The sequence below is a fragment of the Hyperoodon ampullatus genome (genome assembly GCF_949752795.1).
Source record: "Hyperoodon ampullatus genome assembly, chromosome: 14".
In the NCBI taxonomy this organism is placed as follows: Eukaryota; Metazoa; Chordata; class Mammalia; order Artiodactyla; family Ziphiidae; genus Hyperoodon; species Hyperoodon ampullatus.
The window spans coordinates 44,413,566-44,482,139 of NC_136927.1; the positions used below are offsets into that span (position 1 = coordinate 44,413,566).

The 68,574-nt window shown below is 50.7% G+C and overlaps 5 protein-coding genes across 7 annotated transcripts; 2 read left to right on the forward strand and 3 right to left on the reverse strand.

Annotated features, from left to right (window-relative positions):
- Window positions 1–359: 359 nt before the first annotated feature.
- VKORC1 (vitamin K epoxide reductase complex subunit 1) lies at window positions 360–2,467 on the reverse strand. 2 transcript variants are annotated; one of them, XM_079720150.1, is made up of 3 exons: window positions 2,243–2,467; window positions 1,293–1,402; window positions 360–826 (listed from the first exon to the last, which is right to left on the reverse strand). In XM_079720150.1, the coding sequence occupies exons 1-3, from the start codon at window positions 2,413–2,415 to the stop codon at window positions 618–620; spliced, it is 492 nt and encodes a 163-aa protein (XP_079576276.1). In that variant the 5' UTR covers window positions 2,416–2,467; the 3' UTR covers window positions 360–617. The 2 variants fall into 2 exon arrangements, with proteins under 2 accessions (XP_079576276.1, XP_079576277.1); XM_079720151.1 differs by lacking the exon at window positions 1,293–1,402.
- Window positions 2,468–10,511: 8,044 nt separating this feature from the next.
- Window positions 10,512–14,405, forward strand: BCKDK (branched chain keto acid dehydrogenase kinase). Its single transcript, XM_079720266.1, has 11 exons — window positions 10,512–10,721; window positions 10,847–10,915; window positions 11,010–11,120; window positions 11,418–11,465; window positions 11,546–11,665; window positions 12,167–12,265; window positions 12,470–12,543; window positions 12,876–13,004; window positions 13,094–13,183; window positions 13,666–13,824; window positions 13,917–14,405. The coding sequence occupies exons 1-11, from the start codon at window positions 10,527–10,529 to the stop codon at window positions 14,059–14,061; spliced, it is 1,239 nt and encodes a 412-aa protein (XP_079576392.1). The 5' UTR covers window positions 10,512–10,526; the 3' UTR covers window positions 14,062–14,405.
- Window positions 14,406–16,692: 2,287 nt separating this feature from the next.
- On the forward strand, window positions 16,693–26,537 carry KAT8 (lysine acetyltransferase 8; the record flags this gene model as incomplete). Its single annotated transcript, XM_079718550.1, has 11 exons — window positions 16,693–16,903; window positions 18,214–18,288; window positions 18,367–18,542; window positions 22,168–22,221; window positions 22,323–22,487; window positions 23,247–23,336; window positions 24,998–25,138; window positions 25,236–25,329; window positions 25,424–25,574; window positions 25,725–25,879; window positions 26,158–26,537. The coding sequence occupies 11 exons, from the start codon at window positions 16,693–16,695 to the stop codon at window positions 26,220–26,222; spliced, it is 1,377 nt and encodes a 458-aa protein (XP_079574676.1). The 3' UTR covers window positions 26,223–26,537.
- Window positions 26,538–27,038: 501 nt separating this feature from the next.
- On the reverse strand, window positions 27,039–30,675 carry PRSS8 (serine protease 8; the record flags this gene model as incomplete). Its single annotated transcript, XM_079718662.1, has 5 exons — window positions 27,039–27,526; window positions 27,659–27,825; window positions 27,916–28,187; window positions 28,467–28,629; window positions 30,570–30,675. 5 exons carry the CDS (start codon window positions 30,673–30,675, stop codon window positions 27,203–27,205), a joined length of 1,032 nt encoding a protein of 343 aa, XP_079574788.1. The 3' UTR covers window positions 27,039–27,202.
- A 4,065-nt stretch (window positions 30,676–34,740) lies between these two features.
- PRSS36 (serine protease 36) lies at window positions 34,741–42,081 on the reverse strand (the record flags this gene model as incomplete). 2 transcript variants are annotated; one of them, XM_079719388.1, is made up of 15 exons in its annotated part: window positions 34,741–35,019; window positions 35,283–35,404; window positions 35,482–35,747; window positions 36,023–36,164; window positions 36,277–36,514; window positions 36,918–37,081; window positions 37,192–37,448; window positions 37,782–37,911; window positions 38,023–38,272; window positions 39,917–40,083; window positions 40,374–40,654; window positions 41,096–41,258; window positions 41,486–41,521; window positions 41,709–41,744; window positions 42,045–42,081. In XM_079719388.1, 15 exons carry the CDS (start codon window positions 42,079–42,081, stop codon window positions 34,741–34,743), a joined length of 2,568 nt encoding a protein of 855 aa, XP_079575514.1. The 2 variants fall into 2 exon arrangements, with proteins under 2 accessions (XP_079575514.1, XP_079575513.1); XM_079719387.1 differs by having other exon boundaries at window positions 41,709–41,777.
- Between the last annotated feature and the right edge of the window lie 26,493 nt (window positions 42,082–68,574).

The following is a 68,574-nucleotide window of genomic DNA, read 5'->3' on the forward strand; positions in this document are numbered from 1 at the left end:
TGCCAAGACTGGCTTGGGGTGGTAGATAAGGCAGCTGGAGGGGTTAGGTTAGACTACAGGAAGAACTTCCCAGCAAGCCTACACAGAACCAGAAAGGCAAATCTCACATGCTTGGCTGTCCCAGAAGACAAGGCCTGGCTTCTGTGGGTAGGAGGGACAAGCTGCCAGCCCATTTCCTGGGGGTGGGGGCTGATGGCACCCCAGGTCTTGCTGACTCCACATACTGAAGAAGGGACTAACTACCCTTCCCAGCAGACCCTCCACTCTCCCTCTGACTCATATCTTCCCGTCCCAGAGGAGGAAAGACTGGGGAAGCCCCAACACTAAGGTCCCTGGCAGACAGATGGCTCAGACTTGGCTAATTTATTTAAGGAATTTTATTGCTCTGAACCATCCATCCTTGGGCAATAGCAGGAACTTTGGAAACCAGTCTTTGGGGACAGAACCAGAGGCACTAAGGTGAAGGAAACAGTGTGGCATGTTTGGTCCATTGTCCCGTGTGGGAGTATGGCAGGGGTAGGTTGCAGACTCTTCTAAGGATCCAGACGTAGCCTCCTTGGGCAAAGATCACAAGGCAAAGCAGAGCAGATGAGGTCAGCCTGGCTTGGGGTGAGGGCTCAGTGTCCCTTGACCTTGCCCTGGGGTTCCTGGACCTCCCGGAAGCTCAGCACCATCAGGCCCACATTGATGGCATAGGTGGTGATGCAAACAATGCAGAAATCATAGAGCACGAAGAACAGGATCCAGGCCAGGTAGACAGAACCAGCTAGAGACACCAGGGAACTCAACACCAGCAGGACAGATGCCCAGCGGCCCTGTAGGCAACCTGCAAGGCAGAAAAGGGTCAGGCATGGGCTTCAGGGACTGGCTACCTCTAGAACACGCCACGACTCCATGGTGCCACCCAGATGGCAGGGGCTACTGGGGAAGAGTCTCTAAAATGAGAGGCTCTGACAGGCTCTGCCAAGGCCTTGGTTCTCCTATCTGTTCAATGATTCCTGGGACCCAAACAGTGAATATTCCTGCTGAGCTCTACATGAGATGAAAGATAAGCAACCCTTGGTTTTCCCCCAGAAAGGAACTTCTGAGTCTTTTCCGGAAAACTGGGCTCCTATGAAGTCTCTAAGGGCCCTTCTGGCTCTGACAGTAAAGACTCCTATAGGTTCCCACCTCCCAGGTGCTCAGTGATGAGCAGTTGGCCATCAGATGTCTGGGTCACAAAGATTGCAAGGGATGGGGCTGGGCTGGCCAAGACAGGAAGGGGCCTGTCATGAGAGGGTAGGGCCGCTCACCTAACAACAACTGTAGTGTGTAGAAGATGCAACCGAATATGCTGTTGGATTGATTGAGGACGCTGTCCTTGCCCAGAACATGTTCCACCAGTCCGAAGCCCCGGCCCCACCTGGTGGAGGGGAGGGCCCAGGTTAGGAGTGTCAACTGAGTGCCATGGGCCTTATCCTGGGAGGGTTATTTCCAAGAAGGCATCTGGGCTGTCCTTCCCCTTCTAGCCCTTCCCCCAACCCCCACATGGGTCCAAGGGTCAGTGGCCTCCAGGAACAGCCTATCTTTGGCCAGGACAGGATTCCATGTCACTGCCCCTATCCTCCCCCATTTGCAGGTCACACCAGGCCATGGCTCCCCCATAGGCTCCTCTTTTCATCCTAGACCTTCAGTAAGTCTTAACATGGCAAGGTGAGTATAACCCTTCACCTTGCTTTACAGAGTTACCAAAGACTGGGAAACCAGGGCAGAATCTCTCTGCCCTGGATCCCTAAATCTCCAGCACCCTGGCCAACCTCTCCCCTATTCTGTTTTAGGTCATCCCACTAACCTAGACCCTCAAGCATAGCCAGATCTGGCCACCTTGTCCCCAGGCAAAGCCATCCTTAAGACCATAATCAAAATAAATTAAAAAAAAAAAAAAAGACCATAATCAGTCCCTACACTCGACCCCACCTCCCCGTCCTGCCCGGTCACTTATTTCTTGTCCTCAGGGTTCACGTGCACTCTCCCTCGAATAACCCCAGTCCCCAGCACTATCTGCCCCCTGTACCCCACACTCCTATCTCGGACACACCCGTCTCGCCAGGCAACGCCCCCTTGAGCAGTCCGGCTTCGTGCGTCCGCTCCACGGGCACCCCAATCCCAGATTCATCTGGCAACCTAGTCGCCATGCACACCTGGTCCCCATGCACCGCTCCTACGAGCAGCGGGTCCCCCAAGGCTCCACTCCCGCGCGCACCTGGAGGAGAAGACGCGAGAACAGCTGATGGCGGTGCCCACGTCGCAGAGCGCGCGGTAATCCCGGTCCCGGGCGCGCGCCGCCTTCACGTGCAGCGCGTAGAGTGAGAGTCCTAAGCCCGCGAAGCAGAGCGCGAGCCGCACCCACCCAGGGCTCCGCCAGGTATTGCCCATGTCTTCTGGTCCCGCCGGAGGCGCCAGCCGGAAGGGAGCCAGCCACGGAGCAGGGGCCGGGCCGGATTTGGCCACGCTCTCTCCCGCCCGTCTGGCTGGGCGATTGGCCTGTTGGTCTCACACTCCCTGATCCAATTGGGTGTTCCCAGGGTTTGGCAGGAGTGCTTGCCTGTGTATGAAAACTGCTGAGGAATGCTGGGACTGGAAAACCAGATTAAGGGACGTGGGTACTTACTGATTTGACGGCCTGCCAGGCATGATGGGAATTGTAGTCGGGGTCGCCGCAATGCCTCAAGGGTAATGGAGTCTCCGGAGTTTTAAACATTTTATTAATCGGGCTAACAGTATATAGAGTTTACTCTAGCCCAAGCCCTGCTCTAACTTTGGAACATCCATGAACTAGAGACCAGCGGATCGGGGAATCCAACGAATACTGCGATCCGATCAAGAACCACGCGTTTCCCCTGAAATTACTATCTCAGACATTATTAGGACTATAACCTCCAATCCGCCTAGTTTGCCCAGACATTCCCTCCTGCTGCACCAGCGCCTCCTGCTGGCCGATCTCTCTCTCTCCGTCTCTCCCCCACACTCCCAGCTCCATCACCACCGCCATACCCTTGACAGTATCCTAACCTCCGTTCTATTGTGGCGCCACCTGGCGAAACCAGAGCCCAGATCAACCCAACAGTCCCTCCTTCCCAAGTCTTTGGTGGGCTAGCTGAGCACCCCCCTTCACAGACATAGCATCTATTGATGACCCCTCTCACCTATACTTCCCCTTCCTTCCCATTTGCATTGAAACTTTTCCTCATTTTAGAAGTTGCAAAAAAATCCTTTTACAATCAAGTTTTTTGGAAGATTTTACACTCCCAGTCTTTACTTCCTCACCTCTTCCTTGCTGCCCAGCACACCATAAACTAGCTCCTGCCCCCAATACTCCCCTGACAACTTACGGCTGGTGTCACCAGGATGCTAAATTCAATGCATATTTTTCAGTTCTTATCATGCTTGGCCTCCCAACAGTATTAATCACTGTTGGGCACTCCTTCCCGGGAACTCTGTCTTCCTCTGGCTTCTGTGATATTTTCACTCTCCTGATGGCCCTCTTCCTTCTCTGGCTGCTCCTCCTCAGGCCCATTCCTTTTCTTCCAGACAATGTGGCCAGTGGAATAATGGCTCCTAAAGATGTCGGTGTCCTAATTCCTGGGACCTGTGAACATGTTAGTTTACGTAGCAAATGGGAATTAAAGGTTGCAGATGGAATTAAGGCTACTAATCTGTTGATTTTAAAACAGATTATCCTATGGATCCAATGTAATCACAAGGGTCCTTAAAAGTGAAAAAGGGCAGCAGAAGAAGAGATTCAGAGGAAGGTGTGACTATAGAAGAAAAGCACAAAGAGATGCAGTGTTGCTGGCTTTGAAGATGGAGAAAGGGTGTCATGAGCTAGGGAATGTGGGTGGCCTGTAGTAGCAGGAAAAGTTGAAGAAATGGATTCTCCCCTAGAGCTTCCAGAGAGGAATTTTTTTTTTTTTTTTTTTTTTTAGCCCAGCCATGTGGCTTGCAGGATCTTAATTCCCTGACTAGGGATCGAACCTGCAACCCCTGCATTTGAAGGGGGGAGTCTTAACCACTGGACCACCAGGGAAGTCAAAATTCATGTTGTTTTAAGTCACTACGTTTGTGGTAGTTTGTTATAGAAACAATAGGAAACTAATACAGAGGACTAAGACTTAGACCAGTTTCTCACTTCTTTCCACAGTTTTCTGGAGTGTTCCTATATCCATGACTGACTTCCCCCTGAATGAGTCATCTAAGAGGGAGCAAGGTGGAAACCACAGTATCTTTATGACTTAGCCTTGAAAGTCCCATATTGTCATTTATCCTTTCTGTCAGGTCAGCCCTGTTCAATGTGGGAAGAGACTACAGAGGGATATAAATACCGGGAGGTGGGAATCATTGCGGATTCACACAAATCACCACAAAAATAATGACTTAAGAGAAAAACAATCATTTTATTTTCTCTCAGTTTTTAGGGGTTAGGCATTCAGTACGAGAATTTTCGCTGGGTAGTTCTGGCTCACATAACTGTGGTCAGATGCTGGCTAATGCTGGAACAATGGGAGGCTGATAACCTGGCCTCTCTCTCTCTTCTTGCAGTCTCAGGGGCTATTCATGAATCCCTGTAGCCTCTCCGTAGGCACTAGTTTGGGCTTCCTCACAGCATGGCAGACTCCAGGCTACAATAGCCAGTTTCCAAAGTTGTCTTCAATGATTTTCACCTCCTGGGATTCATAACGTTGTGTAGTTTCTTCCCACACGAAATAGGGCTGATCTGACCCAGTAGGATAATACAGAAATGATGGTTTGTGACTTTGGCGGCTAAGTCATTAGGATATTGTGGCTTCCATTTTGCTCTCTCTTAGATCACTAACTCTGGGTGAAGCCAGTTGCCATGTTATGAGGACACTCAAGCAGCCCTAAGGAGAGGTCCACTTAGTGAGAAACTGAGGCTTCCTGTCAACAACCAGCACTAACTTGCTAGGCATGTGAGAGAGCCACCCTGGAATTGGATTCTCTAGCATCAGTCAAGACTTCATGTGACTGTAGTTTTGGGCAACATGGTTTTTTTTTTTTGTTTTTGGTGGCACCAAGCAGCTTATGGGATTTTAGTTCCCTGACTAGGGATCGAACCCAGGCCCTCGCAGTGAAAGCGAAGAGTCCTGACCACTGGACCATCGGGCAACATCTTGACTGCAACCTCATAAGCAACCCTGAACCAGAACCACCAGCTCAGCTGCTCCCAAATTCCTGACCCAAAGAAACTGTGGGAGATAATAAATGTTTATTGTTTTGAGCTGCTATATTCTGAGGGTAATTTGTCACACAACAATGGACAATTAATACAGGGCAATCAGACTGCTTACATGGTAACTCAGGACTCCAGTAAAAGTTCTCCAGGGAGCCAAGTGGAAGCTGCATCATCTTTTATGATCTAGCTTCATAAGTCATCATATAGTATCCGTTCCACTGTAATCACAAATTTGCTTAGCTCTAATGGAAAGGAACACAGAACTTCACCTCTTGATATGAGAAGTGTCAAAGTCATATTCTAAGAAGTTCATGTGGGCATGTGGGGTGGGGCATCTTTGGGAAACACAAACTGCCACATGAGGCAACATTATTTCCATGGATGTCTTCCCTTACTCCTTACAGTTCACAGCTTCTGAACTCTGACCTGAGCCCAGATCTCTTTCCTGGGCTCCACACCCCAGAGCAGAAACACTTCTTGGACATCACCATATGTAGGTCTCACAGGCCAATCAGATGCAATGCAATGCACCTCAAACTGAGCTTCTTACCTTCCCCAAACCTGGCCCTTCTCTGGGGTTCCCATTTTAACCATGGTCCCCCCCAATCCACCCAAGCCACTCCTCCTGGACCACTCTCTCATTCCCTGTAATCTATGCAGACCACTACCTTGACCCAAACCATCATCACCTCCCACCTAGATAAATGCAGTAGCCTCATCTTTGGTCTCTCAGATATATTTGTCTCTTACCCTAAGATACATTCTCCATACAGCAGTCAAAGTACATCTTTTTTTTTTTTTTTTTTGCGGTACGCGGGCCTCTCACTGTTGTGGCCTCTCCCGTTGCGGAGCACAGGCTCCGGACGCGCAGGCTCAGCGGCCATGGCTCACGGGCCCAGCCGCTCCACGGCATGTGGGATCTTCCCGGACCGGGGCACGAACCCGTGTCCCCTGCATCGGCAGGCGGACTCTCAACAACTGCGCCACCAGGGAAACCCCAAAGTACAACTTTATCAAAAATTAAAAGATGTAGTTTTGTTACTTTGCCTTTCAATAGCTCAAGAAGAAAGCCCAATATTTCTTCCATTTATTTAATAAATGTTTATTGAGCACCTGTTATGTGCCAGGGACTGTGTTAGGGGCACAGGATAAATCAGTATAGCAGACAAATATTCATACTGTGGTCTTACATTTTAGGAAAAAAACTGAGCAATTACTATGATAAATACATAAGTATATAGTATGCTGTCGGTGATACATGCTACGGATAAAATAAAGAGTAAAGCAGAAGGAATCCCCTGGCGGTCCAGTGGTTAGGATTTGGTGCTTTCACTGCCTGGGGCCAGGGTTCAATCCCGGGGAACTAAGAGCCCAAAAGCCACACAGCGCGGCCAAATAAACAAACAAATAAATAAGAGTAAAGCAGTGTGAGGGGAATGGGGGTGGTTGCAATTTTAAATAGGATGATCAGGTTGGGCTTCATTCAGCTGACATTTGGACAAAAGCTTACAGGAGGTAAGGGATTAAGCTATGTGGAAATCTAGGGAAAGGGTGTTCCAGACAGAGGGCACAGCTCGTGAGAGGTGGAACGTGCCTGGTATGTTGAAGGAAAAACAGGTGGGCCAGTGTGGCTGTTGCCATGAGTATGGGGGGTGAGGACGGAACGGAAAGAGGGGACGGAGGAGTCGTTCAATCATTCTGGGTCTCTGTTGCCCCATCTGTAAAATGAGGATAATCACATTACCTCAGAGGTTCGTTATGAAGATGAAACGAACACATGTAAATAAATCTCTTAGAAGAGCGCCTGACCAACGGGAAGGTGGACTCTTAGGGTGCAAGTCCAACCTCCACCGCCGGGAGGCAGCAGCGAGTCCCAGCCGGGCTGGTCCAACGCGCAGGGTCTAATGCACTGCCGGCCACGCCACGGCCACGTGAGCGCCGGGATCTGCCACGCTTCAAGCCATCTTTTGCTTCTCTGCGCACTTCGGCCTTCCCAGCGGGAGCACCCTCCCTTCTCTCTTTTAACGCTGGCTCAAGCCCTGCCTGCCTCCAGCCGCCTCCAGAGCTGAGCGTCCTCCCAGCTTCACTCCAGGGTATTGCCGGGATGCGGGAAAAGAAAGGGTGGAAATGGTGTGGGGATGAGGGGCGAAGAGAAAATCCAGAGACTCAGGGAGCCCCTTCCTCATGATCTGTGCAGACTTTCCCCCAGTCCCTCAGGCAGGCCAGCCAGTGGTGAAGGGTCCCACCTCTGCTGAAGTTTAAAGACAGCTCCAGGGAATCCCTTGGCGGTCCAGTGGTTAGGACTCCATGCTTTCACTGCCGAGGGCCACGGTTCAGTCCCTGGTCCGGGAACTAAGATCCCGCAAGCTGCATCGCTCAGCTAAAAAAGAAAAAAATTTTTCAAAAACAAAACAAAACAACCCCCCCAAAACTCCAAAATATCTCCTGCTTCACTTACCCCTTTGCTCTAAAAATTTAAACTATTTAGAAAATACATGACCATGGTGAAGAAAAATCTAGTCAGTATAAGTACACACAAACACACACTGAAAAGTCTCTCCCCCATCATCGCCTGCTTGGAAAAACTGTCTTTTCACTGGTCTCTCTTCGTTTGGTCTCACTGGTCCCAATCACTACCGCCAGAGCATTCTGTCTAAGGAGCAGATCTATCCAGTTAAAACCCTTCAGTGGCTTTTTAAAAAAATTAATTAATCAATTAATTGTTTTTATTTTTGGCCGTGTTGAGCCTTCGTTGCTGTGCCGGGCTTTCTCTAATTGCGGCGAGCGGGGGCTACTCTTCGTTGTGGTGCGCGGGCTTCTCATTGCGGTGGCTTCTCTTGTTGCGGAGCACAGGCTGTAGATCGCGGGCTTCAGTAGTTGTGGCACTCGGGCTCAGTAGTTGTGGTTCACAGGCTCTAGAGCTCAGGCTCAGTAGTTGTCGCACACGGGCTTAGTTGCTCCACGGCACGTGGGATCTTCCCGGACCAGGGCTGGAACCTGTGTCCCCTGCATTGGCAGGTGGATTCTCAACCACCGCGCCACCAGGGAAGTCCCCTTCAGTGGCTTCTTACTACTTCAGGACAAATGCACCCTCATCCTTCAAAATTTGGCTCTGGTCACCTCATTCAGCTCCTCTCCTCCCAGACTCCACATGCTCCAGGCTTTTCCCTGTCCTGACATGTCCTTCCCACTCCAGCTCCCAGGCCTGACCAGTCCTACTCACACGGCACCTATACCAATTTCCCAGACCCTATTTGATGCTCCCACAGCCTCCTGTGTGGCTCTTAGCACAACTGATGACACGGAAATTGTCTGTCTTCCTCTTCAGGGCAGGGAAGGGTCTATTTATTTAATTCAACACCAATCTCCTCTCCTTGCACAGAAAAGTCACCTAAACAGTGTTTGTTGCTGGCATTAATTAGTAATAATGATAATGTAACAGGGAAGAGCCATATCTGACTACATGTTCCATCTGTTTCTTTTACTTTAACCTTTGCTTTCTGCTGCTTTTGTTCACTAAAAGGATACTGTCTACACACAATGGCCTGCCTTGGGGAACCCTGCCCTTCTGCCTGAATGTTAAACCAAAGTGTCTTTGTTCAGGGAAACATCTGGACCCTGTCCGCCTGTGGATGGCTATAAGAAAGAAGAAATTAACACATCCCCTCCCCGAGGCTGGCCATTCCAGGTGATATTTGCAAAACTTATGGCCTTTTTACTTTACTTCCTCATCTCCTCCCCCTCTCTGTGCTATAAAAGAAACTGGCATCCAAACCCCCATAAGTTGGTTATTTTGAGACTTTAGTCTGCCATCTTCTCGGTCTGCTGAATTGCTTGCCCAACACCTCGTCTTCAATGGCCTGTTGTGTGGCGAGCAGAGCGAGCTTGGACTCAGTAACAATAATAGTAATAATATTAATAATAATAATACTTAGTAGAGTGTTAGTTCCACGCCTGGCACTATTCTGGGCACTTTACATATATAAATTCCTGTGACCACACAACCCCAAGGTTGGTACAACCTCATTTTACCAATACGGGAATTGAAGTATTGAGTAGTTTAAGTAACTTGCCCCAGATGGTAAGTGGCTGAGCTGGGGGTTGAACCAGGCAGTCTGGTTTCCCACAAATGAGTCAAGAGCTAGAAGGGAGAAGGACGGGACCTCAGGGGAGGAATCCAGGTAGGGTTTGGTCTGTGCACTTTGCATCTAAGGGTCTTCTCGCCCTCTCGCATTTCTTTCCCAGAAAGCCTATTTTATAGAGCAGAAGACAGAGGCCCAGAGATACCAAATAACTCCGGGAGCCCTGTGGAGAGAGCTGTGCTATTTATTTGGGGACCTGGGAGCAGAGAGACAGCCACGATGGGCTGGCGCGAGTTGCGAGTCCTCCGCTCCAAACCACAACTCCCATGAGGCACCGGGCGCCCATAGCCCACGTGACGTCACGGCGCCAGAGGGCGCAGGCGGCTTGGCCAGCCCGGCCGGTGGACTTTTGGGCCGTTCCTCTCGGACCCCGGCCCTAGCTCTGGCCCCGAGGTAAGTCTGAGCTTCCCGCTCAGACCGTGCCGCGAAGGCTTCGCAGCGCGCGCCCGCCGCCTCCGCCCTTGCTCTGAATTGCTGGAGCGCGCGTGGACTGGGGTTGGGGGGCTGGGGGACTGGCATCTACCATATGGGGAAGATCCGGGCCGAACCAAGTGACCCTGCGTAGGGAGGGAACCAGACGGGGACTCCCGAGCCGCTACTTCAACGCAGCCGACCCTGGGGTGCACAATTCTGTGTGCCGCAGGTACGCAGGCCAGACACCGGCCGGGGTCCGAAGGCTCCGGATTAGGGGTCAGCCCCGCCCCCTGAACGAGGGTGCCCGGGATTAGAGGGAGCGGGGGTTGAGGTTTTCGGGCTGGATGGGTCTAAGGATCCCCTTCCCTCCAGACTACCAGATAGAACATCAGATTGAAGAATAGTAGCCCCGGAAAGCAAGGTTATCCAGGCTCGGCCTGTGTGTGCTTGGGGAAGTGGTTGAAGGGATGGGCAGAGATTGTCCAAATCTGACTAACCAGTGCTCACGTGGAAAGATAGTGCGCCTGGATTCAGAGCCTTACAACTCCCCCTTCTTCCGCCTTTATAGATGGGAGCTGCTCCTGGAGGCTGAGCTTGTCAGCATCCTCGACCGGCTCTCGCCCCTGAAGTCAGAGAAGTGCCCCTGCCCACCTACACCCTTCTTGCCCCGTTTTGGGGTCGCCTCCATCTATCCGGTCCTCAGCCCTAGTGGCTGCCCAGTTCGACAGAAGAGCAAAACGATGATACTGGCTTCCGTGCTGGGGAGCGGACCCCGGGGCGGGCCAGCACTCTGGCCTCTCTTGGGGCCCTCACTGTCTCTCCGGGCCCGCTCCACATCAGCCACCGATACCCACCACGTGGAGATGGCACGGGAGCGCTCCAAGACAGTCACCTCCTTTTACAACCAGTCGGCCATCGATGTGGCAGCGGAGAAGGTGTGCAGCTAGGGCGGTGAGGCCTGGGTCCAGAGCTGGAGTGGGTGTCCAGGGAAGGGGTGGAGCTAATATGATGGGGGCAGGGTGTCAGAGATTTAGTGCTCAAGGGCCCTCTGCCCCTCCAGCCCTCAGTCCGTCTCACTCCGACCATGATGCTCTATTCAGGCCGCTCTCAGGATGGCAGTCACCTTCTGGTAAGATTCCTGCCCCTATTTTTCTCTTGGTCCCTGGAGCTCTGACCCAGCCACTCAGGCCCTGGCCTTAACTTCCTTCCTCTCTTTCTTCTAGAAAAGTGCCCGGTACTTGCAGCAGGAGTTACCAGTGAGGATCGCTCATCGTATCAAGGGCTTCCGCAGCCTTCCTTTCATCATTGGCTGCAACCCCACCATACTGCATGTGGTAAGGTGGCCTCAAGGGGGCTTCGGTTTCCCTAGTAGAGAGGACCTTAGATCAGTGTGCCCACTGCCCATGGGGCAAATGGGGAGACGGAATCAGAGTGGTAGAGACTTACCTGCCAAAATGTTTCAGGGCCACAGAGGACTCAGACCCAAGCCTTCATGGAGGCTTGAAAGGCCATGATGGGGTTTGAACCAAATGAATTGGGGTGGATGGCAATCCCCATAGGTGGGCACGGGTGGCTGTTCTCTACCTGGTGCCCACAGCATCCCTGTGAATTCCCACACCTCTTCCTTGCAGCACGAGTTGTACATCCGTGCCTTCCAGAAGCTGACAGACTTCCCTCCGGTGAGGGCTGGGCCAGGGCAGGGTGAGGGGCTGAGAAGTCAGGGCTGGACCATCCAAGCTCATGACTCTGTGGCCTGCAGATCAAGGACCAGACGGACGATGCCCAATACTGCCAGCTGGTGCGACAGCTGTTGGACGACCACAAGGACGTGGTGACCCTCTTAGCTGAGGGCCTGCGTGAGAGCCGGAAGCACATAGAGGTCAGGGGCAGCACAATGGGGGATCAGGCCTGTTGGGAGGGCCTGGGAAGGGCACAGGGTTTCTTTTTTTTTTTTTTTTTTTAACGTTTTTTGTTTTTGTTTTATTTTTTGTTTATTTATTTTTGGCTGCGTTGGGTCTTTGTTGCTGCACGCGGGCTTTCTCTAGTTTTGGCGAGCGGGGGCTACTCTTTGTTGTGGTGCGTGGGCTTTCTTTGCGGTGGCTTCTCTTGTTGCGGAGCACGGGCTGTAGGTGAGCGGGCTTCAGTAGTTGTGGCACGCAGACTCAGTAGTTGTGGTGCATGTGCTCAGTAGTTGTGGCTTGCGGGCTCTAGAGTGCAGGTTCAGTAGCTGTGGCGCACAGGCTTTGTTGCTCCACGGCATGTGGGATCTTCCCAGAGCAGGGATCGAACCCGTGTCCCCTGCGTTAGCAGGTGGATTCTTAACCACTGCGCCACCAGGGAAGTCCCAGGCACAGGGTTTCTGAGCCCCTACTCTTTACAGGATGAGAAGCTCGTCCGCTACTTCTTAGACAAGACGTTGACTTCAAGGCTTGGGATCCGCATGTTGGCTACACATCATCTGGCGCTACATGAGGACAAGGTGGGGCGCGGGGACCTGAGACCTACCTGGGAATGTCAAGTGGGGCAGGGGGGACTGAGCCAGGAGTCCCCATGGGCTGGGGACCCGGGCCGAGGGCCTGGGGAGAGCCTTGGGGCTGCTTCCGTAGTCTAGAGTGTGCAAGCTTTTGGTGGCCACGGTGTGGGTGGAGGTGATCCCTGGTCCTGACCTTCTTTCTCCTGCCAGCCCGACTTTGTTGGCATCATCTGCACTCGCCTCTCACCAAAGAAGATTATTGAAAAGTGGGTGGACTTTGCCAGGTGAGGCTAGAACGGCTAAGGGGGTGACGTCTTCGGGCAGGGAAGGTTTGGGTCTGATCCATTGCCCAGGGCATGGTCCAGGGCAGGGTTTTTCAACTGTGACACTGTTAACGTTTTGGGCCAGATCGTTCTTTTTTGTGAGGGGCTGGCCTGTGCTTGTAGGATGTTCAGAAGGGTCCCTGGCTTCTACTCACTTGATGCCAGTAATACTCTCCAGTTGTGACAGCCAAAATGTCGCTAGAGGTTGTGAAATTGCCCTGGGAGGGTGGGGACAGAATCACCTCCAGTTGATAACCACTGGTTGAGGTCTGAACCCTTGCTCCTTTCTGCAGACGCCTGTGTGAACACAAGTATGGCAATGCCCCCCGAGTCCGCATCAATGGACATGTGGCTGCCCGTTTCCCCTTCATCCCAATGCCGCTGGACTACATCCTGCCCGAGCTGCTCAAGAATGCCATGAGGTGGGCTGCTGGATATCTTGGAAGGGGGCAGACAGGAACGGGGGTGAGGCTGGGGCACCACCACCTACTGGTCTTTTCCCCCTGCATAGAGCCACAATGGAGAGTCATCTAGACACTCCCTACAATGTCCCAGATGTGGTCATCACCATCGCCAACAATGATATCGATCTCGTCATCAGGTTTGCCCTGGGTGGGAGTTGGGGTGGGATGCATGGGGGTTCCGGGCACTGTTTCTGATTTGCTGGATGATTTCAAGCCAGTACCTGCCCCAGTCTGAGATTTAGTTTCTGGTTGGACAAGATATTCTCCAGTCCTGAGATTGCCATGAGCTGGACATGAGTGGATCTGGGGCCAGCTGTGGGCTCCAGGGCCCTGTCCTTGTCAGCAGCTGAGGGGCCCAGAGTGGGGAAGGAGTCAGAAATAAACAGTCTGCGGTGCTGGGCTGAGAATAAATGTCAAGTCCTATGAGAAAGTATAAGCAGTTAGTGGCAGAGGTGAGGGTGGAGAAACATAGCTTAAAAAAACAAGGCCCAAGAGTCTAGGTGACCACATTCCATGTCTGCGTGGAAGCGACAGGAAGGCCGACTTAGCACTGTTTACTTGGGGAGGTAGTGAGCCCCGCCAAAGCTGAGCCAAACCCCTGTCGTCGTCATCCTGCCAGGATTTCAGACCGGGGCGGGGGAATCGCTCACAAAGACCTGGATCGGGTTATGGACTACCACTTCACTACAGCTGAGGCCAGCACCCAGGACCCCCGGATCAGCCCCCTCTTCGGCCACCTGGACCTGCACAGTGGCGGCCAGTCGGGACCCATGCACGGGTGAGGCCCCACCTGGCCAGAATGGGGGGGTGGGGGGGCCCAGGAGACTCAAGCCTCTGAAGCCCGTGTTCTGTCCCCTTGCCCACCCCCAGCTTTGGCTTCGGGCTGCCCACATCGCGGGCCTACGCGGAGTACCTCGGTGGTTCCCTTCGGCTGCAGTCCCTGCAGGGCATTGGCACGGACGTCTACCTGCGGCTCCGTCACATCGACGGCCGGGAGGAAAGCTTCCGCATCTGACCCCGCAGCCCTTGGCCTGCTTGCCTGCCCAGGCTAGGCCACACACCCTGGCAGGACCTTCCGGGCCCAGCAGGGTGCCACCCTGCTCCACACACTGGTGCATCTCGGGTCTTCAGGCCCCAAGCAGATGGACTTACTTGGAGCCAGGCACTTCCCCTCCTCGATGGGGTCCACTGCTTCCCTGCCTCCAGGCCTTAGAGGGGATGAAGTGGGGACCCTTGGGGTCTCCAGCACCAGCTCCGTCATTCTTGTTCCTGGGGAACCCCCACTCTGACCTGCTGTTTGTTATTAAAGTTCACATTTTGAATGCCCTCTTGGGCCCCATGTGTGGCCAGGGCAGGTGAGCCTTTGTTTCTGCCCCCATTCAGGTCCCCTGGGCCCTTGGGTTTAACTAGTTCATGTTCCAGTCTCTGTCCTCACAGCCTGGCAGACCAGGAATGGAACTGGCCCCGAGTCGCTTGCATGTTAGATTTGGCGGGAGTGGGGATGACTTGGGCAGTTTATGCAAAGACCTTTCATTTATTTCATTTACCAAATGTTTCTGGCTCCCAGACAATATTGAAGGCCCGGGTTGGCCCAGCTTTAGGCCTCAGTTCTGACTCTTCCCTTACCAGCAGTCACAGGTTGCGGAGGTGTAGGTCACCAGACTAGGCAACTTTCCAAGCCACCTGATTCCTGAACCTGAGTTAGGTTAAAAATACTGTCTGCCAGCTGTGCTTGCTGTTGCCAAGGAAAGGAACACACCAGATTGTGCTCTGGCAGGCCCCAGAGGACAGTGGGGTCCTGGTAGGGAGGGCAAAAGGAAAGGACTCCAGGGAGCAGGTGGTGAGGTGACCGCCTGCCTATCTTGCCAGGGAAAGAGAAGGCCTGAGGGCCTGCTTGGTGGGACTGCTGATGGAGGTGGGGCATTGAGGGGAGACAGGAATTGTATCTGGTGGTGGGAAACCATAGTGACTTGCCAGGCTGAAAATCCTGCTGGCTGTAGGGCAGAGGGGGTGAGACTGGAGAGGTAGGTGGCAGTCAGGGTGAAAGACCTTGAGTTTACAGTGAAGAAGCATGGGTTTTATCCTGGAGGCAGCAGGGACCCATGGAAGGGTTTTAAGCTAGGAAGGGATGTTTCAGGTTGGGTTCCCTAGAAGCACATCTTAAAAGGATTTGTGTCCGAGTGATTTGTTGAGAAAGTGCTCCCAGAAGGGAGTAGGGGAAGTGGGAAAGGTAAGGGCAGGAGGCCAGGCAAGAGAGCTAAGCTCTACAATCATTGATGGACTCCTCCACTGGACAGTCATTCGTTTAATGTCCCTATTTGAGTGGGATTGGGGAGGTACTTAAAACTCGCTGGCTAAGAACGTCTGTTTTCATCTCTTCTGAGGCAAAATAGCTCTATTAGCCTGAGGGGCAGTTTGCCAAACAAGCCTCTGGTGCTGGCTTTTGAAAGCCCATCAAAGGAAATATGAGCACAAAGAAGCAACAGAAAAAGATTCTAGGGGATCTGGGTGAATCATCTACATAGTTCTAGGGGTGGGTGGAGAGTGGGAAAAGGTACTACAGTTTTAATTTTTTTTTCCTTGCCTGATTTTTATTTCTTCTGTTTCACATGCTGCCAGACAACTGGCATTTACTGCTCCCTCCAAACTCCTTCATTCCCCAAAAGCCAAGTTACCAGCACTTGCCACTGCCATGCCTCACAAATACTTAGACATTTCCTGATCTATAACCTCATCCTTAGGGCTTGAGCGTTACACTCCTCTTAGAATTGTTTCTAAGCCCAATAACCAAATTATAAGTCAAAGATGATTGAGAGGACAAAGGGAATGTTTGAGCACCTACCCTGTCTGGTATTGTGCAATACACTTGTTTTATATACATAAAAGATAAGTATATGGTTCAACCTTTTTATAGTTATATGGCTTACATATTTTAACCTTTAACAACACTCTGGGAATGGACATACTTGTACAACTTCCCCAGTGTAGGGGCAGAACCCAGGATTCCTCACTCAATAAGCCCCAGATGCTCTTCAGTATGTCCACTGCCTTTGGCTAGTTTCTGTTTAGGGGACCTGGTCCTTTCTTTACAAAGGCTTGATTCTGTGAGAGATTCACTGGCTGTCCCAGGACACACATCCGTCCTGCTTCCCCCACCCCAACTGTCCTTTTCCCCAATCTCACAAGGAAGGCAATTTCTTCAGTCTTCAAAGACGGGAGACCCGTATTTGGCAGCGGAAGTGGGCGGCACGGGGATGGGTGTTAATCCCAAGTTCATCGCCCTAAAGCCAGGCATCCAGGGAGGCTGCTTTGGCTCTGCCCCGGTAAAGTGGGGGCAGAGCCCCCTGATCAGGCACCCGGACCTTTAAAAATATCGAGCTGAGGCATCACATCAGGAAAGCCTTTTTCCTCTCTTCAACTCTAGGGTGCAGCCATAGTTCCAAACGGAAAACAACTCCAGGGCAACCGGCACAGTCCACGTCAATCTGGCCCAGCGCCGCGGAGACCGTCGCACGAGCCAATGAGCTCCTGCTACGTCACAGACCCCCTCCCCCCTCCAGCCTGCCGCGGCATCCGCCACGAGTCGCTGACCCGGAGCTAAAGGCCCTGCGCGGCGCAGTATTCTGGCGTCACTTCCACTACAGCGATGGCGGCACAGGGAGCAGCCGCGGCGATTGCGGCGGCGACTTCAGGGGTCGCGGGGGAGGGCGAGCCCGGGCCCGGCGAGAATGTGGCGGTCGAGGGGACCTCCCCGTCCCCGGGCCGCGTCTCTCCGCCGACCCCGGCGCGTGGCGAGCCAGAAGTCACCGTGGAGATCGGAGAAACGTACCTGTGCCGGCGGCCGGATAGCACCTGGCGTGAGGGCGGGTCCCAGGGCCAGGGGGCGGGGTTTAAGGGCGGGGGCGGGGCCTAAGGGAGGAGAACGCGGACTTTCGGACTTGCCCGGGCGACGCCTACAACCCGCCCCCCGAGTTGGGCGTTCGCCAAGTTCTTCCTAATGTGTGTAGAGCTCCCAGTCCACTTCTTTGCCCAGTCTTAGACTTCATTCCCTTTTCTTGTTAACCTCCTTCCTCCATGGTCTCCCTTGTCTCTGTGACTCCACCTTCCATCCATCCCCTGCAGCCGCCAGCGGAGAGGACCTACCAGAACACAGAAGCGAGCTTCTCCTCCCTTCTATTGCTTTGCCTCATTTCCAAAATAAACCCCAAGTTCCTTAGAATGGCATTCATTTTTGTAACCTCTCTGTTTTTCAGCACCCCTAGTAAAGGCCATTGCCAGACCAGACCACACTGTATGCTCTGAAGGCCATGTGCCTTTTACCGCCTGTGCCCTCTGCTTGGAATGCCCTTTTTTCCCTTTCTCCTTGTTTAGCTGGCTAGCCCCAGTCATCCTTTTAGCATCATATCCCCTGTGATGCCATTCTTGACTCCCTTCAGGCAGACTGAGTCGTTCCCTTCTGTAAGTTCCCTTTCTGTATGAAGAAATGCAACATTTTCTTCATACCTGAGCTATAATATATGTACCATTATGTTGTCATTGTCTGTCTATCTGTCTTCTATCAAAGTGGGAACTTCCGGAGGGCAGGACTGCTCATGATCCATCACTGTATTCAGCAGCAACCCAGCACGGGGCCAGACATGCAGTGGTTGCCTTCCTCGTTTATCGAATGGTCGGCTGTTTGTCAGGTGCTATACCGAAAGCTTTAGAGCCATTAATTCACCGTTTGAGGTGAGCACGGTTATCCTTATTTTACAGATGAAGATGCTGAGGCTCAGAAAGCCAAAATAACTTGTTCAGTTAAATATAGTTAGGAAGTGGGGCTGTCTGATTCCACAGCTAGCCCTCGTGACCCCTGAACAAATGAACGACTGAGTATAGTAAAAGAAACATTGAATTTGGAGCCAGATTTAGATTCAGTTAAGTATTAGTTCTTATCACTTTTCAAATAGGTGACCCTGGGTAAGCCTCATTTTCCTCGTCTCTAAAGTAAGAATAACAGCCCAACCTGGCCCACCTCAGACAGTGATTGAAGGGAGTGGCAGATGTGAACAGGTGAGGTTAGCGTACATTTGGCCACAGAATCTGGGAAACTGCTCCTCAGTGTGAAGGATCACTCTGTTCCAGCCCTGTTTTCTTTCCTGGTGATCCTAGCCTTTTCCCTTCACAGATTCTGCTGAAGTGATCCAGTCTCGAGTGAACGATCAGGAGGGCCGAGAGGAATTCTATGTACACTATGTGGGCTGTGAGTGACTTGGGGTATCCAGGTCTGGTGGGGGGGGCAGGGGCGGAAGGGCAGCACCCTCATGGCCCATCCTCACAGTTAACCGGCGACTGGACGAATGGGTAGACAAGAACCGGCTGGCGTTGACCAAGACAGTGAAGGATGCCGTGCAGAAGAACTCAGAGAAGTACCTCAGCGAGCTGGCCGAGCAGCCTGAGCGAAAGATCACTCGCAACCAAAAGCGCAAGCATGACGAGATCAACCACGTGCAGAAGGTCCGGGCCCCTCCCCTTCCCTGGGGCCGCAGGAGGCTCAGCTGCCTCTGCTGACTCCCTTGGGTCCCAGTGCCAAAACCACAGTAGCTCCCATTTCTTAAGCTCGTACAGTGTGTAGGGGACTCTGTCTACTTCTTCTCAGGTATTCTTCACAGATGAGAAAACTGAGGCTCAGAGAGGGTGAGAGCTTGGCTACAGTCTCGTGGCAAGGAAATGACACAGCTGGGACTGCAACTCAGGCCTCTTGCACCTTTCATGCCCACTCTTGGCTGTGCCACATTGACAGATGGACCTGAAGTCCAAAGGGGAGGAAGAGAATGAGTGATTTGGGGCACTTGCTATTGCCAAGCATTGTGCTGAGTGTTGTGCCTGTATAAGCTCATCAGATCCTCCCTAACAACTCAACACCACAGGGATGATTAGTTCTTACTGAGGAAAACAGGAAACAGGCTGAGAGAGGTTAAGTAACATGCCCAAGATCACACAGCTAGTAAAAGGGTGGGTTGAGATTAGAGTAATAATGGCAAACATTTATAGGCTTGTGAGCCACAGTATTAGGCTAAGTATTTCAGTATATGATCACAGTGAAGTTTCACAGCAACTCTGTGAGGTAAGCATTATATCCCCAGTTTACAAGGGAGGTACAGGTAGTTTTAGGAATCCAGTTAGAAATTAGATTGGCCAACTAGATTGTCCTACTTTGGGAAACAAGCTCTTTGCATCATTCCTGCCACTTTATTCTAAAACTTGGGTTCTTTTCACGAAGCTAGCCTGCCCTGGGGGGTTTCTATCCTCCCACTCTGAATCTTAGTTTCTGGATTTGTGAGATGGGGTGTGCACACAAGAGGAGGGTTTATGGAGCTCTCGAGGCACCCAGACGTTCATTATTTTCAACCAGTGCCAGTCCATCCTTCTGAGTGCTCGTCCTGGGCTTAGCAGCAATGGTTTGCAAACTGTGGGGCTGTTAGTAGATTGCCAAATTAGTTCAGTGGGGTTGTGACCATTTAAATTTCAAAAATGGAAGAACTAGGACAAGTTAGAAAATACCATAGTGCATTGTACTTTATTAAAGGTAAGTATTGTTTTGAGAAGCTTTTATCTCACATACAAATATATATATATGTATATACACAAACTTGCCAGTTGGTTTACAGTGCTGTGATAAAAAAATTTGAAATACCTGAATTAGAAAGATCTCTCACTGGGAATTCCCTGGCGGTCCAATGGTTAGGACTCGGTACTTTCACTGTCATGGCCCGGGTTCAATCCCTGGTCAAGAACTAAGATCCTGCAAGCCACATGGCGTGGCCAAAAAAAAAGATCTCTCACCATCTAAGGCAGCACGGTCCACTGAACGTCCTGTGATAAATGGAAATGTTCTGCCTCTGTGCTGTCCGAAACAGTAGCCACTACCCACGTGTGGCTCTTGAGCACTTGAAATGTGTTTCATGTGAGTAAGCACTAAATTTTTTAATTTTATTAAAAGATTTTTTTTTTTGGTTGTGCTGCACAGCATGTGGGATCTTAGTTCCCTGACCAGGGATCGAATCCTTGTCCCCTGCATTGAAAGGCAGATTCTTTACCACTGGACCACCAGGGAAGTCCCAAGAATTAAATTTTATTTGAATGTAATGAACTTAAATTTAGGTAGCCACTTGTGGCTAGTGACTACCGGACAGCACAGGTCTAAGGTTTTCTTAGCTCCCCAGACAGGTTGCACTGGCACATTAAGTCACAAAGGTGTACCTCTAAGCTGGCAGTCAGCAGGGTGGTTGACAGTGGGCCAGTGGGGATAAAATCAAAGAACGAGTAACAGCGAGTTAACGATCAGCAAGGTTCTTCAGAGCCTAATTAATGTTTAATTCTAAATAAACTGCAGCATTTACAGAAAGTAGTGTTTTTGTAGTTCTTTAATGCATTTACAGAGGAGGATTGTTGTATGAGTTGGGAAATGTGTTTTAAAGAGGCATGTGAGGAGGAAAATCATCCTTCCCTCATCTTTGCAGGGGTTAGGTGTGGAGTTGGACAGGCGAGGGGCCCATGCCCAGCTGTGCTGGGTGCCAGTTCTGTGAGCTCACCTCTCTGTGCCTCAGTTTCCTCTTTCGTGCAGTGGAGAGAGTGAAGACTCCCATCTCAGGCTTGTTCTGAGTAATGCCTACGACGTAAGTGCTTAGTACTTGGAATAAGTGGCAGCTGGCTAGTCCCCAAGGGCCAGTGACCTCGCCTCTCCCTGCCTGTTTACTTCTCTGTAAAATAGAAGTAAGAACATTGTATCTCAGCGTTGCCAAAAGGGTTAAATGAGGCCATCCAGGCAAAGTGCTTTGTGGAAGGGGTTCTGGGTAAAAGACTGGCTCCTTCTCCCTTCTGAACTACAGGGCAAGGCTGCCATCTACTCTGGTGTAGGTCATAGGCCTACCTGCGTCCACTGTCAGGCTGGACTTGGTTCCTCCTTCAGCATCTGGCCTAGGAACAAGATGGGCTGTGAGTGTCACCTGACTTGTAGTCCCTGCCTTCCAAAGACTTGGAAAATGGGGGAAACCAAGAAGGAGGAGTCGGAGGGTACTGTTGTTGACCACTGAATTCCTGACTTGGGAACGAATGTATTCTGCATCGGAAGAATGCAGTCAGGCCTCCTGGGGGATTGTTGACCACACCTTCCCAGGGTGCTGGGCCTTGAAGGACAGGGAGAGCACAGCAAAAACAATTACACATGATCACTCGCCAGGTTCTGCCTCATCGTGCACTTGCCTGGCTCATGCTCGGTACCAGGCCGAGGAAGCATTTTCTGACAGCTGTAGGAGAGGGAAGGACATTCAGGGTGGAAGGAACTGCATGTGCAAAAGCATGGAGGCCAGAAACAGGAGTGTCGATAGCAGAGCAGATCTGAGGGGGCTGAGACTGGGGGCTGGGAATTTACAGAGGCCTTGTCAACTATCCAGACCTGAGACGGTGGCAGTGGCTATTTGGTGTGGGACAGGGGAACTGGTTCCAGAGATGACAAGGAGGTAGAGCTAACAGGACATGGCCATTATTCAAATGCCAGGCTGAGAGAGGAGGAGGAGTCTTGAGAGCAGGCCTCTTATTGGTCTGGAGTAGTTGGACTGAAGGTGATGCTCCTAGTGAGACGGGGACCCAGGAGGATGACCAGGTTTGCAGGGAGGAAAGGTTGAGTTCCTGTCTGGACACCTAGAGCCTGACATGCCTGTGGGAGGGCCCTCTGGGAGTAGTCCCATGGGCAGGAAAGAGGTCCAGGCACACCGGGGAGTCCGCACCAGTTCCTGCTGTGGAAGCGGAAGACCAGGCCCATTATGCCATCTGTCTCACAACAACTGTGGCAGAGCTGGATTGATCACGTTGTACAGCTGAAGCTCTTACCAGCCCAAGAACTGGAACCAGGCCTCCTGATCCTAGCCCTGTTCATCAGGCAAAAGGTCCAGACTTGGGCATCAGGAGTGTCTGGGACGTATGGGTGGGTGGGCAGATGGGAGAGGAACTTGGACCAGTCAGCTCCGAAACCAGGTGAAACAGGTTTGCTAGACAGGAGGGAAGTGCTGGGTTCTGGGACGGGAGGGGTGGCCTGACCTCCACTTCTGTTCACCTGTGTCCACTGCTCTTTCTCACTCAGACCTATGCAGAGATGGACCCCACAACAGCAGCCTTGGAGAAGGAACATGAGGCAGTAAGTAGGGGAGGGGGTCCTAACTGGGGGCACCCCTTCCCTACGGCATCCCTTGCCCCGACCGAGCCATCCCCTGCCCTTCACTCCCACCTCGCCCACAGATCACCAAGGTGAAGTATGTGGACAAGATCCACATCGGGAACTACGAAATCGACGCCTGGTACTTCTCCCCGTTCCCTGAAGACTATGGGAAACAGCCCAAGCTCTGGCTCTGCGAGTACTGCCTCAAGTACATGAAATACGAAAAGAGCTACCGCTTCCACTTGGTGAGGCTGGGCCGGGCCGGGCCTGGTGAGTGCGGTGGTGGGCATAGAGGCTGAGGGCCGGCTGAGGCAGCGGCACTAGGCAAGGTCCAGAGCAGTTGAGTCCAAGGAAAAGCTGCCCCGGCTGGAGAGACCTGGATTCCAGGCCTGACTCTGCCTTTGCCGGAGTGACCTTGGCCAACTTGCTGACCCTCCCCAGACCCCAGTTTCCTCTTCTGTGGAATGGGGACCTTCTGGGGTCCCTTGCCCTCAGCACATGTTTATCAAGGCCAGTCCAGTGCCAGGTTCCCCTGTGGAAAAGAGGAAGTAAGCACAGCCCCGAGCCGTGGGACCATGTGGTGCGGACAGACGGGAAGCTTTAATCCACACGGAGGACCTGCTGGGGCAGGGCAGTGGTGTGTTTCCCACAGGGTAAACACTGAGGCAAATGTATGTGGTTTGGGAAATGCCCTTGTCATGGGTGCCAGCCCTCCAGAGTCCTCCAGAGCCAGGCTGAGCTGGACTTAAAAACCGTCTCGCTGTGTGATGTTTGAGCCAGTTACTTAGCCAGTTACTGTGCCTCGGTTTCTCCATCTGTAAAATAGCATGCGTCTCCTCAGATGGTTGGGAGGATTACTCGATGTAGGTAAAGGGTGGAGCCCGGGGTCTCCAGGTGGAGAGAAGCAGAGGCCTGCTGCAGGCCACACACGGCGGGATGGGGCACCTAGCGGGGAGCCTTGGGGCCTCATACCTGTGCTTCCCCCTGTCCGTCCCCACCCCCAGGGCCAGTGCCAGTGGCGGCAGCCCCCGGGGAAGGAGATCTACCGCAAGAGCAACATCTCTGTGTACGAGGTGGACGGCAAAGACCACAAGGTGAGCCCCGGCGGGAGGCACTGTGGCAGGTGGGGGGACACGCTGGGCACCTCCCGACGATCCTCACGGGCGCCAAAGGGTAGAGGCCAGCCTTAGTGTGCAAAGAGGACTGGGGGCTTGTGCTCAGCCTGGCACTCGGCCTGTGGTTGGTGCATAGTCAACTCGTGGCCCTGTGGTGCCAGCCTCGAGTTCTGGGTTTCCCTTCTGTCCCTGAGGACTTGCCTTCTGATGGGGTAGCTTGGGGTGGCTTAGGTTCAGGCGATTTTGGAACCCAGAGTGGAGACTGTCTTGCCTCAGGCTGTTCTTAAAAACTGCTTTCTCTTTTTGCCTGAAGAAAAGGTGTTTGTTTTTCCTGGGTGTGAACTGCTTTGTGTGAGGTTTCCTGCCAGGGAGCTCTGTGGCTCAGACCGCTAAGTTCCTTGTTCCTGAAGGACTTTGTTGTGGCAGGGTGGGGCCTTTGGGGCCTGCTTGACCCTTGCCTGGTCAATCTGGGAAGGTCTCCTAGGGAAGGCCAGTGGAGTGTAAGATGCAGAGGCCTGGCTTCTGAGTGGCTCCTGGCTTCAAATCGCCCCGTCACTTCCTAGCTGACCTTGGACAAGTTACTTAAGGTCCTTTGTTCCTGTTTCCTCATCTTTGAGACAGGAGTCATGCTAATAGTTAACTAACAGGCTTGTTAGTGGAGTAAATGAGACAGCAAAGTCAAGTACTTAGCACAGTCCCTGGTATTGAATAGGGGCTTAGTAAACATGGGCCTCTGTCAGCCTTATGATAAGTAGTTTGGGAAATACCCATTCTTAGCCCCACCAGAGCCCCCTGCTCTGCCCTCCTGAGCATGAGTGGGGCTGGGGGCGGAAGGAGGGGCCCCAGCAGGAGATATGGGTGTTCTTCCCAGTTCTGCCTTCTCCAGCTTCGGGTCTTCAGGCAAGCACTCCCCCCCGCTGCCCCCCAGAGCCTCCGTTGCCTCCTAAGCAAAATGGGTCTAGCAGCGCTGGGCTCACACAATTGTTGAGTCAAACGAGAGTGGATTTTAAAGGTGTCCTTGATCTCTGCCATGAAACCAACCTCCAGGTCCCACTGGCCCTCCTGACATTGGTCTCTGTCCCGGTGTGGCTGAGTGGGCAGACAGCTCAGGCTGCAGAGTCAGGCTCAAGGTCGTCCATTCAGCAAACATTTACCAAGCTCCCAGCTTCACGCTTAGCCTTGAGCTAGGTGCTGAGGACACAGCTATGAAGAGTCAGAACTCATATAGCAGGTTGAGTCCTGCCCTAGTGCTCACCAGCCATGGGACCCTGAGCGAGCCACTGTCTCCTCTGAGCTTGTTTCCTGACCTGAAACAGAAGAGTTCGTGTCTGTGAAGATTGAGCTCCTCTTCAGTGCTCGGAAGCGGTAGCCATGATGGTCCAGCTCTGCTGTTACCTCCTTGAGCGCGCATAGCTCTCTGATTTTCGGTTTCCCCATCCATCAGAACGTGACTCTAAGACTCCTTCCAATTCTAAACATGACTGTTCTGGTGAGGATCCCACTTCTCACCGTGCTGGCACTGGCTGCTGTCTGGAGCCTGGCACTTGCAGGGCAGGGTGGCAGCTCCTGCCCAGGCCTCCATGGGGCGAGGCGGAGTTACGCCTGCTCCCTGAGCCTGCTTCCACCTCGCGACCCCTCAGATTTACTGTCAGAACCTGTGTCTGCTGGCCAAGCTTTTCCTGGACCACAAGACATTGTACTTCGACGTGGAGCCATTCGTCTTTTACATTTTGACCGAGGTGGACAGGCAGGGAGCCCACATCGTCGGCTATTTCTCGAAGGTGCTGGGTTGGGAAGCCCGGGTTGAGGGAGAGGGGGAGAATGAACCTGAAGCAGGGGCTGAGCCTCTGCAGAGGTCCTGACCACCCACCCCTACAGGAAAAGGAGTCACCAGATGGGAACAACGTGGCCTGCATCCTGACCCTGCCCCCCTACCAGCGCCGTGGCTATGGAAAGTTCCTCATTGCTTTCAGTGAGTGGTTCCCGGCCTGTCCAGGAAGGGCAGCTGTGGTGAGGGGTGCCAGGGCAGGGTGGGTCCTCAGTTTCCTCATTTCCACTGTTGCCAGGTTATGAGCTGTCCAAGCTGGAGAGCACAGTAGGCTCCCCTGAGAAGCCACTGTCTGACCTGGGCAAGCTCAGCTACCGCAGCTACTGGTCCTGGGTCCTTCTGGAGATCCTGCGAGACTTCCGGGGCACACTGTCCATCAAGGACCTTAGGTAAGGGAGGCACCTGGAACCCTCAAGAGGGAGGGACTCTCCTAAGATTGGCCGTGATGCCATCAAACTGTCTCCTTGTCCCCTTTTGCTGTCCCAGCCAAACCCCACAAGGGAGCTCTCTCCAGCATCTGCTCTAATCCCTTTCTGCAGCCAGATGACGAGCATCACCCAGAATGACATCATCAGCACCCTCCAGTCCCTCAACATGGTCAAGTACTGGAAGGGCCAGCATGTGATCTGTGTCACACCCAAGCTGGTGGAGGAACACCTCAAAAGTGCCCAGTATAAGAAACCACCCATAACAGGTGGGTGGAGTCTGCCCAGGGTGTGTGTGTCGGGGGGGGCAGGGGGGGTAGATGTAAGGACTGCCGTGAACCAAGGCCTCTGTTTTGCTGTCATCGGATCCCCAGCCAGTCTGACCAGCTCCCAGGACCGAAGCCTGGGGCAGCCCCCTCCCCAGGACTCAGTCTGCCCCTGTTCTCACCTCGAGGTGAAACCTGGCCTGGGCCCAGGGCAGAGCAGCCAGTGTGAGCAGCCTGGCCTGGAGGCCCAGTCCTGCCTCTCATGCCTCTTCTCCCCACAGTGGACTCTGTCTGCCTCAAGTGGGCACCCCCCAAGCACAAGCAAGTCAAACTCTCCAAGAAGTGAGTGTCCTGTGCCCCTGCTGCTGGACCTGTGTCTCCTTGCACCCCAGCCTGTAAATATGTACAGACCTGTTTCGTCATTTTTTTGTTGTTGTTACGCGGGCCTCTCATTGTTGTGGCCTCTCCCGTTGCGGAGCACAGGCTCCGGACGTGCAGGCTCAGCGGCCATGGCTCACGGGCCTAGCTGCTCCACGGCATGTGGGATCTTCCCGGACCGGGGCATGAACCCGTGTCCCCTGCATTGGCAGGCGGACTCTCAACCACTGCGCCACCAGGGAAGCCCTCGTCATTTTTTTAATAAAGTAAGTTCTGCCAGTGGCTCTGGACTTTGGAGGTGTGAGGGAGAGGCCCAGAGCGGATGGGCCTCATTTCACGTCACACACACACGGCCAGTTGTGCTCAGAACATTTTACTCCATCTCGCTCCGTCTAACCCCGCACACCAGGTGCAAGTCGGGGCCCAGTTCCGGTGGGGGCTCAGTCCTCCGGAGTCCAGGAGTCGGGGCTCGGGGGCGTGGCAGCCAGTGAGGCAAGAGGGGGGCCTTTTCTGTCCTCGAAAGCATGCTGCCCAGAGGCAGCCCCAGCCCAGAAAACAGTGAGAGGGTGAAATGATGGGGCTCATCAGGCAGAGCAGGTGAGGTGCTACAGCCAGCCTTTCAGCAGCAGGCATCTGGACAGTCTTCTAGAAACAGGTGGGGAGCCGGGGCCCAATGTCATAGCTGAGGGTCCTTGGGGGCTCCATAGGAGCCCAACCGATAGGCTTGTGGACAGCAGATGGAGATGACCAGAGTTTCTAGCCAGTGGACTCTTAGGCAGTAAACTCCTGTGGTGGAGGTTACAGCTCAAAGGTCAGGATGGTGCTTTGAACTCCCACAGGGTCCTGGGAGGAAGGATTGGCTCAAAGTCAGGCATCCTGGGAGCAGGCGTGTGCCCTTGGGTGTGATGTGGAGGTCCCGGAAGCAAGTCAGCTCCCAGGGTGAGTAGCTCAGTGGTTGTGCTGTGGGCGGAGGAGGCCCAGGGTCAGGCCTAGTGGCAGCAGAAGGAGGGGTCTCACCAAGCCTGGGGCTGGGGCAGAGTTGAAGGCCCCGTAGTTGCTGCAGAGGTTGCCATCAGGCTGGGACTCCTGGATTTGGGGCACCACCTGAGGCTGGAGCTCTGCCACTTTGTGGTGAATCCAGGAGGCATAGCTGGAGGTCAGAGTATACACACCGGGCCTGTTGGGGGCCCCACAGGCATCACCCCAGCTTACGATGCCTGCCAGGTACCAGCGGCCCCCCACTGGGCAGGAGAGTGGGCCCCCAGAGTCACCCTGAGGAGAAAATCCACACAGCAGCGGTCAGGACCAGACCCCAGGCCTCCAACCATCCATGCCAGCCCCACTGAGCCCTCATCTCCCAAGGCACGCCTGTCTCATCTTTTCCCCTGGACCCCCCGCGTTTACCTGGCAGGCGTCCTTGCCCCCGTTCACATAGCCAGCGCACACCATGTCCTGCTGGATAAAGTGGGGCTCCTCGGGCTTGGCGTTGATATTGTACAGGCAGTTACAGGTCTCACGACTGATCAGTGGCACCTCAAGTTGCTGCATTGTCTTGGGGGCCTGGAGGCTCACTGTGGGGGCAAAAGATGCTTACCCAGGGCATCCTACCCTGCGTCGGCTCCCTCCGTGCCTCTAGACGTCAGCACCCACCTCACCCTCACCTGAGGGGGCCACGTGGCCCCATCCCGTGACAGTGCACTGGAGACCATTGGGGAAGGAGGCGTTGGCGGCGGGGAGGCAGATGGGCCGGATGTAGCGAGAGAAGGTGACAGAGCGGCTGAGCTGGAGGAGTGCGATGTCACCCATGGAGCCCTCCTGGAGGTAGCTGGGGTGGGAAATGACCTGCGCCACCGTGCGGACCTCGGTGTCAGAGCTGTAGTAGTTCAGCTTGTGGGCCCCCAGCTTTACCTCGTAGTCCTCTGTGTGGTGCTCCCTGCAGGCAGAGGGGCGAAGGCTGGGACCCGAGAGACTGGGATCCCATTGCCTTGTGGCATCCAACCTCAGTTCCTGACCTTTCAGGGTCCACCCTGCATCCTAGTTTTATCCTGTGACCTGTGACCTCTGGCCTTCACTCCTGACGGATCCTTACAGACTTTATTGATATCCCTAGATACAACCCAAGAACCTCCAACCTCTGACCTACACTGATCCTTGAACTTTGACCTCCAGCCCACTTTCGACTTCCCCGCCCTGCCCCCTACCCAGCTGGTACCTTGGGAAGCAGTGAGCAGCCGACAGCACCCACTGCTCAGACAGGAGAGAGCCGCCACACACGTGGGCACCGTTGTAGCTGATGCTGACCTGCCAGGGCCACTGGCCGTGGGCTGAATCGCTACCACCTGTGATACGTGCTTGGGGGACCACGCCGCAGGAGGCTGCCCAGGGAGGAAAGGGAGGGAGGGGGTCAGGTCCTTGGGGGCCCCCAAACCACATCCTTGACCCTGCCACTCCCGACATAGCCCAGGAGGTCTGGTTTGGAGCTTGGGGAGTGAGTTCACAGAAACCAGCCACCCTGTGTCCCCATCCCATGGCTCACCAGTCACGGTCAGTTCTGCCCGCCCCCGCTACCCTCGACCCAGTGCCTAATTAAGGTCTCATCCAGCTTCTGTCCTCACCGGCCTTCCTGCCTTCCATCTGCTCCACTCCTTACTAATCTGGCCAGGTCATACCCCCGCTTAAATCCTTCCCTGGCCCTCACTGCCCTTACGAGAGACTCTAGACCTTCCATGGCACAGCCATCCCTCTGGACACCCTGTCACAGCGGGCCACACACTTGTTCACCTCCAGACCTTGGCTTATTCAGGTCACTCTGCCTAGAATACCTTTCCTTATCCCTACTTCGCTCAGCAAACTGCTATTTGCCTATGGAGATGGTTCAAATTCTCAGTCCCTCTGTAGCCTGGCCTGACCCTGCTGGCTGAGTGAGGCGACACTTCAGAGCTCCCGAGGTCCGTGCTTCCCAGACGTGGCTGTTCCACATTATGACGGTGTCTGCTTCAACCAGCCAACCTGGGCGTTCCCTAGGGGCAGGGACAAGGGCAGATCCCCATGTCCCCAGCACCCAGCACAGGGCTGGGCACATGGATGGAGTCGTGGATCTGTGTTGAGCAAATGAAGGGAACAGCCGGGCTCCCAGGGTGTGAATGTCTAGTTTCCAGGAAAGCCCCACCCCCGCAGAGGCCGCTGTTTGGAGCAGGACCCAAGTGCCCTTCACAAAGTCACCTGCTCAGAAGCAGGGAAAACCACCCAGTGAGGCTCCTCCCCGTCTCCCTGTAAAAAGGACAATAGAGACCAGCAGTTCAAGCAACGCCAGGCCCCAAAGGGGCTTTCACTTCCTTAATCTTTCAGACTCTTCATTGCAGCCCCAGGAGACGGACAGAGTCAACTTCATTTTTAAAAAAAATTTTTTGTTTTTGACCGCACTTATGGCATGCGGGACCTTAGTTCCCTGACCAGGGATCGAACCCGTGCTCCCTGCATTGGAAGCGCAGAGTCTTAACCACTGGACCACCAGGGAATCCCCAGAATCAACTTCATTTTATTTTATTTTATTTTTGCCGCACCACACGGCCTGTGGGATCCTAGTTCCCCAACCCGGGGGCCCTCGGCAGTGAAAATGCGGAGTCCCAACCGGTGGACCCCCAGGGAACTCCCTCAACTTCATTTTAGAGGTGAGGGAACTGGCATTCGAGACACAGCCAGTACATGGTGAAGCCGGGATTGCCAAGGAGATGGATCCTTGGTTTGTTTCCCTCAAAACAACCCACGTTTGGAGTCAGACCTGGGTTTAAATCCCAGCTCTGCCACTTACTGGCTGTGTGCCGTTGGGCAAGTCATTTCTCTGCCCCTCAGTTTCTTAATCCAGAGAACGAGGGCTGTAATCCTCGCCTCCCAGAGCTACTGGGGGACCTAAATAAGACAACAGGAGTGAACGAGACGGCCTTGCAGAGAGAGGGTCAGGCACTCAAACGCCCCAGGGAAATCTGAACCCATGGCCCCTCCCCCTCCCCTCCCCCTCCCCCCACTTCCCCGGCGAGCCTCACCTTCAGCCCCAACGGCTCCTGGAGGGAAAGAGAAAGAGGGAGGGGTAAGCAGGGAAGTCTCAAGTGCCCAGACGCCCCCTTACCTGCTGCTTCTCCAGAGGGCTGGCCTCCGCCAGGAAGCCAAAGCTGAGGGGAGAGGCCAAGAGCCAGGGAGGCTGAAGCTGGGGGTTCTTGAGCCCAGAATAAGGGATGTGCCCCAGAAAAGGGTTATACCCTCGGCCCCGGTGCACTACCGGCCGCCCTCCTCCCCCCCTCCCCCCCGTGCTCCACACTCCCCACCCCCACACACTCACCCATCTCATTCCGGAATAATCCAAGCAAAAGCAGAGTGGCCAGAGCCTCCAGCCACCTAGGCCCCAGGCCTGCCCTCTGGGCCATGACCCAGGACCAGGGGCCCTGGGAAGACACCAGGCACCCAAAGGAAGGGACCTCAGGCTGGGGTTCAAAGGCAAGATCCAGGTGGCAGGACCAGAGGGAAGCGGGAGCAGGTGTCCAAGACGGCTTCGAAGGCAGGCAGCGGGCTCAGAGTAAACGCCGGGGTCTCCGCAGCCGGCAGTGAGGACGAGTCTCCAGCACGGCCTGGGTACACAGCAGATCTTCCTTCCAGAGTGGCAGCTCCTGGGAAAGGACATCTACCTGCCGGCCCCTCCCCTGGCCCCGCCCTCCCTGCTCAGCTCAGCCGGCCTCTCTCGTTGCCAAAGTCCTGAGTCCTCTCAGACCCCTAGGCTGGTGTGTGTGTGTGGGGGGGGGGGGGGGCGGAGTTGGGTTGAGCAGCCCCAGGCAGGGCTGGAAACCCGGATGGCTGGATTCCTGACCCAGCGGCTCTCGGTCCCAGGTCTTTCAGGTCTCCACGACCAGTTATGCCCCCAGGGCCCGGGGTGGCCTGTGTTACCGTGGGGGCCACAGCTGCTTCTCCCACCGTTCTGCCTGAGGCCTGGCATCTGAGCCTAGGACAGCCAGGCCTGCCCCCGGGCTGGGGCCTTTTCAGGTCCTTCTGTGGAGCCTGCAGCCTCATCTTCACGTGGTGAGGTGAGGTGAGGTGAGCATGTCTGGTGGTGCAAATCATTCCACAAATACTTACTGAGTGCCTAATATGTTCCAGGCACAGGAGACAAAGTGGACACTGTCCCTGCCTTCCCTGAGCTCATGGTGAAGTTGGGGTGACAGTCTTGAATCATATAATGAGAAGCAATTATGGAATAATTTCAAGCTACGAACTGTGATGGAGAAAGAAGAATGCGGGCTCTGGGAGCCACTTACAGGAGCCTGACCTAGGCTGGCATCAAGAAGCGCTCCTCAAAGAGGTGCCTTTAGAACTGAGACCTAAAGGGATTATGAAAAGGTGTTAACAAGGCAAAGATGGGGAAGGGTGGTCCAGGTGAATCGTCCTCAGGAGGGCGCAGGTGGCCTAGGTTCAGGGAAAGGAGGCCCATGTGCCTGGGTTGGGGGTCAGGAGCTTCCTCTGTGAGTGTATGAATCTGGGCAATTGGGAAAGTGTGTTGGCTTCAAGCTTTAGAAAAACAGAGCCCCACTTGTCCACCTACCTTCCATAAGACTAGGTGTCTGGACCTCTGAGCCAGGACTTCAGGGCCCAGGCTGGAGGGCAGGGAATTCCTGGAATGGGAAATGGGACAAGACCGACTCGGGGGACTTCCCTGGTGCGCAGTGGTTAAGAATCCGCCTGCCAATGCAGGAGACACGGGCTCGAGCCCTGGTCCGGGAAGATCCCACGTGCCGCGGAGCAACTAAGCCCGTGCGCCACAACTACTGAGCCTGCACTCTACAGCCCGCAAGCCACAACTACTGAGCCTGCGCTCTAGAGCCCGCGAACCACAACTACTGAAGCCCGCACGCCTACAGCCCGTGCTCCGCAACAAGAGAAGCACCAGAACGAGTAGCCCGTGCACCGCAACGAAGAGTAGTCCCCACTCGATGCAATCAGAGAAAACCCGCGCGCAGCAACGAAGACCCAATGCAGCCATAAATAAAGTAAATACATTTCTTAAAAAAAAAAAAAAAAAAAGACTGACTCAGGAAGGGGTCTAAGCTGGGGTGGAGGGGGAAGACCCTGAACACTGTGGGTGGGTTTGGGTAGAGGACAGGGTATATTAAATGTTTGTGGGGGATGACATACGAGTGACTGACTGGGTATGGGTGATCTTGGGTGGCCTCAGCCTGCAGTGGCTTGAAGCAGGATTTCCGTTCTCTGGCCATAGACTGAAGTCAGGCCGTGGCAGTGAGAGCGCTGAATCCTAGCCACTAGACCACCAGGGACCAGTGGCCAGTGACAAGGCCCTGTCCCGTCAGCTGTGTAGAAATGAATTTCCACAAAGAGACGGAAAGTAGTGAAACAAGTAAAGTGTTTATTAGGAGGAAAAAGGGTATGTGTGGATAGACACACGGGTGGACTCAGAGAGTCGCGACCTCGTGGGTAGTTTGAATCACTTATATGGGGCATTTCTTCCAGGTTTCCTTTGGCCAATCATCTTGCTTTCTCTGCCTCTGAGTCTGTACTTGGTTTACCTCAGGGTCCTCCCACGTCTGCGTGAGCAACTCTTAGCCAAGACGGATTCTAGCAAAGAGGTCTATGGATAGGTTGGCATCACTTACTGTGGGGTGGCACCCCCTACTTTGACCTCTGAGGAGCCTTTCTGCGCATGTATAGTTGGGAAGGTCTCCTTGACCTCGAGAACGAGAAATATATGGTCTCTTATCTGGGCGGGGCTTAGCGCCTCCTCCTCTTCATCTTGGAGTATCTGCCCACAGGGGACAAACTCCAGCTACTCAGCCTGAGGCCCATCAATCTCCTGCCTCATGGAGAGCAGGTAGGGGTGTATGTCCCTGTGGAGATAGATGCAGGGGAATATTCTCTTTGGGTTCTGGCAGCTGAAGATAAGCCAGGCCCGGGAATTCCCTGGCTGTCCAGTGGCTAGGACTCTGTGTTCCACTGCAGGGGGCAGGGGTTCGATCCCTGGTCAGGGAACTAAGATCCTGCATGCCATGCAGTGCGGCCAAAGAAAAAAAAAAGAAAAACGATTAGCCAGGGCCTTTAAGAACCTCTGCCCATCTTCTCAATCTCCCAAGAACTTCCAGCTTCCCTGTAAGGTCCCCCCTCCCCAACCTTCTGCCTACTCAACTCAGAGGTGGTGACCCCAGCCCCAGAGGTGACCCCTCTGCCACCCTCAGCATCTGGTTTCCACCCCAAGCACCCCTCCTGCCCCAGATGGGTCTCCCTTTGCCCTTATTCTTTGCTAGAACCTCCTCTATGACTTGTTCCTGATCCCCAGTCCATGTGTTCCCGATCCCCAGTCCATGTGTTCCCCACCACGTTGGGAGCACTTCATGGGCTTGTCAAGGCCCGAGCTGTGCCGGGACCTAGCAATTAGCAGGGAACGTGGTTGAATGAATGCAGGGAGGCGCACTGGTAAGTGGGGGTGGGCGGAGGTAGTGAGATGTACATACAGGGGACTCTTTTTTTTTTTTTTTTTGGTACTCGGGCCTCTCACTGCTGTGGCCTCTCCCATTGCGGAGCACAGGCTCCGGACGCGCAGGCTCAGCGGCCATGGCTCACAGGCCCAGCCGCTCCGCGGCATGTGGGATCTTCCCAGACCGGGGCACGAACCCGTGTCCCCTGCATCGGCAGGCGGACTCTTAACCACTGCGCCACCAGGGAAGCCCCCAGGGGACTCTTGATGGGGCCCAAACCCTGGGGGCACTGGGCAGGATGTGGTGGACCCTTGAACGGTACAAGTGTCATGTGTGTGTACTGGGGACACTGGAGGTGAACACTCTGGGGCACCATTCATCAGGGTATGTGTATGGAGGAGGCTCCGTGCGGGTACAGGATATGGCAGACAGACCCTGGATTCCCAGACTCCTGGACCCTTCCTCTGACCCTCACCCTCAGTCCTTCTTGCTCTGGGGGGAGGGGCAGCAGGGTCCAAGAGAGCTAGGGCTGAGGTGTCCAGCAGGTGCGTGCTGGGGATGCTGATTCCACTGGGGAGGTAACACACACCCAGCTGGCCACTCGACCTCCCCGGCCCTGGGGCAGGAATGAGGGACAGATGCCACATTATCAGGGATACATTTTCTGGGAGCCCAAGGCCTGACTCACAGAGGCCCAGGAGGGAGAGGCCCGCTCCCTGGGGCTTCCCCGGGTCCCTCAGCCAGCCCCCAGCAATGCCACAAGGCCACGCGTGTCTCTGTTTACAACTTTGTGGTCCGCTGGCTCCCCTGCCCTCATGCATGCCAGGGCCCAAAATAGCTGGGCACTGAGGCCCAATTGTCTGAAGCCGCTGCAGTCTAGGTGGGTGGGGCGCTCTGGAGGTTCTGGGTAAGGGAACAGAGCCGGTTGGGCCACATTCCAGCCCCACCAGGTGGGAAGTAGAGGGCTGGAGGGGGTGGGGGAGGTGAAGGGGAGGTGGCCCAGGGACCCAGGCCCCCTCAGCCCTGGATCAGGAGGGTCAGTAGCAGCAGGAAAAGAGCAGCTCGAGGGGAACCTGAGGCCCTGGCCATGTCAGGGGGACAGAGGTCGCCGCCTTCGGGGAGCCAGTGGGGGAAGCCACTGGGGGGCAGGAAATGCGCCTCCCCCACTGTCTGGGAGATCCAGGTCTCTTCGGGTCCGATGGCGGCAAATAGCTCCCTGCTGCCTCGAATAGCCATGCCCACAAGGACCCAGGAGCCTTCCTCAGTCTGGCACAGGAGCGGAGGTGCTGAGGTCACCTGCAGCATCAGAGCCAAGACCAAAAGGGTCTCTTACCCTTCCTTCTGGTCCCCTGCACCTTCTAGGGCCCAGCCACAAAGCACAGCTTGTCTCCATCCTCAGGCAGCTTGGCCTCTGGTCTCTCTCAAGGTTCAGCCAGGAAGCACTGCTGCTTTCTATCTGAGACCCAGCACCCAAGAATTCCAACCCTGCCCTCTCCCTGGTGTCCAGCTGCCCAGCACTGCCTCTCCCCTGCCTGGACCAGGATACCCAGGCTCCGTACCTCACACCTGTCCTCCTGCCCCTCTGCATACAGGACACAGAGAGTTCCAGGGGGCAGAATGCCCTGATAGAGGCAGTGACAGAGTCGTGGTGTCAAGATGGAGACAGCAGCAGCCACAGGGACTAGAGAGAGGAAGGAAGGTTGTTCCAGGGATTCTGGTGTCCAGCCACTTCTCACCCCCAGGACCCAGGGCTCTCACCTCGGTCCTGGGGGTCCTTCCAGCCCAGCACCCAGCAGCTGGCCCCCAGGGGAGTACCCCCTGGGTGAAGGCAGATGGGCAAGGCTGATGGGGAGGGCTCCACCCGGGAGCTCAGCTCCAGGAGGGCCAGGGGTGGCCGAAGTCCCAGGTGCCGGGGCAGGCGGATGCTGATGACCAGCCGGGATACCTGGTGACTCTGTGGGAGGGGGCTGGCCCCAGCCCGGCCCAGGTACACTTCAATATAAGGCACTGTTGTAGAGCCCAGCCTGTTGGAACAAGGTCCAGTGTCACTTCCTGTTCCCCTCATTGCTGATAAAGTCCTTCCCAGTCCAGGGGAAAGGGTGGAATGAATCTCCAGGGTCATTCCACTAACTCCTTCATTCATTATTCCTCCTTCCAAATCTCTCTTCTGTCTCAAAACACGTCGCAGCAATTACCCTGTGCTATAAAAGCCCTAAAAGGAGAACAAACCTCTATTGAAAGAGTCCTTTGGCCCATCTTCCAATTTTTCCCACTTGCCAGGGAGATGGGTGAGACCCACCTGAGAATACAGTGAGTGGCTGCCAGGACCCAGCCTGGGGCCACGAGGATCCCAGTGCAGACTCGCTCTCCAGCTACATGCACCTCTGCCAGCCAGGGCCACAGGACCCCCATCAGAGCCGGCTCTGGCCGCAGTCCACAGGCTAGGGAGAGGAGGCGACTCCCTCAGTGGGGGCCCAACAGCTGACCCCCAAAGCCCCTACCATGGATCTAAGCACTCCCAGGAGCCCCTAAGCCCCAAAGGCACCTCCTCACCGCCATGCTCTGTGTGAGGGGGACAAGTTTGTGTCTCAGTCTCCTCCCCCTCAGGGCCCCAGTCCCAGGCCAGCTGGTCCTCCAGGTAGGCTCCCCGAGTCACATGGCTGATCCATGGGCCGTGGGTCTGCAGCGGGTAGAAGGCTCTGGGACGCAGGCAGTCACTGGGTAAGTCTCTGATTCCAGCCAGGAACCAGGTCCCCTCTTCCCGGCATAGAAGGCTCCAATGAGAGTAGTTCTGCAGCGAGAGAGTGTGTGTGTTACCAGCCTCTACATGTGTGCCAGTTGATGAGGGGATGCCAAAGGTCCCGGGGCTTTCCTGGACGCCACACTCTCGCGTACTCGGACGTAACAAATCCCACCTCCTCCAAGCCAGGCTCCAATACAAATCTGTGTAATAAGTCGGCCCTCAGTTTAGGATTCTCTTTAAACCTAGAGGTAGTGAAAAGGCCCGGCGGGTCTCGCTGCCCCTCCCCAAAGTCCTTCTGGGCCAGGCTTCGCCCCCAGCGCGTTCTGGCCCCGCCTTAACCCCCGCCTCCGTCCCCAGATCGCCGAGCCCAGTTCCTGTCTCTCTCAGGCCTCGCCCCCAGTCTGCCCCTCCCTCCTACTCAGACCCATGGGCCCCACCCCCTGCCGCTCACCCAGCAGCGGCCCGCCACCTCCTCCTCCTGGTAGGCGGGGCAGAGAGCTTGAGGCGGCTCTCCCGGCGGCGGCACTGACTCCCCCTGGCGGCCGTACAGGCAATGACACCACCAGACGCCCAACAGCTCCGCCTCAAGCAGCGAACCGGCTCCGGGCACTGGTTCTGGAAGAGAAAGGGAGGAGGCCTGCGCTGCGGTGGTGTCCGGCCCGGCTCCGCCCCGCCCCCCCCCCCCCCCCCCCCCCCGCCCCGGGCCGAGCCGGGCCCCTGCTCACCCGTGTGGCCCCAGCGAGCCAGGCGGCAGCGGCTCCCGGGCAGGAAATAGTGTTCTGGGTGGGGTAGGCACACTGGCCGCGGGGCCGCGCTCAGGTTCACGGGTGCGCGCAGCTGCAGCAGCGCCAGGTTCGAGGCGTCGTCCCACGAGGCGTTCTCGTGCGGCACGAGGCGTGCCACCCGCTCCGCGCGCGGGCGTGAGGGCAGCATCACGCGCCAGTTGTCCAGGTCGCGGGGTGGGAGGTCTGAGCTGATGCGGCTGCGGGATGGGGAGACTGGGGATGTGGGCTGGATCCCGATGCTCAGCTCTAAACCTCCACCCGTGGCTTAGACTCTGGATCTCCAGACAGGATTCTGCGTCCCGGACCTGAGACACCCCACCCCACCCCAATCCTGGGTCGAATTCGTATTACCCCTCTATTCGCCCCAGAGAGACTAGGACCCCGATTTTTGAGCTGGATCATACACCTCCCAATGGTACCCCACTCCCCTACCCCTATCCTACCCAGGGGAAGGGGTGGGCCAGTTAGATAGTGTCTCAGACTGATGGGGGAAGGGGCAAGAATCTGCCTGAGACTGGGTTTTCACTCACCCCGGAAAGCAGCTGGCAGGTGCCAAGACCCAGCTTTCAGACACCAGTGCCCCATAGCAGGGTCTGGATCCTGGGACCATCACCTGGGCTTCCCAGGGCCAGGCCCCTGGCCTCGGGGCCTTCCCGCACTCTGAGGGGTGAGAGGCTTGAGTGAGGGGGCTTCCTGAACCCCAGGCAATTTCCACCTGAACTCAAATCTCCCAGATCCAGCTGACATCCAGGGGTCCTGCCCCCCCCTCACCTGGCAGGGCGATGGTGCAGTTCTCATCCGTGGGCTCGGGGAGACCTGACTGGGGCTCCGGGGACTGGGTGGGAAAGGCAGGGCCAGGCTCTGAGCCCAACACCTGTTCCCTTATCCATGCTTCATAGGGAGCCACAGCAGTGAAGACTCCGGGGCGGTTCCTCCGTCCACAGCCAAAGCCAAAGCTGGTGATTCCCGCCTGGAACCATCGGCCACCTTCCTCGCAGACCAGGGGCCCCCCAGAGTCTCCCTGATGATAGATGACTTAGTGTCACGGGATCAGCCCAGAGACCCACCAGCTTATACCGGACCACCTCGCAAAGGTTCTACACCTCTTCTGGTTGGCCCTACATACAGCCACCTTCTCCTAGAAACCTTTGCTGGCTGTGCCTTGTCCTCTGTAACCCCTACAACTCTAAACAGAAGAAAGCCTTGTAAAGCAGAAAGGCTGATGAGCAGTCGAAGCCAGGAGCACCAAGCTAACGCATTAAAGGCCATGCCAGAGAGGCCTGCAGGTCTCACTCACAGCCAATGATTCTTGTTCAATAAATAGTTCAAACAAACCGTGCCTTTGATTTCTAAGTTGTTAGAGTTCCTTGTTAAATTGTTAAAGTAAATCAGAGATGCCAGCATTCAGAAGGAAAAGGCTGTTGGAAATAGGCTATTAGAAAAGCAGCAAGAAGGGACAGTTTGAAGGCAAGTAAGGAGGAAGAACTACCAGGAACAGACACTAAAACAAGGGTTCTGGGGCCATTTAATGCTGGGGCATTGTCCCTAAGATATCACTATATTCCAGGTTAGGCACCTCTGTGACCCCAGGAGGGTTACAAAGAAAGTGCAGAATCATCTAGAATTGTGCTGTCCAATATGGTAGATACTAGCCCCATGTGGCTATTTGAATTAATTAAAACTAAATAAAATTAAAATTCAATTCCTTGATCACACTAGCCACCTTTCAAATGTTCAATAGCCAGTGTGGCTAGTGACTATCATACCAGACAATGCAGATAGAAAAGACTTCCATCATCATAGGAAGTTTTATTCGACAGCACTGGTCTAGAGGAAGTTGAATTGTTGGCAGTCCTGTTCAAGAAGGCAGGGATTATGTCCCTAGGTCCTGGAACTTCATAACTGGGAAGGACCCTGAAAACCATCTAGCCTGAATCCCCAGCACCACCATGCATGCTTGAATGCCCTCAAAGCTCTGTGCCATTGGAGGAACATTTCTGGGGAAAATATATCATATTTTGGCCTTCAGCAGGTTATCTGGAAAATTCCCTTCTGTGAAGGATTAATTCATTTTAAAAAATAACTATTTGTTGAGTATCTACTAAGTAATAGGTGCTGTGCTATAGGCTAGGATATGGGATAATAATATAATGATAATAATAGTAATAATAATAGCTAATACTTATTTAGCTCTTACTAAGGACCACACACTGTTCTAAATGTTTTTTACATGTACAAATTTATTTATCATGATGATTAAATAAATCATATGATGATTTATTTAATCATCATAACCTCCCGACAAGTAACACTTCCATCCCCATCTTCCAGATGAGAAAATCTGCACAGAGAGAGGTCAAATAACTTGGCCAAGGCTATACAGCTAATAAGTGGTGGCACTGAGCTTCTAACCAGGCTAACACTCCAGAGTCTGGCATGTGACCACTGCACTATACTGCCATCGATAATAGTGCCCATTTGTTGAGCCCCAAGTTCTGTCCATTTGTAATCTTCACATCGATCCCATCCACTGGCAACCTTGCCCTCTTTTTGCAGATGAGGTTCAGAAATATGAGAGAGATGGGATTTGTCTGTTACTCATACTGCTTCCTATTGGTGAGGGCTCTGCCTGGCCCTTCAGGCAGGTGCAGGGGCCTCCCCTCACCTGGCAGGTGTCCCTGCGGCCCTCTGGGTAGCCAGCACACAGCATCCCTGGCAATAGCTGGAAAGTAAGATTGAAGGGACCAGGCCGGCTGTAGAGACACTGACAGGCAGCTTCTCCCAGCAACCTTAGCTCCACTTCTTGTAGCACCCAGGGGAGAGGCAGGGGGTCTGTGGGCAGAACCAGAGAAGAAATGCTGTGAGTCAGGAATGCAGCCCCCTGTTCCCCAGGGCTCAGCTTGGTCCGCTCCAGCTGCCTCCTGGATATCTTTGTCTCTGCGCCCACCACATCCCAAACCAATGTCCCCTCCCGCTCCTCTCCGCTCTTCCTCCTACAGCCTCATCTCAGGAACGGCCCCATCAAGCGTCCAGTGCGGGCTGCCCTGGGGCCCCACCTGGTACCCTCCACCTTGCCAATAACCCACTTCCTGAGACGCCCTCCCCGCCCCCGCCACACTCACCGGCCTCCTGGACGTCCCCCCAGCCCGTGGCCCAGCAGGCGGTGCCGTGAGCAAAGCGGTGCGAGGCGCGGGGCAGGCAGACGGGACGCACGGCGGGGCCCAGCCTGGCGGGAGAGGCCAGGCGCAGCAGGGCCAAGTCGGCACCCCTTTCCACGCCGCTGTAGTTGTCCGGCACCAGGATGGCGGCCACCGCGCGGACGTGCGCGCCGTCCAGGGGCCCGTCCTGGGAGTGCACGCCCAGCACTACCGACCACTCGGCCGCGGGCTCCAAGGTCCCGTTCCTGCGCCAAGGCCAAGGCCGGGGTGGGGTTAGGTGGACCGCATGGAGGGGGCAGGCCTCGTGGGGCTGGGGACTTGGAACCAGGGAGAAGGTGGGGTCAGCGGGAAGCCAGGAGGGGCGGAATCCGATCCAGATTCGGGGCTGGGGCGATCGAGGTTGAGACAGACTTCTGAAAGGGGGAGGAGCGGTTGCGATTTGGAGGTGCTTGATGGGGGGCTTTGGAAAGGTGGAATTCAGACTCGGATATTTGGTGGAGTGGTGGGCGGAGTCTGCTGGCGGCCTCACCACACTCCGAACCTGGATACCCCGCAGAGCACTTAGCTTCAGGAGGGCGGGGAGGCGGGAGTAGCTGGGCTTCAATTTAGCCTTGAGTCCGCGGGACCCAGCTGCGGGGCGGGCTTGGCTTTTGAAAGAAAGGGGCTGGACGTGGGCGAATACTCACGTCACGAAACAGTGAGCGGCCGAGAGGACCCAGGAGGGGGCGATGAGGGAGCCCCCGCAGATGTGGCCCCCGCCCTGATGCAGGCTCACCTGCCACGGCCAGGTGCCCGGCTGCGCGTCTGAGCCCCCCATGATTCGGGCAGAGGGCTCAGGGCGACCGCAGTCTGCAATGGGATACCGTGGAGGTCATCACCTGCCCCTGTCCCCCAAGCCAGAGGCCCAGGTAACTCAGGGCAAAGCCCCATCCCCCAATCCACTTCAGTTTGCCCCCGAACAGGAAACAAAGAGAACCTGGGCACTTCTAAGTTTCTGATCATTTCCACCTCCCTCATCTCTTAGCCAGCTTTAACCTCCTTTAAGATCTGAGGACCAGCCCCCCACCCTTCCTTACCCAGATCTTCAGGTTCTTCTTGGGTAGGACTGAGAGCTGGGAGTCACAGGATAAAAAGAGGAAGATATTGGTGACATCCAGCCCTTGACAGTGCCCAGCTGCCATCTTCCTACTTTCCTCTTCCCCAATTCGCTGCCTTCTCAGCCGCCCTGCCAGCACCCATGCTACCCCTCCCATCTTTTCTGCCTCTGTGGGTGATATTCACCTAGTCCAGCTGCCTTACCTGAGTCCTGGAAGGCTCCTGGGATGGGGCTTATGGCTGGAAAGATGGAGGCAGGAAGAGGCTGGAGACCTATTCTCACAACACGCCCTCCCTGACCCCCTCCCCCCAAGCTTTACAGGTTCTCCATCCCCCCATGGCACCCAGGCCTCCTTTCCTCCTCCTCTCATATGCTATTCCTTCCCCTCCCGACGCCTCACTCCCACCTTCGCTGATGTCCTCCTCCCCTGCCTCCTCTGACACCCTACTCCCCAGGCAGACCCCTGGAGTCCTGCTTTCCAGCTCCCCAGAGGTTAGAAGCCAGGCCCCTTACAACCATGCCCTGTCCCCTGAGGTTACCAAGGATGGCAAGTGGGAGAAGCAGGTGCTGGGACATGGTACATTTGAGTCAGCTGGAGGCACAGAGATGGGTGAAGATCTGCTCCCGGCCACAGCTCTGTCTGCCTAGGCAGCCCGTGACTCCTGATGGTCCCAGGGACAGCCCCACCCTCCCTGGCTGGAGCCCATCTCTGGGAATCTGAGTGGATCTGGGGCTAGAAGGAGGAAGTAGGGAGCCTGAAGTCCCCACCCAGAGCCCTGTGCGCGTCTCACGTCTCTAGAGGCCCTGTGTGGGTGTTGGGGGCAGGTGTCCTTGCTCCAGGACACTTACTGGGTGGGACAACCCACAAAGGTGGAAGGAGAGGACAGCCAGGGGCTGGGAGGCCAAAGTTCTGGGTCCTTGGTGAGGCAGGGCTGCAGGTCAGCAGTGGCCCATGGGACAGAGAAAGTGGCCCCTCAGTGGCGTGACTCACCTGAGACTTCATCTCTCTTTGGGGTGTGGCTACCCCAATGGCTTGGCCTTTTCTTCTCACACAGCTCTGGTTACTGGAGTTGCTGGCCAGGTCTGGGACGGGAGCCCTAGGGAATTCAATCCCATCCCAACAAAAGGATCACAGATTCCGGCAGGTTGGGCAGGACATAGGATTCTGGGAGGGGGCTGGGCAGGCTGGTAAGGCCGAGAAAGACTCCACCCTTCTTTGTGTTAGCGTAAGTACTCTCAGGTGTTTTGCCACTTACTCTGTGTGACCTTAGGAAAGTCACTCAACCCATCAGTATATTCAGTAGGAGTCTACTTAAGAAATATGGTGCCTCGAAGAGGAATTGAGGAGAGTTTAATGAAGGAACTATTTACAGAGGTGTAGGCAGGGAACAGGGAAACCGACAGGGATGGTGAAGCACCCGGGGGCTAGCAGTAACAGAGAGGCAAAGAGAGGGAGCAGATACTGGAACCGGGAAAGAGAGAGCTGGGCTGTAGGAGAGGGCCAGCCAACAGGAGTGCCTTCAATGGAGGAAGGCAACCTTTATCAACCTGTGGCTCAGCAGGGAGGGAGCTGGGAAAGAAAAGTCCCTATCTCACTCTTCTCCTACTCTCTGATCACCTGCCAGCTCCTCCCATCATCTGAAACCTACCAGAAGTCAGAGTGCAAGGGAGCCCATGATGTGGTCCATAAAGGTCACCCTTTGGGGGAACAGATCAGGATGGAGAAGTGTGGGGAATGGAAATGGAGGGTCAAACAAAAAGTATCCACACAAATATATCTATTTTCTTATCAATAACATAAGCTAATAATAACAATACTCTATTAGTCCAGTTTCCCTAGAAAACAGAGGCCTAGGCAAAGCCTACATGCTGTTTCTTTTTTGGGAAGTACAATCCCAGGGCAGCAAGAGTAAAGGAAAATAAGTGATCAGGGAGAGAGGAAATGCAAATACAGAGACCCAACAATTGATTGACTGGATTCAGCTGATATGTTGTTAACCTTAGCTAGTCCGTGGCAGGAAATGAAGGTCAACGTGGTCGTGTGAATATTACTAAAGGGAAACCTCACTGAAATGGAGTTGGGAGGCCAGAAGGGGGAGCTCTCATGCACATATTACTTGATGTCAATAGAGTTCCCAACTGGAAGAGACATCGCCTTGCATCTCCAGCAGGAAGTGACACTACTTTTCTACCCCCAGCAGGAGGAAGAAAGATTTTCTCCCTGCCTGGCAGCAGCTCAGCCAATGAGAGACTGTCATAACTCAGCCAGTGAAAAGCCACTATACTTTGAACTCCCAGTTTCTTCGAATGGACTTTTTGTTTATAACAGCCCCTCTCAACTTCCCCCTCTTCTCTATAAAAGAGTTAACTCTCCTTTGCGTTACCTGGCTTGCATGTGGTTTGCCATAGTTGCATGTCCCGAATGGCAAATCTCTGTTGCTCCCGAATAAACCCACTTTGCTGGTAAATAACTGGCTGTTGTATTGTTTTAGGATAACAACTTAAGACTTGTTAACACAATCCTCGGGTTTCTAAGTCTCCCCCAGCACTTATTTGTAGGCATTTGCCCCTCCAAAGATAAAGAACCAGTCATTTATTCAACAAACACTCAGAAAAATGAGGCATGGGCAAAAAGAAGGTAGGAAGAGGAGGGTGTGGAGAGTGGCTAATGCAAAGCATGCACGCCACGAAGACCCTCACCTACAAACTGCTTCCAATTCAGCAGTTAAGTGTTTTGGTCTCAGGACCTCCTTAGAAATCTTAAAAATTATTGAGGAGTCTGAAGAGTTTTCGCTTATGTGCCTTATATCTATCAATATTTACTGCATTTGAAATTAAAACTGAGAAATACTTGAAATACATATTAATTCATTAAAAAGAAATTCATTATGTTAATGTAAATAACATATTTTTATGGAAAACAGCTACATTTCCAAAACCAAAAAAAAAAAAAAGGTGAGAACAGTGGCATTATTTTACACATTTGCAAACTTTTAGTGTCTCGATTAATAGAATACAGCTGGATTCTCATATCTGCTTTTGCATCCAGTCTATCGGGACATCATGTGTCAAGAATCCTTTGGAGGGCTTCCCTGGTAGCGCAGTGGTTAAGAATCCACCTGCCAAGGCAGAGGACACAAGTTCGAGCGCTGGTCCGGGAAGATCCCACATGCCGTGGAGCAACTAAGCCAGTGCGCCACAACTACTGAGCCCGTGCGCTTAGAGCCCATGCTCCGCAAGAAGAGAAGCCATCGCAATAAGCCCGCACACCACAATGAAGAGTAGCCCCCGCTCGCCGCAACTAAAGAAAGCCCGCGTGCAGCAACGAAGACCCAACGCAGCCAAAAATAAATTTTAAAAAAGAAAAAGAAAAAAAATAACCGCCATTAAAAAAGAATCCTTTGGAAACCTACATTGTACACTTGACATCATGAAAATAGTTTTGCCCTTGAGCACCTCTTGAAAGGGTCTTGTGGCTCCTACAGGGGTTCCCAGACCATATTTGAGAACTGCTGCTCAAGACAATAATTCTTACCCTTTCCCCAACCCAAAAGACCTTTCTAAATAGGACAGGGGCTCCCCAAAGCAATGCATCTTGTGGGAGCAAGAGGGAACACTTTCTTCTAGGGAGACAGATTGGAATTTCTGAGGGAGTGCAAGTGTAGTTTTCAAAAGCTGCCCTGGTGATTCTGATAGTTGCTCCACCCCAGTATGCCCTTGCTTAAGAATCACTGCTCTAAGTTTTCTAATAGCTAACACAGAGGGAAACCCAAGCAGGAGTCTCTCTTCCAGGTACTAGGACAGAAAATAAATTTCTCCTTAAGTACTCATGGAGGGGACACTTCGGTGTAATGAAATCTTCCTCCACAGTAGCACGGTGGCAAAAACAGCAAAGAGGGACTTCCTTGGTGGTCCGGTGGTTAAGACTCCACGCTTCCAATGCAGGGGGCGTGGGTTCGTTCTCTGGCTGGGGAACTAAGATCCCACGTGACGCGGGGCAGCAAAACAAACAAACAAAAAACAAAACAGCAAGGAGTTTCATAAGGTTGACTTTTTTTTTTTTTTTTTTTGCGGTACACAGGCCTCTGACTGTTGCGGAGCACAGGCTCCGGATGCGCAGGCTCAGCGGCCATGGCTCACGGGCCCAGCCGCTCCACGGCATGTGGGATCCTCCCGGACTGGGGCACGAACCCGTGTCCCCTGCATCGGCAGGCGGACTCTCAACCACTGCGCCACCAGGGAAGCCCCATAAGGTTGACTTTTATAGTGCTGCTGAATGTCAGCCCATAACACCATAATCAAACATCGTCAATAAAATAATTATATTGGGATGCCTTTGGGTAAGAGAGGCAGTGCATGGACACACAGTTCACTGTTGATCTGTTTGGTGGAAGGGGAAATTATAGATCAACTAGTGTATTAGTTTTCTATCACTGACATAGCAAAATACCATACATTTAGTCACTTAAAACAACACACTTATTACCTTACAATTTTCAGGGTTAGAATTCTGACATGAGTCTCCCTGGGCTAAAATCACAGTGTCAGCAGGGCTGAGTTCCTTCCTGGAGGCTCTAAGGGAAAATTCATTTCCTTGTCTTTTCCAGCTTTCAGAGGCTGCTCTCACGGCTCATGGCTCCTTTCCTCCATCTTCAGAACCAGCAATGTTGCATCTCTCTGACCCTTTTCCTGTCTTCACATCTTCCTCTCTGGCCAAAACCAGAAAAAGTTCTCTGAGTTTAAGGATTCATGTGATTTGCGAGGATGTGGAGAAAAGGGACACCTTGAAGACTGTTGGTGGGAACGTAAATTGGTGCAGCCACTATGGAGAACAGTATGGAGGTTCATCAAAAAATTAAAAATAAAGCTACCATATGATCCAGCAATTCTACTCCTGGGTATTTATCTAATTAGAAAAGATATATACACCTTATGTTTGTTGCAGCATTATTTACAATAGCCAAGATATGCAAGCAACACAAGTGCCCATCAATAGATGAATGGATAAAGAAGATATGCATATATACAATGGAATATTATTCAGCCATAAAAGAGATTGAAATCTTGCTATTTGCGACAATGTGGATGGAACTAAGAGGACATTACTTTTAGTGAAATAAGTCAGACAGAGAAAGACAAATACCATATGACTTCACTTACATATGGACTCTAAAAAACAAAATAAATGAACAAACATAACTAAACAGAAAGAGTCATAGAGACAGAGAACAAACAAGTGGTTGCCAGAGGGAAGAGAGGTGGGAGGAGGAAAGAAATAGGTGAGGGAGATTAGAGGCACAAACTTCCAGTTGCAAAATAAATGAGTCACAGGTATGAAATGTATGGTGTGGGGAATATAGTTAATAACTATGTAATATCTTTGTATGGTGACATATTGGAACTAGACTTATTGTGGTGATCATTTTAAAATGTACAGAAATACCAAGTCACTATGTTGTGTACCAGGAAGTAACACAGTGTTGTAGGTCAATTATACTTCAAAAACAAACCAACAGGGACTTCCCTCGTGGCACAGTGGTTAAGAATCCACCTGCCAATGCAGGATACACGGGTTCGAGCCCTGGTCCAGGAAGATCCCACATGCTGTGGAGCAACAAAGCCCATGCACCACAACTACTGAGCCTGCGCTCTAGAACCCACGAGCCACAACTACTGAAACCTGTGCACCTAGAGCCCATACTCTGCAACGAGAGAAGCCACCACAATGAGAAGCCCGCGCACCACAACGAAGAGTAGCCCCAGCTCACCGCAACTAGAGAAAGCCGGTGCGCAGCAACGAAGACCCAACGTAGCCAAAAATAAAATAAATTTATAAAAACAATGATATGAATGAACTTGTATACAAAACAGAAGCAGATTCACAGACACAGACAACAAACTTATGGTTACCAAAGGGGAAAGGGCGGCAGGGGGGAGGGATAAATTAGCAGTTTGGGATTAACATATACACACTACTATATATAAAATAGATAAACAGCAAGGACCCACTGTGTAGCACAGGAAACTATACTCAATATTGTGTAGTAACCTATAGGGAAAAGAATTTGAAAAACGGAATCACTTTGTCATACACCTGAAACTAACACAACATTGTAAGTGAACTATAATTCAATAAATAAATAATAAATAAATAAATAAACTTTGAATAAATAAATAAATAAATAAAACAGAACCCATTTTATTATCTCTCTTTGTTGTGTGGGGTGACTGGGCTTCACTGGGTTGTTCTGCTGCTGATCCAGCTTGGGGTCTCTCATGTGGTTGCAGTCGGATGCAGCTGGGGCTGGAAACTTCTGGCTGTTCACCTGGGATGGCTGGGCCTCTCTCCTTCTCCACGTAATGTCAAGGTCTCTCCTCTCCATGTAGTCACTCTACATGGTCTCTCCAGCAAGGCAGCTGGACTTCTTACTGGTGGTGCAGAAGTTCCCAAGAACTCTAGAGCAGACGCTGCCATGCCTTCTTGGGGCTTAGGCCAGGACTGGCACAGCTCCACTGCTGCAGCATTCTATTGGTTAAAAAGAGTCACAACCTAGCGCAGATTTCAATGAGAAGGGGATTACAAAGGGTATGAATACTAGAAGGCATGCTTCCTTGAGGGGGTCATCTTTGGAGCTGACCTACCACAGACTCTCAGGTACTTCAAAAAAAGAGGCTACCCAACTGCCAATATGCATATGAAAAGCTGTGCAAGATGACTTGAGAGAAATGAAAATGTAAACCATCAAGAGATTCCACCAAACACCCACCAGAATGGCTAAAATTTTAAAAGCTGTCGACGCCAAATGTTGGTGAAGAGGTAAAGTGAGTGAAATTCTCATACACTACTGAGGGGTGGGGCGGGTGGGTAGAAAATTGTTTGGTAGTATTCACTAAAGCTGAACATATACCTACACCATGACCCAATAACAATACTCCTATGATTAGACACAAGAGAAATGAGTGCACCAAAAGACATGAGTGTAACAAAGTGTCTGTTGAAGCTTTATTCATAAGAGCCAAAACCCAGAAACAACATTAATGCCTAGTAACAGGAAAACTGATAAATCAATTGTAATATATTCATACAATGGAATACTATGCAGCAATGAAAAAGGATGAATTACTGATATGTACACCCACATGGATGGATCTCACAGAAATTATGTTCAACAAATATAAGTATAATAACTGTATGATTCCAATTATATACAATTCAAGAACAAAACTAATCAACGATTATAGAAGTCAGAATAGTGGTGACCTCTGGTGGAAGTAGTGACTGGGAACAGCACAAAAATACTTGTTGGAGTGCAGGAAAGTTCTATATCTTGATCTAGGTGGTAGCTACTCAGGCGTATACAAATTCAGAACTTCATTGAGATTTAAGATTAGCACACTCTGTGCACTTTTACTGTGTGGTCGTTGCGCCTGAATAAAAAGAGACAAAGCACATTTTGCAATTAAGTGAATTCCAGGGTCAATTAAGGAAAAACAACTGAGCCAGCTCCAAAAATTCTTTCCTAGACCACAAGCTTTGGTAAAAAGGTGGAGCATTTCATCAGATACACAAGAGCAGGCATGTTATGTAGTTTCTGAAAGTTTAGCCAAAAGAACGAAGCCCTTTAGTGATTGGAGAAACAATAAAAGCACACTTAAGCAAAGTTGTTGATACTACATTCCTGATAAAAAAGATAATTTCTTTAAAAAAAATTGGTAACAAGTTACTTTTTTTTCTGAATTGGCCTTTTCACTAAAAAGGTTGATTATCACTGACCTAGAAAAAAAGACATTCTTGAGATAATCGTTAAAAAATATGGTTTCTCCCAGCCAAGCTTTTGAAAGGTGCTGAGCAGAGGGGGCAGGAGATTGTTTCAACAGGTTAAGGTCGGGGCCACATACACTCCATGTGACTAAGCTGGACAGTGCTGCATCTTCTTGTGAAGATGTGCAGAAATTGGAAAAGAATCTGGGGTGTCTGCTCTAACGCACACCAGAAGGGTGTCATCACAGAGCAAGGCTGCAAACATTTTAGTTTGGAAAACTATTAAAATTGGATGTAACCCCTGGTAAGTTTGTCAGGTAAAATAGACGATGTTCAGTTAAATCTGAATTTCAGATAATCAATGAACAAGTTTTTTGTATAACTATGTCCCACGCAATATTTGGGAAATCATTATCCGTGTTTATCTGAAATTCAGAGTTAATTTGGCATCCTGCATTTTTATTTGCTAAATTTGGCAACCCTATTCCCTTGGCTATAACATTGCCTTGCTAAGTTACTGTGTTGTTGTCGCTCGCTTGGAAGAAGGAGACTTTCTGGAGTGTGCTCCAAAATAATTTGAGATGGGGTCTAAAATGCACACGCCATGTAACTCGGCGCAGTGTCCCTCTGAGTGGGACTATTTGAGAGACCATTGATAAAAGTTGACATATTTGACTCCATTCTGTACCAGAAGCCAAGTTGACTGGTACGGTCAAGATGTCGCCTGAAGCTCCCGCTTGTGGCAGGAAAGAGTAACTGCTCCTCTTTCCATTTCACTCTACCAGACACTCCCATCCCCTGCCTCTATCACCTGGTCTCCAGGGACCATGCTGGCACAAGATCACCACCTGGGCCTCCCCGCTTCCTTTCCTCCAATACATTCCCCAAGCAGCTGAGGCATACTGGAGACAGAAATTGCCCCAGGACTCAGCACTTTGGTCTCAAATGAGCAGCCCTACTTCAAGAGTATTCATTTTAGTGAGGTGCGGTCTATGTCATGTGGAGGGTGGTTCTTGAGAGAAAGAGGAAATGATCTGTGTTGGGGTCTGGCACCAGCTTTTTTTTTTTTTTTTTTGCGGTACGCGGGCCTCTCACTGCTGTGGCCTCTCCCGTTGCGGAGCACAGGCTCCGGACGTGCAGGCTCAGCGACCATGGCTCACGGGCCCAGCCGCTCCGCGGCACGTGGGACCTTCCCAGACCGGGGCACGAACCCACGTCCTCTGCATCGGCAGGCGGACTCTCAACCACTGCGCCACCAGGGAAGCCCTGGCTGTGTTGGGGTCTGGGAAAGAGACCCTCTGCCTCTGAGGAGAGCAGCTGTGGACGGGTGTGGCTGAGCCCGGTTTAGCCCCTGGGGGTAAGAGAGGGCGCCAGGAGATGATTGGTGTGGGGGTGAGAGCAAGATTTTTGAGAAGCAACTGTGGCAACAAGGCCCTGACTTGGAGGCCTGGGCTCAGGAAGCCTTCTGGACCCTTCTGTAAAGATGGGGGATGAAGCATGGTGGGCCTTGGGTACTCGTACCATAGCAGATATTTCTCCTGTAGGCTGTTTGGGTTTTCTGAATTCTAAGCATCTAAAATGAGAGCGTGTATGAGGAGGGAAGCTGTAGATTATAGAAACCCATTCAGATTATATTAATAAAAAACAGGCACATTATTTCAGGTTTCCCTTTATAAAAAGTTAATAAACAGAAACCTCAATTAAATAGAATTGGGAGACCAGAAGGGCCTACAACAGGAAACACAGCCCAACAGCAAGAAAAAAGACTCCTTTTCTGGCAAAGACTTAGCCAATGAAAAGCCATGGACTCTTTGTTTACTATAGCTCTCCCAACTTCCTTTTCCCCTCTATAAAAGAGCTCTCCTTCCCCTGCTATACAGGGACTTGCATGTGGCTTGAATTCCCTGCTGATTCCGAATAAACCCATCTTTGCTGGAAAAATAACTGGCAGTCTTTTTATTTTAGGTCAACATTTTGGTGGCCCATACAGAGACCAGAGAAGATCCCTGAAGGCTCTGGGGCTGTTGAGCAGACAGGTGTGGTACCCACTATTGAGCCCATTTTCACTCAGTGCTTTCTCACCAACCCTGGAGTTTGAAGGTGCATCTTTCTCCTGGATTGGAGCTCACACCCTCTTTGCATTTGAAGCTTTCCGGGATTTATTCAGGGTTTATTTTTAGGTTTTGTCTTTTGAGTTAAGGCCTTGTTCTGCATGTGAGTACTCATTTGATACTTCAGTCTGATTTTGAGATCAGACTGTTTTAACCAAAGCTGGCTGAAAATGCCTTTGGCCCATTCCTTTGGGAAGAGGGGCTGCTTCACTTAAACTGTGCCAGTTTTGCCACCTTTGGCCTATTCCTTTGGAATAAGGTATTCTCTGGAAACTGGCTGAAAAAGTCTTTGGCCTGGCTCCTCTGGGTCCAAGCTGTTTCCTTAGAATTGGCTGATATTAGCTTTCAAGCTGTCTGAATTGAGCTGTTTGAAACTGGAAGCTGTTGAAGCTGTTTGAAAATTTTTCTTTTACTCTAGAGAAAAACTTCTGAGAAATGGGATCCAGGTTATCTAAATATTTTGAGAGTGCCCCACATCTAGGGACTCTAGCTGATTTTATGTTTCAAAACTGAAGTTCTTCCTCATACTCATTTCTAACTAAACTGACCAACTTGAACAAAGGCAATTTAGAATATCGATGGCCATGATGGGGAACTTTGGAAATTCCCAAACTTAATTTCCTTAAAGCCAAATTGGACTACAATAGCTCAAATGTTTCCAGAACTGAGTGGAATGCTTATTTTGATTGATCTTTTGAGGCTTCCCAACATTATTTAGAGTCTAAATTGCCTCTCTGCAAAATAAGATTTTAAGGTTAACTGAGGCCAACAAATGATTAAAGAAAGAAAACATGCTTCCGAAAGCCTCAGGCTCTTCTTCCTTGGCTTCTTTGTCTTAGGTGCCACCTCTGGTGTCATCTTGTCTCTGTCTATGGGGCCAACTTCCTCTTTCCCTCCTACACCACCTAGGCCTCCTCTATACCCTCAGTTCCCCAGTACCAATTCTCTCCCTGAACTTCCCCTTTTCTATGAAAATTTCCTTGCTCCCTTTTCTTCTGAACTGTTAGAATCTGTTCCTTTAAAATTAAGCCTTCTGAGGATCCAGAGGCTAAACCTTTAATAACTTATACTCCCTGAACTAAAGCTGAACTGCAAGCCATAGTCAAAGATTTTCCCAAAGTAACTGAAGTTTCTCACAGATTTGCTGAGAAATTTAATAAAGTCATTCAGACTTACTAACCTGGTTTCTCTGACTTGTCAGCTTTTTTTTTTTTTTTTTTTTTTTTTTTTGGCTGTGCCACACAGCTTGTGGGATCTTAGTTCCCCAACTAGGGATCGAACCTGGGCCCTGGCAGTGGAAGCGCTGAGTCCTAACAATTGGACGGCCAGGAGATTTCCTTTATCAGCCACTTTCTATACCTGTTTGTGAAGGCCAGGCCCAGCATTGGAAGAAAATTGAAAATAATTAGAAAAATCCTGACAGATCTCTAGAATTACAACTGGGAGACCAGCCTGCTAATTTATTGTATGATCAGGCTCATACAGTCGCTAGGTGACTCAATAGGGAAATTTGAAAGTCTGTTGATTGGAACAAAATTCAACCTTGCACACAAAAATCTGATGAACCTGTTCATGGCTACTGCAATGGGCTTCAGATTATTTAAAAAAAAAAGATGGCCCTTCCTTTAGATGTTGATTCCACCCAGGTAGATTTTAGCTCTATATTTGTTAATGAGCTGAGATGGGAACTTTCCCTTTTAGGTAAAAGGACCAGAAAGGAATGGGAAACTACGTCCACTTCAGATTTAAGGAAGACCGCCAAAATTCTTAATTTTCAACTCCAGCAAATGAAATCTCCTAAATGAAGCCCAAACCCCCCTAGTTTCTGCTATTATTCCAAAGAGACAGGACATTGGAAAAAAGATTGTTACAAATTTAAGTGCTTTAGATGCCTTCAGCCCTTTAAGCAGTCTTTCCAACGTCCTCTTAATTCTCAAAATGATGAGGCTCCAAGGATCTACAGGGGTTCTTCCCAAACTTCCCTTTTAATCAGTTTGGAGAAACATTTCTCCAGATTGGGGACGAATTTCTTCCAGTCCTAGCTGACACCAGAGCTACTCTTGACCCCACTATTATAAAACAGCCCCTGCCTCAGAGTGCTAACACAGTTCAAATAGTGAGGACCTCTAATGAACCTCAAGAAGTTCCTGCCTCAGGGACTTCCCTGGTGGTCCAGTGATTAAGACTCCATGCTTCCACTGCAGGGGCGTAGGTTCAACCCCTGGTAGGGGAACTAAGATCCCACATGTCACACAGCTAAAAAAAAAAAAAAAAAAGAGGGGCGCTTCTGTCTCTGAATCTGTTTATTTTGTTTAGGCCCTTTGAGAGATACACACCCTTTTATACTTAGTTCCTCTGCTCTTACCCATTTACTAGGCTGAGACTTCTTAGAGAAGCATCATTCAAGAATTTCTCTCTCTCAAAAGGAAGAAATAATTTCAATCAAAGTAACCAACCAGGTGAACCAAATGACCCTTTGACATTCTTTATGACTTCCATCTCTGACAGTGCTAGAGCTGATTCTGGAAACACTGATCATTTGTCCCTATTGAATCAGCTACCACCTTTCTAACGGGAAAAAATCTCCAAATGATGTTGGCAAAAGTCACAGCACACCTCCCATCAAAATTCAAATAGAGGGCTTCCCTGGTGGCGCAGTGGTTAAGAATCCACCTGCCAGTGCAGGAGACATGGGTTTGAGCCCTGGTCTGGGAAGATCCCACATGCCGTGGAGCAACTAAGCCCGTGCGCCACAACTACTGAGCCAGAGTGCCATAACCACTGAAGCCCGCGCGCCTAGAGCCTGTGCTCCACAAGAGAAGACACCGCAATGAGAAGCCCACGCACCACAACGAAGAGTAGCCCCTGCTCGCCGAAACTAGAGAAAGCCTGCGAGCAGCAACGAAGACCCAACATAGCCAAAAATAAAAATAAATAAAATAATAATAAAATACATTAAAAAAATTCTAATAGGTTCCTCAAAACCTCTTCTCAGAATTAATCAATACCCTGTAAGTCAAGAAGCCCTTCAAGGCATAAAGTCCATAACAGAAGATTACAAGGTTCAATACCTCATTATCCCTTGTATTAACCCCTGTAACACTCCCAGTTTTACCAGTGAGAAACCTGAGGGCCAAGGTTTTCAAGGCTTCAAGGTTTTACTGAGAGTCCCTACTTCTTGCAAATCCTGAAGGCTGATCTATATGATATAAAGTTCCCTAGAGGTTTTATTTTGTTGCAATATGTGGATGATTTGCTTCTTTGCTCTCCTTTTCAAGCCTCCTCACAGGAAGACAACATCCACTCGCTAAATCTTTTAGCCTTAAAGGGACATAAATTCACCAAAGAAAAATTACGGTTTGCCCAAGCCCAGGTTCAATATTTAGGGCATTTGATAAGAGAACAAAGGCTACAGTTGGATCTAGATAGGACTCATTGTGTCCTAAGTTTCCCCAAACCAAAAACTAAGAGTTAACTGGGAGGTTTTCTTGGGCTAGTTGGTAATTGCTGAAACTGGATTCCAAGTTTTTCTCTTATGGCCAAACCTCTGTATGTTTTAATCAACAATAATAATGCTGACCCAGTTTTGAGCCAGACAACATAGACTTCAAGGCCTTAAAAGGAGAGTTTGATGAACATACCTGACCTTGGGAATCCCAATGCTCAGATTCACCTTTTCCTTTTCGTATATGAAAAGGAAGGGAAAAGAGAGCACTTAGGGTACTCACCCGAAAATACAAGGACCTCCATCAATCCATAGGGTGTTATAGCCAGTAACTGGACCCAGTGGCACATGGATACGCCCTTTACCTTAGAGCCATTATAGCCACTGCCTTTTTGGTTATGACCACTGAGAAAATCCTTGTGAGATCCCCTTTATCCATTTTTGTATCTCATGCAATAGAAGTTTTCCTGAATTTTCACCACACTCAATAGTTCTCAGTCAACCACCTCACCTCCTATGAAGTCCTTGTGTTAACTGCTCCTCCTCACATAACTCTTTTTTGTTGTAATAATTTTAACCCTGCTACTCTTCTCCACTCTGTCACTGATGAAATTCCTCATGACTGCTTAACACTGATGGACCACCTCCTGACTCCCTGTGATGGTCTGCAGGAAATTCCTTTGGATAACACTGACTTCTCATGGTTGACGGATGTTTCTTATTTAAAAGGTAACAATGGCTAATATCATGCTCGGTATACTGTGCTACTCCTTTTGATGTTGTCTTGAGGCAGCAACTTTACCGATGGCTACTTCAGCCCAACAGGCTGAATTATATCGTTCTTGTTCTTTAGCCAAGGACAAAATTGCCAATGTTTGTTTATTTATTTTTATTTAATTAATTTATTTATTGGCTGTGCTGCGCGGCATGTGGGATCTTAGTTCCCTGACCAGGGATGGAACCCGTGCCCCCTGCAGTGGAAGCGCAGAGTCCTAACCACTGGACCTCCAAGGAATTCCCCCAAATTGCCAATATTTATATTGATAGTAGATATGCTTTGGGAGTAGTTCATGATTTTGGAATGTTGTGGAAGCAACATGGCTTCCTCTCACTTCCAGTGGAAATAAAATTAAAAATGGCCCTTATATTCAGGAATTACTGGATGCAATACTTTTACCTGCCACTTTAACTATTATTAAGGTTCTGGGGCATTCTAAATATGACTCTTTAGAAGCTAAGGAAAATCACTTTGCTGATATTTCCACAAGAATGCTGTCCTTAATGGGACCAAGAGCAGCCAAACCTCTGTCATGGTCCAAAGGAATATTTCCCCCAAAGGATAACTTAGAAAAACTGGCTAGAGAACCCCAACAATTGGCCTCAGAAAAGGAAAAACAAGTTTGGAAATTCAACAACTCTTGGTTTGATAAAAAGAGGAGGCTCTGGTTTGGGTCAAATAACAACCCAGTCCTACTGGAGACTCTAAAATTCCCACTTTTCACCACTGTACATGCGTTAAACCATTGATCTACTAATAAAATAATAGCATTCATGAATCAATATTGGTGAGGAAACATTAACAGCACCACAAAAAGTGCCTACCTCACTTGTCCCTCTTGTCTGAGTATAACCCAGGGAAGCCTGTTCATACTGCTCCTGGACATTTTTTTTTGCGGTACATGGGCCTCTCACTGTTGTGGCCTCTCCCGTTGCAGAGCACAGGCTCCGGATGCGCAGGCTCAGCAGCCATGGCTCACAGGCCTAGCCGCTCCGCAGCATGTGGGATCTTCCCGGACCGGGGAACGAACCCGTGTGCCCTGCATCGGCAGGCGGACCCTCAATCACTGCGCCACCAGGAAAGCCCGCTCCTGGACATTTTAAACTGCCTAATGGATCATTTGAAATCTGGTAAATGGATTTCATACAACTTCCTCCATCTTATAGGTATAAATGTTTTAGTCATGGTCTACATGTTTTCACACTGGACTACAGCCTTCCCTTGTAGATAGGTTACTGCCTCTTCTGTGGCTAAAATCCTTTTAGAAAAAACTATCCCTACTTGGGGAACTCCTTTTGTGTTTCATAGTGATAAAGGAACCCATTTTACTTGCCACATACTTCAACAAGTCTGTGCTGTTTGGCCCGTTTTACAAAACTTTCACTGTACATGCCACCCTCGACCAGGGATTGAACCCACGGATGGCCTTTGGCAGTGAAAGCATGGAGTCCTAACCACTGGACTGACTGACAGGGAATTCCCTCGATCCTCTTGTTTACTTGAACACATTAATGGCATTATTAAGACTCAGTTGGTAAAGTTTATAGAGACCCTCCAAATACCTTGGTCAAAAGCACTGCTGTTGGTCTTTCTAAATCTCAGATCCACCCATTTTTGGAACCCATGAATCTTATCCTTTGAGATAGTCACAGGTTATCCAATGCACTTGTCTCTTGATTCTTTTGACCCACAACTGATAAAAGGAGAGATACTCCAATATTTCAAAGGCATAATTGCTTGTATTAAAAATAGTCATGCTGGACTTCCCTGGTGGCACACTGGTTAAGAATCTGCCTGCTAATGCAGGGGACACGGGTTCGAGCCTTGGTCCGGGAAGATCCCACATGCCGCGGAGCAACTAAGCCCGTGCACCACAACTACTGAGCCTGTGCTCTAGAGCCCGTGAGCCACAACTACTGAGCCCGAGTGCCATAACCACTGAAGCCCACGCACCTAGAGCCTGTGCTCCACAAGAGAAGACACCACAATGAGAAGCCCACGCACCATAATGAAGAGTAGCCCCTGCTCTCAGCAACTAGAGAAAGCCCATGCAGCAACGAAGACCCAATGCAGCCAAAAAAGAAATAAATAGAGAAAGAAAAAAAAAGAGAAAAGTGTTTAAAGAAATAATAATAATCATACATTGGTAGAGCAATCTTTTCACAGTGTGCCCTTGGGAGATGAAGACCTTAAACATGACATCTTGCAACCTGGTGATTTAGTCTATTGGAAAAGACACCTTCAGAAGAACTCTCTTCAACCTCACTGGAGAGGCCCCTATCAGGTTCTGCTAACCAGCCGTTGGGTTGTCAAACTCCAAGGCATAGACCCTTGGATTCATGTGACACACCTAAAGGAAGCACTGAACCCTGACTGGACCTGCACATTATCTGGTGTCCTGAAAGTAAAGAGTTCCTAGAACTGAAAGAGACAACATCTGATAAGACAGCTTTCCCAAGATATCCAGACCAGGCCTGTTGGATGTTTGTCACCAAACTGTTGATGACGACATAACGTTTCAGATGATCTCCAATGTCTATGATCTTGATGACAGGTGGACTTGAGATTGAAAGTGACTGAGAGTTCTCCCTCCTTTCCCTCCTTGTTACCCAGATGTGACCTCAACAGGTTTCCAATCTGTGTACATTCCCTCTGACAAGAGACACTATACCCAGGAAAGGTCCTTCCTGGTGTTGTGGGACAAAAAGCTGTTGAAACTAGAAAACCTGACTCTTGATCAGCGATGCATTCAGAGAAAACAACTTGATCAAAAGGAGGAACTGGGGCTTCCCTGGTGGCGCAGTGGTTGAGAGTCCGCCTGCCGATGCAGGGGACACGGGTTCGTGCCCCGATCCCGGAAGATCCCACATGCCGCGAAGCGGCTGGGCCCGCGAGCCATGGCCGCGGAGCCTGTGCGTCCGGAGCCTGTGCTCCGCAACGGGAGAGGCCACAGCAGTGAGAGGCCCGCGTACCGCAAAAAAAAAAAAAAAAAAAAAAAAAAAAGGAGGAACTGTAAAAAAAAAACTTAATAAAGAGAAGCCTCAATTAAATAGAGTTGGAAGACCAGAGGGGAAGCTCCATACCCTGGGACCATAGTAGAGTCTAACAGGAAGAAGAAAATTCCTCTTCTTTCCTGGCAAGGACACAGCCAATGAAAAGCCATATACTCTCTGTTTATTATAGCCCTCCCACCTTTCTTTTCCCCTCTATAAAAGAGTTCTCCTTTTTTTGCTATGTGGGGACTTGCATGTGGCTTGCCATGGTTGCAGACTCTGAATTACAATTCTCTACTGATCCCGAATAAATTCATCTTTGCTGGAGAAATATCGGGCAGTCTATTTGTTTTAGGTCAACACCCTGCTCTCTGAAAGCAGAGCATTCTTATGAAACTTTTCGTAAGCCAAAATGGCGTAAAGCAAAGAAGCAATTACTTCAGAATACATCTTGCTAACGGTTGCACGAAATAAATCCAGAGAAAGCACAGATGCTCCCAGACATAGTTCAAAGCTAAGGGAGCTTGATGTTGAAATGTTGAGTGTAGTTCCCAAGGAAGGAGCTTGGTGGTGCCACTCTTGCTGCTTGGGGTGGACATAGCTTGCTCACAGCAAACACTGAACACTATTTTCACTTTTTTTTTTGGTAAAAGCAGAAACCCTCTTTGTATATCTTTCAGTTAGCAAAAACAGTTACTAAAGTAGGTCTTTCGTAAAAGTGAGTGGCATAAAGTGAACTTTCGAACAGAAGGAAAGATATACAAAGGTCATTAACTACACGTGGCTATTAATATTAAAATGCATTCAGATTAAATAGAATTTAAAATTCAGTTCTTTAGTTGCACTAACCACATTTCAAAGCCTCCATAGCCACATGGGGTTAGCGTCTGCCACACTGGACAGGACAGATACAGAACATTTCCATCATTGCAGAAAATCCCGTTGTATACCTGTTGTTCTATATTGTTTGTTCAGCTTCCAGTAGCACTTCCTCCTATCTGCTCCTCTGATCCACAGGAGTGGGGCCTTAGCTGATATTAACTCAAATTAAAAAATTGTTTTCCCCTGCTTAAAAGTCTTCCGTGGCTACTCAAGTCTCTTATAATAAAACCAAACTCCTCAGTATGGCCCACAATGTCTGGGGACACAGGTCCCTGACTGCTTTTTTCAATCTCATCCTATCAGCCATTTTGAAAGGCACAACCTCACCTCCCTGGCCAGTTCTTAGTCTGGGAGAATTGATTCAAGCTGGGCCAATCAGGGTGTTAGTAGGGATGGTGGTCTGTTGGTGACCCTGACTGGCCCTGCTCTCGAACGGATTGGTATTTGTCATAGTTTTCTACAGAGGGCACCTGACCCAATTGGTTAAAACAAGTCCCATTGCTCATTGGTAGGGAAAGAGTCTTCAGTTAGGTCCAGTCAGAGGGTCTGGCATACAAGGTCAGTCTAAAGCCACACCTGTTTATTAGCTTCAGCTGGTTGAGATGAAATACAATATCCGGTTTTGATATCTCTTAGGCAAGTGTTACTGTAGATGCAAATCTTCCTTTTTAAGAGATACACCCTAAGTATATTTCCTGCCTGTCTCAATACACTATTCGTGATGCTAGTGGGAGAGCAGACCAAAACAAAAATGAGAGGGGAAGATTGTCACAGCCATTCTTCTCCTTCTTTCTTGCTAACTGGATCCCAATTTTGTTCAGCCATTGGGTGGGCAGCAATATGTCCAGCGATGTAGGACCCCTACCTCCTGCCCAGGGGGTGCATGAGGATGGGTCTCAGCCACTTGGGGGCAACACTGCTCCTCTTCACCGGTGATTGGTTCAGTTCTGACCCAGGGAAACTCTGCTGGAGCTTCTGTGAAAGACTTTCTTCCACTATTTAAAAGAAAAGTTCCGGGGACTTCCCTGGAGGTCCTGTGGTTAAGGCTCTGTGCTTCCACTGTAGGGGGCACGGGTTTGATCCCTGATCAGGGAACTAAGATCCTTCATGCCCTGCTGTGTGGCCAAAAAAAAAAGAAGTAAAAAGAAAAATCTCTTCAAGGAGAAAGGATCCTCTTCCCATGGCAGGATTGTACTTCCTGGCCCCCTAGAGTCATGTGACTAGCTTTGGCCAATGAGCTCTGAGTGGAAGTGCCATGTTGTTGGTTCACCAACTGGCCCCATAAACAAAGGGCAAAGAGAGGTCGAAGAAAGAAACAGACCACTCCAGACTCCAGATTGGTAGGTGGCAGGTGTAATAAGCAAGGGAACTTACATACGAGGCTTGTCTTGGGCGGCCACAGATGAGTAGATCTCCACATCTGTCAGCCAGAATCTTAGAAGTTTATATAGAGGCCTTAACTGGGTTTAGTCATGTATACTGTCCAGATGGTCTCAGCAACACCATACTCTCTCAAGGCTACCTCCTTGTAATAGCTCCCACTGTGGGAACAATGGGAAGAGAGGACATTCCAAGGACGGGGGTGGGTGTGGGTGAGGAGCCTCCAAAAGACTGGGTCCAGCTTTCTGATGTCAACTGGTGGTCACTTCCTCTCCATGACCTCCTCCAACACATGTGCAACTACCAGGCCAGAATTTTAATGCTGGGACCTTCTAGCACTGGCTTTTTCCCCTTGCCCCAGTAATGAGCAATGTTTCAGCTTGGCCCCAGAATGAGAATGATGTAGAGCAGAGCCCTTAGTCAGCCCTCAGTGGACATGAAGCATAAGCAAGACATAAACCTATGTGTGTTAAGCTCCTGAGATACTGGGGTTATTACCACAGCATGATAATTTAGCACAGCAGTTCTCAAAGTGAGGTTTGGGGACCTCTGTGTGCTCCCAAACCCTTTCGGAGGGTCTGCAAGATCAAAACTATTTTCATGATAATACTAAAAGGTTATTTGCTTTTTCACTCTCTGGAGTTTTCCAGAGACTACGTAACATGTGATGATGTTATCTCTCCGATGGCTAATGAAATGTGTTCTTGTGTTTTAAAAAATTATCAGTTTTAATTTCCAATACAGTAAATATAGATAGATATAACCTACATAAAGAAAAGCTTTTGGGGGTTCCTTTCTTCTTCCTTTCTTTGTTTTCATACCTATACACATTTCCCCCAAATATTTGTTTTATGACATGTATTATTACACAAAGTATACATTTAAATTATAGTGCTATGCAGAGCTTTAGCTTTCATTCATAGGGGTGTATCCTTGCCCATCCATCTGGGCTTCAAGAGTACTGATATAATTTTCAGAGGAGACGGCCAGCAGGGCTGTTGAAGCAGTGTGGGGGTTCTTCTCTGCTGCTCCCTTTCGGCTCCTTGTGCAGGTTCCAGCGGTGTTCCTAGCCAGCTCATCAGACACTTATGGCCATAAGGTCCCACAGCATGCCAACTGGAGTTCTTGCTGTTGGAATCTATTTTTATATTATCCCATTTATAAAATCACAGGCTCTCCTGTTACAGGAAGTTCCTTGTCATTTCTTTCCCTGTGTTGCTGGGGGGTACTTACATCACTGGGTTTTTTTTTGTTCGTTTTTAGAGGGTTTTTTGGCTGCACTGGGTCTTCATTGTGGGCTTCTCTCTAGTTGTGGCACTTGGGTTTAGTTGCCCCACGGCATGTGGGATCTTAGTCCCCGGATTCTTAACCACTGAACCACAAGGGAAGTCCCTCATTGTGGGTATTTTTTTTTAATTTAATTAATTAATTAATTTTTGGCTGTGTTGGGTCTTCATTGCTGCGCGCGGGCTTTCTCTAGTTGTGGCGAGAGGGGGCTACTCCTCATTGTGGTGCGCGGGCTTCTCATTACAGTGGCTTCTCTTGTGTTTTTTTTTTTGTGGTACGCGGGCTTCTCACTGTTGTGGCCTCTCCCGTTGCGGAGCACAGGCTCCGGACGCGCAGGCACAGCAGCCATGGCTCATGGGCTCAGCCGCTCCGCGGCATGTGGGATCTTCCCGGACCGGGGCACGAACCCGTGTCCCCTGCATCCGCAGGCGGACTCTCAACCACTGCGCCACCAGGGAAGCTCTCAGTGGCTTCTCTTGTTGCGGAGCGGGGGCTCCAGGCTCGTGGGCTTCAGTAGCTATGGCTGAAAGGCTCCAGAGCGCAGGCTCAGTAGCTGTGGCACACAGGCTTAGTTGCTCCGCGGCATGTGGGATCTTCCTGAACCAGGGCTCGAACCCGTGTCTCCTGCATCGGCAGGCGGATTCTTAACCACTGCTCCACCAGGGAAGCCCCTCATTGTGTTTTATTTTACCATTTCTATGTAATGATTCTCCAGTTTTCCCACACTTTTCAACATCAGAATATGTTTCAGCACATGCTTTATCTTTAGGTCTGTGCCCATTTGCCCTCTGGCCTTTTTTTTTTTTTTTTTCTTTTTGGCCACACAGCAGGGTTTGTGGGATCTTAGTTCCCCAACCAGGGATCAAACCCACACCCCCTGGAGTGGAAGCAAGAAGTCTTAACCACTGGACCACCAGGGAGGTCCCCCTCCGGCCTCTTTTAGAAAGGTATAGTGTTTCCAGGGAACAGAGATTAAAAATTAAAGGTCCATTCCTTAGAAATTTTAGAGGCTAAAGTAAAAGTCTGAATTATTGAGAACTAATAGTTAAAGTAGGTCCTGCACAACTATTTGCTTTTTGTAATCCAGTTGACCCTTGAACATCACGGCAGGGTTAGGGCGCTGACCTTCCACTTGTAATTTATGGTCAGCTCTCTGTACACGTGGTTCCTCTGTATACGAGGTCTCTCCATATCCATGGTTCCAAAACCTGACCATTCAACCAGCCGCAGATCGTGTAGAACTACAGTATGTATTTATTGGAAAAAAGACAAAAACCAAAAACTGCTTGTAAGTGCACCTGCAGTTCAAACCTGTGTTGTTAAAGGGACAACTGTAATTAAAAACTTAGGCTAGGGCTTCCCTGGTGGCACAGTGGTTGAGAGTCTGCCTGCCGATGCAGGGGACACAGGTTCGTGCCCCGGTCCAGGAGGATCCCACATGCCGCGGAGCGGCTGGGTCCGTGAGCCATGGTCGCTGAGCCTGTGCGTCCGGAGCCTGTGCTCCGCAGTGGGAGTGGCCACAACAGTGAGAGGCCCACGTACCGCAAAAAAAAAAACAAAAAAAACAAAAAAACTTAGGCTAAAGCTGGAACAAGGGTATCCTAGATCATCCTGAAGTTTTCCTGATAAATTCCAATTACTCTGTGGTACTTGAATATATTCAAATGCTTATTACATTCTATAGGTAACACTGCTGAATAAGAGTTCTAGAAATGAATTCAAGATGACACAGGAAAACTCTCACCCAGAGAGTTTATTTGAACCATCATTGCAAATACTACTTGCTATCTTGCACTAGTAAAAGGAAGTTCTGAAATAGACAAGCCCTGGTGAATTACAACCTCATAACTCCACTATAATTAGATACATTATACATTATTTTATTATACATTATATACATACTATACATTATTATACGTTATTTTGATATGATTATCAGCAAATTTCCACACAATTTTGGTACTGGTTCAGAGGGTTTTTCCTACTGTCATACAAAAAGTAGCAGACAATTACGTTGAGCACAGCTACATTATTTTTCCCTGTGGACAATAATAAACTATGCCTGTATCTCCAGTTTTACACTCAATGGTGGTTAGGTTTCTGGATGACGGAACGATGTGTTTCTTCTACTGCAGAGAAGAAATACATCTCCACCTAAAAATTACTAAAGCCAAATTTACCCATAATGTCTTCTTATTTCAGTAAGGACCATCAGGTAAGAAAACCCCTGAGGACTTCCCTGCTGGTGCAGTGGTTAAGAATCCTCCTGTCAATGCAGGGGACATGGGTTCGATCCCTGGTCTGGGAAGATCCCACATGCCGTGGAGCAACTAAGCCCGTGCGCCACAAAGACTGAGCCTGTGCTCTAGAGCCTGTGAGCCACAACTACTGAGCCCACGCACCACAACTACTGAAGCCTGCACGCCTAGAGCCCGTGCTCTGCAACAAGAGAAGCCACCACATTTAGCAGCCCGTGCACTGCAACAAAGAGTAGCCCCCACTCGACGCAACTAGAGAAAACCCACGCACAGCAAAGAAGACCCAACACAGCTAAAAATAAATAAATTTAAAAAAAAAGAAAACCCCTGAAATGAGAAGCAAATCTCTCAGTTTTACTATGCCATGTTTTTCACACTTTTTTTTTTTTTAAGCAACACTTTCCTAAGTTGTTTCATATGAAGCTTTCACTAAAAAAAGGAGTTGCGGGACTTCCCTGGTGGTGCAGTGGTTAAGAATCCGTCTGCCAACGCAGGGGACACGGACTTGAGCCCTGTTCTGGGAAGATCCCACATGCTGCGGAGCAATTAAGCCTGTGTGCCACAACTACCGAGCCCACGCACGACAACTACTGAAGCCTGCACGCCTAGAGCCCGTGCTCTGCAACAAGAGAAGCCACCACAATGAGAAGCCTGTGCACCACAAAGAAGAGTAGCCCCTGCTCGCCACAACTACAGAAAGCCTGCGTGCAGAGGAGTTGCTAAGTTCTCTGGTTTCTAATCAGCTAAGAGGCAGGAGCCTTAGGGCAAAATTCTTAAAAAGAAAAAAACCCCTCAAAAGCTGTTCAGTTGGAAACAGAATTCATTGCAGTTTGGCTAGGCTCATCTTGGTGACCCACTAGATCTGAAGACATAGCTTGAAAAAATAATAGTGTAAAATATCTCACTGATTCGCTTTATTTCTTAAAATGTGGCCTAGAAAAATTAAAACTACGTAAGTGGATCTTAAGGCTCTAGATAGTTCCTTTGGACATTCATTAGAAACAATTTTTTATATGTGTAGTTTTCATTTTAGGCGCCCCACAAAGAAAGTAAGGAGAACTTTTCTCTTACTTGTATCTTCCTGTCGAAATATGCAAATGAATTTGAACAAAATATATTTGGCATGTTCAGGTCTTTGCATAAACAACTCAAGCATAAAGTTTTTTTCAGATTTTTTGCTTATTTCTCAGGAAGCCCCTGTATTGCTACCTTTTCTCAGCCCTCCTCTTTTTTCCTTTGTCTGTAGAGTGAGACACTCTCTCTGACAGGCAATGATGTGGAAATGCCACCAGAGCCTTTCAGGTTTCATTTTCATGAAGCGGGTACCAGTATTTGGGGCTGGCCAGTTTGTTCCCCTGGGACCTTTAACCCATTTGGAAATGGATGTGCCATTATGACAGGACAGTTGTGCCCTTTGGTGTCACCATGACCACCAAACTCCTCGCCCGTCCTTTCTGTCTCCTGGCTCTGCCTCCTAGGAGGCTTTCTGCCATTCTTGCTCAGACCCAGTGAACTGTGTGGCCCTTTTCTAGCCGGTCCAAGCAGGTTTTCTCTTAGCACAGCCCAGTGAGCTGCCCAGTATTTACTTTCCCAGTTCCGTTTATCATGACAACTTCCCACAGAGACACAGAAACTGAGTTAACCACCAGCCCCCTCAGCCAGCGGCACTTGTAGACTCCCAGCTGCAAAGTCATCACATCTATTATAGGGAAGGCTGATCCATTCCACTGCTCACTGTGAAACTAATCAAACTTCTTTGGTCCCACCCTACAACATCCTCTTACCACCTACTGCTATGGCACTCTGTAAGAGTCAATTTCTTTTTGGTCAATATACATTCATGGTAAAAAATTCAAATATAAAGGAGGATCCAGGGAAAAGTGAGTTTCCTTCATACACTCAATTCCAAGTTTCTCAGACTCCTTCCCCAGAAATAACCACTGTTACTAGTTTTTTTCTTCTTCCAGAGATATTTTATGCATAAACAAACATATATATATATATACATCTCAGTAACTCTCCCCCCTCACTTTAAAACCTAAATAATAGCATATTACACACATATTGTCCAGTACCTTGCTCCTTCTTCCCATTAATAATATAGATAGTCTTTATATCTGTGCATTTAGATCCACCTCATTAAAAAAAAATCTCATGGTGTCTGTACACTTAGATCTATCTAATTTTCTTAATCTCATGGTATAGCTGTATCACAGTGGTTCTCAATCTAGGGTGACTCTGTACCCCCTCCCCCTCCAGCCAGGAGACAACTTTGGTTATTACAACTGGGGGTGGTTACCAACATCCAATATGGGTAGAGGCCAGGAATGCTGCTAAATATCCTATAATACACAGAACAGTCCCCCACAGCAAAGAATTATCTGGCCTAAAATGTCAATAGTGCCGAGACCGAGAAATTTTGCTGTATAATAACTCAGTTAACCAGATCCCCTATTGATAGGCACTTAGGTGGTTTCTAATATTTTGATATATAGACAGTGCTGCAATGACAATGGTATAAATTGGAGTTCTCAGTTGCAGATGATATAATCTATTTTAGTTTAAGCAGAAAGGGATTATAAGGTGGTGACTAAGTTTTTGAGAAGGTTAAGAGTCAAGTTTGGATGCTTCCCAGCCAATAATAGATACCAGGCTGAGGGTCCAACAACACCACAGAAAATTTCTAGTGGAAATTCCAGTGCTGTCGCCTCATGCCATTGATATTAGTGATGCTAAGGATGTTATAACCTGCACAAGAGCTACCCCTGATGGACCAAAGGCTTGGGCTGCTATGCTGGCCAGAACAGCTGAATGTACCACAAATGACTGCTGCCTCCAATCCTGCGTGATGCATCTGCTGGACAAAATTGGGCTGGAGATGATCAAGAGACAGGCGTGGAACTCAGGAGCATCACGGCTGGACCTACACATCAGGGAGCTGAAGGCACAATGTGGATGAGATTCTCCAGAGCCAATTTTTAACTTGGAGTCTTTGCTAGGGGTCTGAGAATAGCATCAGGGGGGTCACAGATTTGGACAGGAAAGAGTACATTTAAATTTTTACTAACCTCCAATTGACATTTAGCATTTTTCTCAATAGGCTGTCTATAGGCAACAAACCACAGCAGTGTCTGGGTCTTTGACACCAACAGAAATCTCATAAATGTTCATATCACATTGCAGCTGTTGCAGGTATCTTAAAACATTTTTTACATTCCATTCTACTTCAAAATTCAGATATTATGCTATCAGGTCTGTATATTTGATCATGAAGATGTTTTTAAGAAATATTTTGATAACTGTTTTCATTTAATTGGTTTCCTTTGTATTCTTACAATGTTTGTTTTATGCATTTAAAAATATTCTAAGAAGGGATCCACAGAATTCACTAGACTCTGGCACAAAAAGAGATTAAGAACCTCTCATCTGGAACTAATCACAAACTCAACCGCCTCCAAGGGCCAGGTAGAGGCCTGAAAACCAGGACCTGCTTTGGTTTCTTACGTTTGAAGGGAAGAAATATTTTCCCTTGCTTTTAATTCCACTCTAAGAACAACTACGTTAAACACTTGATATAAATGGCAATTGACTCTGGCTTCCATGTCAGGAATACTAGGAAGTAATGGAGACTCTGGTCAGTTGCAAGCACATGCCCCAGCAGCTTCTTGTCCCAGCTGACACTTGCCCTGCAGGAAAGTGGGCCCTGGATGGCCAGAGCCTCCAGTTTTCAAGAAAAGCCAGAAGTTTGGACTTTTCTCTATTTTTAGTGTTGGCAAATGGTTAAAAAAATTTAAAAACAACATGTAGGCTACAGACAACCTGTCTGCGGGCTGCGTTTCACACCAGGCTGCAGTTGGGGCTTTTGAGTCTCGAGGAAGAAGCAAAGGAGGCTGAAGACAGAACTCTGGAGAGCACTGCTATCTGCAGGGTGAGCAGAGGAGGAGAATGCAGGGAAGGAGCTAAATGGACAGTGGGAAAGGGGGCAGGGCCCGGAGCAGGGATGCCAAGTAAGGAGACTTTTAAGGAGTGAGAGGCCCCCGTGTTTCGTGAGTCAGGAGAGGTCCACTGAGAGCGATACGCCTGGAGAAACAGTCACTTGAGGTAGCCTTTCAGAAGTCACAGTCTGAGGCTATTACTCCCTGCCATGCTGCTGCATGAATGCCCTTCCCCACC

What these genes read in the sequence shown, in the direction of transcription:
- VKORC1 (XM_079720150.1), bottom strand. Translation starts at nt 2,415, where the DNA reads ATGGGCAATACCTGGCGGAGCCCTGGGTGGGTGCGGCTCGCGCTCTGC. An exon ending in TCTCGCGTCTTCTCCTCCAG is followed by an intron (nt 1,403 to 2,242) that starts GTGCGCGCGGGA and finishes CCCCTCCACCAG; the next exon opens with GTGGGGCCGGGGCTTCGGAC. An exon ending in CACACTACAGTTGTTGTTAG is followed by an intron (nt 827 to 1,292) that starts GTGAGCGGCCCT and finishes TCTGCCTTGCAG; the next exon opens with GTTGCCTACAGGGCCGCTGG.
- BCKDK (XM_079720266.1), top strand. Translation starts at nt 10,527, where the DNA reads ATGATACTGGCTTCCGTGCTGGGGAGCGGACCCCGGGGCGGGCCAGCA. An exon ending in AAGTGGGTGGACTTTGCCAG is followed by an intron (nt 12,544 to 12,875) that starts GTGAGGCTAGAA and finishes TCCTTTCTGCAG; the next exon opens with ACGCCTGTGTGAACACAAGT. An exon ending in CAGTCGGGACCCATGCACGG is followed by an intron (nt 13,825 to 13,916) that starts GTGAGGCCCCAC and finishes GCCCACCCCCAG; the next exon opens with CTTTGGCTTCGGGCTGCCCA.